Source organism: Cryptomeria japonica, chromosome 4 (assembly GCF_030272615.1).
Source record: "Cryptomeria japonica chromosome 4, Sugi_1.0, whole genome shotgun sequence".
Classification (NCBI taxonomy): domain Eukaryota; kingdom Viridiplantae; phylum Streptophyta; class Pinopsida; order Cupressales; family Cupressaceae; genus Cryptomeria; species Cryptomeria japonica.
Genome location: NC_081408.1, coordinates 267,200,618 through 267,272,706, shown reverse-complemented (window position 1 = coordinate 267,272,706; position 72,089 = coordinate 267,200,618). Strand labels below are relative to the sequence as shown.

The window sequence follows — 72,089 nt, the reverse complement described above, 5'->3', positions numbered from 1 at the left end:
GAGCAGTGAGGATAGAGCATTCAAGGAGAGCAGTATGAGAACAATGAATAAGGAGGCAGGGATAGCACAAAATATATATCATAGAGATATCATAGTTAGCATAGTCAATACAATGAATGAGAAGACTTCATGCATCTTCTTAAATTAATAGTGCAGCTAATACAAAAGGACAGAGAAAGCATATTAAAGATATAGCAAAGATTTATTAAAGAAAGGTTTTCTTTATTGTCACAAAAGCCCCATCAAAGGATCATAGATTAAAAAAACCCTACAAGAATAGTATGGGTAGTCCTTCAATCACCAAAATGAACAGAGCTTATAAAAGATCAAGGGGACAATGCCAATACAATAGAAAGAACAACCAGTTCATGACAAATCTTGGGACAAGGGCAAGGTTATAGACCTATACCATCAAGCATAAACAAGCGCAATTAGTGACAAAGTTTTTCCATTCATCTTAAGAGCAGTCCTAATACATAATGTAACCCTTTTAGCAGGTAAGATAGTGAATAAAAGTCATTTCTCCTTATTTATTCACTAATATATTTCAAGCTTCATAGAGAGAAGGCCATTATAGTTTAAGGTCAGTAAATAGAGATTGAAGAATGCATTTTAAGAGAAAAGAAGACAATCTCAAATCCTGAATATGAGGAGCAATAACAAAATTATTTCAGAGGATATCCAAAGGTTTTCATTTGCATGTGAAAGTCACTATCACAGTGGCAACTCAAGGGCAGCTATGATAGTAACCAAAAAATAGAGATAAAGAATCAACAAAGTCATAGTTTACACCATAGTAAGTAGTCTCATCCAAAAAGCCATGACAGTCTAATATAAGTCTTCATATCATGGGCAATGTAGAGTCAATGAAGATCATTGCTAAATACACAGTCATCTACTGTATTCAGTAGACAGATTGCAGCATCCCTAGAAATACTGAGATTATAGACAACAATGGTAATTTTCAACAAAGGTTAAGACTGTCAAACAACCAAGGAATAACTTTCAAGCTCAAAAAATTCAATCTCTTCTTGAGCAGTCCATTAAAAAGATGCAGTCTTCAAAAAGTACAATGAAGAAAAGAGATAGCAACATCTTTGAAGGAAAAAAGAGAGGCTACAATCATATAACTCAAAGAATATAGCTTAAAGGGCAGTCATCAAAAAGACAAAGGATTAGTGCTAATAGAAGTTGACCTAAATACAAGAATCTTTGCAAATAAAGAGTGAATGGCCAGACAAAGCACACTTGACACAGTGATTTTCACTAAGAAAATCAAAGGGCATAATGAATGATCAGAGGTCTTATAAGACCAGTAGGATGACATAAGGCAACTGGTAGTCCTATGAACAGTTTGACATTGCAAAGGCACAATGATCTAAGATAGTCAGCATATTGCTATCCAAGCATTGAAAGATTATAGAAGCAACATTTAAGGCTTATGACAGTTATTATAGTGCTAAGAAATAAGTCTTAGTCATAATACATTTTAGTCTACAAAAAGAAGTCAAGACATTAATAGCAGGCCAAAACACAATCATAAGTATAAAGAGAAGATCAATGGTAGATATCCCTGTCAAATAATAGAGGGAATGAAGACACAATCAAGATAACAATGGAAAGGCTCTTGTCAAAATAGAGGGATGATGAAATTCTAAGGCAGATATGGTCCTATATTAGGACAGTTAAGTGGAAGAAAGTAGATGAGTCTATCAAAAATAGTAAATGCAGTCATAGAAAATATTAACATCATCTGCAGAGATCAGTTAAATATCAGAATGACAGAAATACAAGCTTTAATGACAATGAGCTTATCATTTAAAACAATACATTTGACTGTCAAGTAATGTACCTACAACTTACTCAAGTAATCTTTGATTAGTTCAAGGGATTAGGAGGAGTTTGAAAAGAAAAACCACCAGTTCTCAATCAGTTGAGAGGAAGAAGGGTGGAGTTCTAAATGAAACAATCAATTTAACAGCCTGAAAAGAAGGAAATGTGAAAGAGTTTAGAGTAGTTTACGATCGGTTTGGGACCTCACATGGGTCATATATGAGTAGAGTTGGATTTTTAAGCAGTCAGCCTTCAGCTTCAATTAGTTATGAGTCCCTCCTTGCATCCTTTTTCTTTCCAATTTGACCCCAAGCAAACAGATCATGCAAGTCCGGTGCTATTTCCAACTTGAAGACAATTAGTTGGAGTTGAGTTTGAGGAGTCTGACATCAGTTGGTTTTCAATTCATTTCAAGGCTTCTTCTTCTATAAGTCTTCTTCCTTTTCTATCTTTTTTTCCAGTTCCTTTCTCTCTTCCTTTTCTTTCAGCTGGGGCATGAGCAGCATTTGTATCTCAATAGAAGCATTTTTAGTTGTATGAAACTCCTTTATTTTTCAATAAAAGTAGTAGTTTTCCTTCCTTATACTTTGTGTGTTGTGTTGTGCAATCGATTTGATGATGTCTCTATGATTCTTTCTTAGAATCCTCTTATGTTGCCTCTTTTTAATCAGTTTAATGCAAAAAGATGCACAGTTAATATGGGTTATAGATTGTGTTCAGCTAATTTTATTAGCTTAAAGTTTAGAAGAGAGCTTTTTTGCTTCATGTAAGCTATGAAATTAGCCCCTTTCTATAAAATATCGATGTATTGCATGCTCAGTTGGGGATGTGATGAACAAGATTTATTTTATTGGAAGATATTGTGAAGCAATATAGTTTATTAGGCTTCTCAAATATTTGGTTGCATCACCTCTTAGGATAGGTTTATTTTCAAGAATACTCTTCCTATCCCTTTTCCCATCAAGTCAAGTTTGCAGGAGGTTTCATCAAAGGGAACCAGCTCACTTTCAAGGTTGATTCCACCATAGGCAACCCACAGGCCTGTAAATTATCCCCATTTTCACAAGATTGTTGAGCTTTCAGCTTGAGCATTCGGGCAATCTTGATGAGAACAGACCCAAGGCATTAGTGTTCTATTATGCTTTAGAAACTCATCTGAACCACATCAAATTTCCTAAAATATTTTGGACCATCGCTAAATTTAAAATCAAGTGACATCCCATTCACTTAACTACCATCAGAAAACATTCTCTACAAAATGTCATAATTATATATAATATAATAGGATTATGAAAAAAATTTAATAAAATTATATTGGGTATGTGTTCACAAATTATATTCTATATATATATATATATATATATATATATATATATATATATTAAATTAGATTATATTATGTATATTGGATGTCACTAGGAGTATCGAGTGACTGGGTCGGGTTCAGCGGTGGGAAGGGTTGTTTTATGCAACATGTGCCAGGGCTTGGCTCTTCATGTGTTTCTCTTTGTTGTTGATCGATGGCATCTGGTGATCGGTGCAAGGAGGGACTTTTTTCTAGCCATTGTGGGGGTCGGTTTCTCTATTGGCTACGGGTGTGGTTTTTTGTACTTCAGACAGGGGCTCGGTGTTTGGGGTTTGGTGCTTGGGGTTCTTTGCTAGGGTTTTCTACCTCTTTTTTGTTTCTATCTTCTATGGATGGGAGGTTGGTGTCTTCCATGTTATTAATTTTTTAGGCTGGGAAGCATAATGGCTCTCCTTGGGGTGTGCATGTGAGTCCCCAAGACTTAGTTTTTGGTGGAGAGGGGCATGTTGATGTGTTTTTTATGACACGTCAAACACAGAATAAAGTTGCCTAACGGTCACTTCACTCTCTCTTGATCGAAGTGAGATTGCATGTTAAGATTGCAAGAAGTTCAAACAATCGACTCCAAGGTTCCTTTATGCTACGGACGTGACTTAGTTGGCTGATGTGATTGTTGGTAATCCAAGGGGCCTTACGTTTGCATCATTCTATCACTTCTTTGTTGTGGCTAGAACTCCATCATCGTATATAGTGAATCTATGATGCTTCTTCTTCGAACGAACTAAAATGAACTGAAAATAAAGGGGAAAAGGGTTTAGAAGGATCTAAATCTACTCCTAAGGGAAGTAATATCAATAGATAGTGTTCTAGTGGATGAACTCTAAATAAACCAAGCTCTGCTTCGCCAAGATCAACTACAACTCCGCAAGAACCGGTGCAATCTTTTGGGGATGCTAGAGGATTTTCAATCGAGAAAGTACATTTTAATACCCAAAAATGACGCAATCCAAATGACCATCCACAATCGAACTTAGCACAAATTTAGGGGGTTCAGGATAAATTTACTTATAATCAACAAGATGCAAAAAGTATGAACCATGGAAATTCATCAAACACCATTACATTTTCCATTGAAATCAAAGCACTATACTACTTCTACTCTAAGTGAGGAAGGTGAAACCATGCAAGCTTTGAAAAAATAAGTTAAGTGGACACCATCAGAGAACAATGTTTCACTGTTATTATCTCAAAACTTATTGCAAACAATTTCACACAAAGCTCCCTCCTTACAAATGAGGGAGTCACCCCTTTATATAGGCCTCAGGCCATGATTACATGCAAACCTAATTAGGATTTTCCCTAAAAGATTCTCCACTCAAGATGCAACAAGGTGGGAATCTCCAATTAATAACCCATCATGCCCATATACAATTAATTCAAAAGTACCCAAAATAGCATCCATTGTGCATTGAATGCACCACCTCTTTCAAATTCGTCCAACATGCGTTGAATATTCATCCATGCAAAAATCACCCCATTATGTCATAAATGCTCCATCATTTCCACATGCGGCGACTGCATGCAAAAAGAATCTGTCATAAATTCAACATGCAATGATCGGGTTGCCATTTGGCCAAATATTCTGGCAATGAATGCGCCACCATATTGTCATGCATTCAATAGATCCTCGCCATGAAAGTGGACCCCGTCGTCGTATATCCGCTCCTGCACATCTGGAATTGTTCGAGAGGGAAAATTTGATTTAAGAAGAATTTTCCTGAAGTCTCTTCAACTTTCCTTGCTCAGAGAAGGTTTTCCATCACTTTTCACCATCTCCTATTTTTTAGGAATTTTCCGCAAATTAGGGTTTGAAGTCCAGGAGGGAGATAATTCTCCTATGAATCCAAATCTATGAAAATTTTGAAATTTGGATGTGATTTGATGCCCGAGAATGGATTTTTCAAAAAAATTCTTGAGGGGGAAATTTCTTATTCAGTTCAACCTTGATTCCTTCCTTGCCTTAGAAATTATTTTTTACCTTCAATTCATCCCGACGTGGAATTCATGTTGTGAAGGAATTCTCCTTTGGAAATAAATTTGTTCCTTACCCTAAGGAAGGAAATTATTCATGCCTTAGCCAATTTTCATGATTTCCAAGAATTGTGTCCTGAAGGAAGAAATTTCAAACACAGTCAATTTTTCACCTTTCTTGGAATTTTGTCTTAAAGGAACGAATTTCTGACACAATGCCAAATTTTAACCTTTCTTGGAATTTCTTCTTCTTGGGTGCAATTCTTCCCTGAGGAAGGAAATTTTGTGCTCTTTGAATTCATCATGTTTGCAGGGAGCGTTTTGACCAATTTTCACATCTCCTATTTTTTAAGAAATTTCCTAAAATTTAGGACCCAAGTCCATGAGAGAGAGAATTCTCCCACAAGTCCAAATCTGTAAAAAAAATTGGATTCTGATAAGATTTGGTGTCTAAAATGGAAATTTCAAAAAAAAAACGGACTCTGATAAGATTTGGTGTCTAAAATGGAAATTTCAAAAAAAATCTTGAGGGAATTTCTGCTTTTCATTCTTCCTTGACCCTTGGATTTTCATGCCTTAGAAAATTTCTCTTCATTCTTTGACTTAAAACTGGAATCCAGCTTGGTGAAGGAATTTCATTATTTCCATGCCTCAAAAAATTTCTCTTCATTCTTTGACTTGAACGTGGAATCCAACTTGTGAAGGAATTTCATTATTTCCATGCCTCAAAAAAATTCTCTTCAACTTCCTGACTGGGCATGGAATTTTGACCTTGATGGAGGAAATCTCATCTTGAAGCATTCATCCTTGATCCCTGGACTTAGCCACCTGCCTTTGGACTTGGGCAATGATTTCACACTTGTAAGGAATTTTGTGATTTTAAAGTATTCCATGACCATCAAGTTTTGGCGCCTTGGTACCTTCCTTAGGCATAGTTCTTCCTAAGGCAAGGAATTCTTAACTTCAACATTTTTCCATTCATCATCCATTTTGGTGCCCTTCCATGTCTTAGGGCATAATTTTGCTAGGAAGAAGGAATTGCATCACATTGAAGGTTTTCCAGGATAACACCTCTTTTGCACCCTCGTCATGGCTTGGGCGCTAATCTCCTTTAGGCGTGGAATTCTAAACTTTCTCCATTCTCCTTGAGCACTCCACTTTGGCACCCTCCCTTGGAGTAGGGCGAAATTTTCACTAAGTGGTGGAATTCACAATTTTCCATGCTTTCCATGTCAACTTCACTTTGGCGCCCTTGGTGAAGTATGGGCGCTAAAACCACCTAGGCAAGGATTTTCACATTCTCCATGTTCTCCATGGACTCCTTTGTTTGGTGCCCTTTGCCAAACTTGGGCACAGAATTGAGTTGGGGAAGGATTTTCATGATTTTTCCTCATTCTCTTCATCAGGATATATATGAAATATATCATTTAAGTATAAGTGGCATCTTCAATATGTCTTTTTCCTATCTTATACTTTAAGTTATATTTCATATATATTGTTAGGATTTTTGAGAGTGTTTTCAAGTCCCTAGGAATCATAATGCAAATTCTGGATTTTGGAAGATCCTTCAAATTTTCAGACTTAGTTAAATTTTAGGATCAGGATGACATTGGTGGATTGATGTGAATTTCCAGACTTATATGATTTTGCATGCTTTCTTCTTCTAGATTAGTAGTTCCATACTTAACCATTTTTTTGATCCAACTTGTCTGCCTTCTGAATCTTCCAGATTTAGAAATGGTCTTCAGGAACGTTCAGTCTTCAATGTCTTCAGAGATATTCAGCTTTCAGTGTTTTCCTGTGAAGATCCTACCAAAAATAGATTTTCCCAAATAATAAGTGTTTCAAAATGTTAGGGTTTGGACAAAATAGGTCAAGAAATCACTTACTAAAAATAGAAACTTACTAAAAATAGAAATTACTAAAAATAGTAAGTTTGATTTTTGGCAAAATTAGACCAATTCAGGAGGTAGTGAAACTTACTAAAAATAGTAAGTGCTCAGAATTCGCTCAAATTTTACTGGGAGGTTCCTTGAAGGGTCTTGATTCCAATTCTAAGTTTAGTTTTTCCAAAACCCTAAAAGAAACCCCCTAAAGTCTAGGACTGAAGGCAGAAACCCTAAAATTGACAAAACGAGTCCTAGACTTAACCAAATTTGCTCAAACAAAAAGCAAACTTAATCAATATGACCCCCAAACACTTGCAAAGTAGAGAGACTAACGAGACTATTGTGAAAAGACCCCAAAAATGCAATCCAAAAGAATGAGAGGACCTAGAAAGTAGGGGGTCCTTATTTGCAATGGGGCGATGTGTGAAAACGTCACAACAGGGCCCAAGCTTAAGAAATTTAATGGATGTCTGCCAAGGAAACAAGATCGCCCTGTGTTGGTTATTCCTCCTGAATATGTTGCGGAGGATGTGGCTTATTGGGGTGATCATTCTTTGATATGTAAATTCCTTGGGATCCACATTTCTCTGTTTAATTTGGAATCTTGGATTAGACGTTCATGGCAAGTTAAAGGTGATATGGAGATTATGTTGGCAACCAATAGCTATTTCATGGTTGTTTTCTCTAGCATGGCTGATAAGAATTGGGTTTTTGAAGGAGAACCCTATTTCTACAATCAAGTTGGCTTATTTATTAAACCATGGCATATGGGTTTTAATTCAGCTAAAGATTTGCCCTCCCATGTTCCAGTTTGGGTTCGTCTTCCGAGGTTGCCTTTGGAGTTTTGGAGAGAGGATATTTTACACCGGATTGTTGAGTTACTTGGGAAGTCAGCTATCATTTCTCAACAAACTTTGGAGAAAAGGTAATCTCATTTTGCTCGTATTTGTGGTGATGTTCCTGAATCTCAGTGCCCTCAGGCTCCTCGGGCTATTTCTTCTAGTCAAATTGAGAAGTCTCCAGTTGCTTCTAATATGTTATAAGATGATGTTGTTTTGGCAAATTTGGTGAGATAGGTTGCTAAATCTGCTCAGAGTAGGGGTCCCTCTCTAACTTTGGGTTTGTTTCAATAGTCTCATAAGAGAAGTTCATCCGACATTTCTAAGGGAGGTCGTTAAAACGATCAAGACAAGATCCTTATAGTGAGGGATTTGTTGGTGGAGTTAGGGTCATTGAAACCTATTGACTCACACTTCTCACAACCCCTTGAATGATCATTCTTTCATGGAATGTGCGAAGGTTGAATAGCCCCTCTCGGCAAAAAGCTATTCGGGATTTGGTGGGTTTCATTCTCCAGATATTTTTTGTATTCAAGAGACCAAGCTTTCAGTTGATCTCATGTTTTAGCGAGCTCAGGTTGTGTGGCCCAATGGCCAATGTCAATGTATTGGTTCCCTAGGGTTCTCAAGTGGATTGGCTCTTCTTTGGGACTCGAGAAATATTGCTTCTCTTTGGTGGATCTCCAATCATTCTTTTATTGCATTGGCTACCTCTAGTTTGGAATCAAGGGAATTTTTTCTAGCTACTAATGTTTATGCTCCTATTGATATCTGGGGTAAAGCTCAGCTCTAGTCTCATCTTAGGTATGTTCAATCTTTTGCTCCTTATCTTTCTTGGATCCTTGTTGGAGACTTTAATTTTGTTCTTAGTTTGGCTAAAAAGTGGGGGGGCTTGCTAGATTGGGACCTTCTTCTATTATCTTTCAGGAGAAAGTTGATTTTCTTGGCTTAGTTGATATCAAGCCTTCTAATGGGGTTTTTACTTGGACTAATCGGAGATATGGGGAGGAGGCTATTTCAGAGAGATTGGATAGATTTTTTATCTCTTGATTTTAGGTTGGTGATAGGGTGCTTTCCTCTTCAAAAATTTTGGACTGGTGGGGTTTTGATCATTGGCCTATCAATTTTTCCATTGGTTTTTTTAGTGGCCCTAAGAATCCTCCTTTTAGGTTCATCTCATGTGGCTCGGGGATGAGTCTCTCCATGACCTCATGGTTCAGTGGTGGTGAGATGGGGGACCAACCTATGGTACAACTATGTATTCTTTTCTTAAGAAGTTACAATTTTTAAAATACCATCTTAAAATATGGAACAAGAGGTGTTTTGGCAATCTTTCTCATAGGAAAAGGGAAGCTCAAGAGTGCCTTGATGTTATTACTCGATAAATCCGAGACCTTGGTTTCACTATTGAGTTGGGTAATGTGAAGTCTCGGGATTTTAAGGACTTGGAGGAGTGGGAGCTTCAGGAGGAGATCTTCTGGAAACAGAACGCTAGGGTTGACTGGCTTCAAGAAGGTGATCGTAATACTACCTTTTTTCACAAGTTTTCTCAGGCTTGTCGACAAAGGAGTGTTACTTCTTCCTTGATTAATTCTGAGGGAATTCAACTTACCTCTCTTCAGGCAATGTCTCATGAAGCCTCTCAGTATTATTCTGCCCTTTTCACTGATGATGTGTCCCATGCTCCTATGAAGAAAAATCATATTCTTTCTTGTATTCCTTTTGTGGTTACTGATGTGATGAATGAGTCTCTCACCCGCTAGGTGTCTTTATCAGAATTAGAGGAAGTTGTTTTTGGGATGGCTAAAAGCAAAGCTCCTAGATCTAATGGATTTCCTATTGAATTATTTCAGGAATTTTGGGATATCATCAAGTTGGATCTGTTGGCAGTTGTCCAAGAGTCTAATGGTAGTAAACAGATGCTTTAGGCTATGAATTCTACTTTCCTGGTTCTTATCCCCAAAAAGGATAGTGCTACTCAGCTTGATTTTATTTGTCATATTGCTTTATGTAATATTTTTTATAAGATCGTCACCAAATTGATTGTGGAAAGGCTTAAAATCTAGCTTCCATCTTTATTTTTTGATGAACAAGGAGGTTTTGTGGTTGGGAGACAAATTTTGGATGGGGTTCTTATTGCCTTTGAAGTCCTTCATTCCATGTCTATATCTAAGGAGAGAGCTATGTTTATCAAACTTGATATTACTAAAGCTTATGATAGGGTGAAATGGAGTTTCTTGTGTAGGGTTCTTCTCACCTTTAGTTTCAACTTAGAGTGGGTTAGTTGGGTTATGAGCTATGTGACCTTTGCGTATTTTTCAAGTCTTATCAATGGTGAACCATCACAGTTATTTGGAGCTTCTAGAGGTTTGCGACAAGGTGACCCTCTTTCACCATACCTGTTTATCATCATGGTTGAGGGCCTTGGCCATTTCATAAAGGCTCGGGTTTCCCAAGGTTTAATTCGGGGGTGGGATTGGGGTGCTAGTCTTCCCAAGCTTTCACAACTGCAGATTATGGATGACACTGCCCTTATTGGAGTGGCTCATATTCAAGAGGCTGAGTCTATTAGGAATTCGTTGGATGTTTATTTAGCTACATTGGAGAAGCGGGTGAATGACCATAAGTCTTCTATCTTCTTTTTCAATACCCTAGTTCCTATTCAGAGAAGAATAGCTATTATCCCGAGGTTTCAGATTGGGTCTCTCCCTTTCATCTATTTGGAGGTTCCTATGGTATTTGGTTGTCAGCCTAGACCCTTTTGGCAGGATCTTTTGGATAAGTTGCATCGGAAGGTCAATCATTGGACTCATCATTGGCTTTCTATTGCAACTCATGTTACTCTTCTTCAATATGTGATTCAGGCTCTTCATGTTTATCGGGGTTTTGTGCTAGCTTCTCTAATGTATTTCCTCAAGTAATTTGATGCTTTATCTTGTCAATTCCTATGGGGAGGTAATTTACAATCTTCAAAGTGGATTTTGGTGAAGTGGGATTCTATTTATCGACCCAAGAATGAAGGTGGCCTAGGCCTTCACTCGGCAGTTTTGCATAGACAGGTTTTGGCTGCTAAGTTATACTGGTGGTGGTGTACCAATCAACATCAGGTGTGGGCTCATATCCTTACCTGTAATTATTTGGGAGCCATTCATAGCTGGGATGTTCCTTGTTGCCAAATGGAGGGTAGGAGTTCTATGATCTAGCATACTCTGAAAACTGGGGCTCAGCTTATTAAGAATAGGATCTTTTGAATTTGTAATAAAGGCTCTGAGGCTCTTTTTTGGTTGGACTCTTGGGATGGAAATCTCCCCATTATTTATATGTATCCTCATCTACAACCTCTTTATGATATCTTTGTGGCTTTTGGTTGGACTACGGTTGGGAATTACAAGACTATTCAGCATTTTGGGTCAGCCATTGGTTATAGATGGAAGGGTCATGAAGAGTGGTCGTCTGGCGGTTATGAGGATGCTCGGCAAGAATTGGCTAATATTTTGTCCTCACATGATTGGAATTCCTCATTTAGTCTGGATATTTTAGCTTGGGGAAATGATTCTTCGAGGAAATATTATGTTGTTGCAGGTTATAAGTAGTTGGTTCATCAAATTTATGGTGGGGAGGAGGTTCCTTGGTGGAAGCATGTGTGGAATAATTTTTCCTAGCCCAAATGTAACTTTTTCCTATGGTTGGTGGTCTAGAACAAGTGTCTTAATTGGGACAAGTTGTGCAAGAGAGGTTTTTGTGGGCCTTCTATGTGTGTTATGTGTTGTAATAGTGAGGAGTCAGTCTCTCATCTTTTCTTTCATTGCTTGTTTTCTATGTAGATTTGGCACTCTTGGTGGGACTGTTGGAAGCGCCCTTGTTGGCATGTTTCTTCCCTTTCTGAATTCTAGGAGTGTTGGGGTCAAGATCATGTTCAAACCCCTTTTCTTCAAGTTTTTTGGTCTTTAGGGCCTCCTTTTATTATTTGGCACATTTGGCTAGAGAGGAATCGTCGGATTTTTCAGGATGCTAGGTTAGCTATTCAGCATGTATGGTGGAAAATTATCCATTCTCTTCGATAGATTGTTATGGATAAATGTGATTTGTCTGGAGGCCCTGCTTCTAGAGAGATTAATATTTATAACCATTTTAATCTTACTCTTCAAGGGCATATTCAAGATTATGGTGTGCAGAAGACTAGACAACTCTTCAAAAATAGATGTCGTCACTCTCTGCAGAAGATCTCTAGAGTTGGTAATTGGAGCCCTCCTCCTCCTGTTATCCTCAAGGGCACTACGGATGGGTTTTCAAGAGGCAAACCTAGACATGTGGGTATTGGTGGTGTGGCACGAGACAGTTTGAGGCAAGTTCAATTTCTTTTTTCTATCTATAAGGGTTTTCATACAAACAATTACATGGAGGCTCTGGCCATTTTGGTTTCTTTATAGCGTTGTTGTTCTATTTGTTGGCAACACATTATGTTTGAGTTTTATTCCACGGTTGTGGTGACTTTATTGAGCCAGTAGAGTTGGGATGGTGTTGGTGTGTGAGTTTTGTGTGTCAGTCACTTTCACACATATTCCCAGAGAATGGAATGGGGTGGTTGACTGTTTGGCCAAGTGGGTTGTTGATTTTAGGGAGGTTTGGTCCTTGATCAGCTTGTTAGTCATGATAAGTCTATGATGTAGTTATTCTTTGTTGGGTTGTTTGCCCTCTTTGTTTTTTCTCGTTATATGTTTTCAATAAATTTTTACCCCTCTTTTATTGTTAGATTATATTATGTATATTGATACTAGATTATTATAATTAATATGCGTAATAATAAAATATAATAAATTATAGTATGAATATGTTAATCTAAGATAATTATTATAAAAACATATTATATAAAATAAATGTATAATTGAATATATAAATAAATATATAACTTTATGCCATTTTGTTATATGAACAATATATTCTATATTTTATATTATATAAAAATATAATATATAATAATAGATACTCATATATTTATTACTTCTCTTATCATGTAATTAAACATGTATATCATTTTAACAAACAATGTATCTCATGTTGTGGATAGACTACAACTAACCCAATATTCTTTGGACTGGCACGATCTTAATGTGTCGGAGGACCCTAATTATTGTCCTTCTGAGGAAGAGGGCACCCCACAGAAAGTTACTCATGGTACCAGTAGTAGTAGAAGAAACAAACATCCTAGACTTGCAGCCAGTAAGTTTAAAACCCCTGCTTTTGAGCCTCAAGAGTTGGGCCCATCGAGCATGAAAAAGATAAAAGTGGGGAAAACATGGGATTCAAATGATAAAGGAGAAGAAGAAATCAAACTGGACATCCTTCTCAATGTGGGCCAAGTGGACCTAGGAGAAAACAAAAAAGACATGGACTTTGAGGTGCTCCTGGCAAACTCCACTAACAGCTAGGAAAAATGCTTTCACTGGATTGCCAATGAAATTATTTTCTTAAAACAAGGCATTAATGGCATAATCAACACTTTCAATAAGAATCTTATGCCAGAAAAGATTGATAAGCTCCTCATAATGACTCAAAAACTCATAGAGGATGTCAAAGTTATGAAAACTGAACATGAGTCAAGGATTGCTCACCTAGAGAAAAGTATAGAGGAACTTAAGGGCAACCTAAGGAACCTGGTGGAAATAAGAAAAGAAGTCATGAGCAGTAGTGCAAAAGGTCTGAAAAAGGTTAACGAGATGATTGCCATCCAAAAAGCCCATCCAATTAACAAGGTTCCACCTTTGATTGACAAGTCAGAAAAGAAGAATCTGGATCCAAGTTTTCAAGGATTGGATATCCAAGTTACAACTGGATCCTCTACCAAAATGAGAAGCAAAAACCAAGAGATGAGCACCATGGTATTCATAATGGAAGAGCTCGAGGAAATCAATAAGAATATTATACAGAAGAACTCTGAATTCATACATTCTCTTGGTTAGTTTTTTGTTGTTTATGTTGCTAGTGTCCCTGTTAGGTTTGGTGTTGTGGGGTAATTCCCCTATTTTTGTGGTCATTTGGTTGTTGGTTTAGGACTGGTACACTACTTTTTTAATCTTTTTTTGTATGGACTTGGGTTTCGGGTCCCTCTAAAACCTGCTTATCTTAATAAAAAACTAACCCAATATTCTTAATATTTTTGAACATGGATTATAGATAAATCTAATAAATAGTTAATAACCTAAAATTTACGTCACGTTCTTTGAATTTGTAAACATGGATCGCAATCAAATGTAACCCATAACTAGCACATGACAATTCACTTTGTGTAGTTATAATTATGAATCACAGTCAAATGTAATGCTTAATAGACATATTGCAACTCAACATATTAAAGATTTGTTAACATGAAACATGGTCAAACATAACCCACAATCAATAGTGAATAACTTTCATCATGTTCAAAAGTTTTATTTAAATTGGTACCACGCACTATGCTCCATTATCTTAAAAAATTTAAGTGTGGTTCATATGATAAAATGTATTCTATAGTTGATACACTATAACTTTTCATACACTCCTAAGATTTGTAAGCATGGCTCACAATCAATTGTAACCCATAATTGGTATAAAACCTAGATCGCATGTAAATTAGTACTATACAATATAAGCCTATATTCTTCAAACTTAATAGCATGGTTTATAGTCGAATCTCACTACATAATGGGTTCAATATTGTATTACAAAACTTAAGAAAGAAATTATCACTAAAGTGGATCCAAATTATTCTTTTGAAGAGGTGTCATGTGCCATTCATTTATTATGGGAGAAAAAATCATCAATATTTAAATTATATATTCAGTCTACAAATAAGATATTTTCACATCTACGGCCTGCTAATGGGATTTTGAGGGCTAATCTTCCTAGGAAGGGCGACAAAAGTCAGGAGTGGGTTCCACCAGATAAGGGTTGGACCAAGATCAACTTTGACGGGGCTTCAAGGGGGAATCTCGAGATCTCTGGGGCAGGGGTCATAGCCCATGATGAGAGTGGAAGTATTCTTTCTCTTGGAGCAAAAAGACTGATGGATGGTATGAACAATGAAGCCGAGTGTCAGGCAGCAATTGAAGCCATTCTTTTGGCTAAGAAATTGGAGGTGAAAAACTCCATCTTGAGGGGGATTCCCAGATAGTGTTGAATTGTATTGCTAGGGGACGGATGGAGGCCTAGCACCTGGACAAACATATCAGAAGGATGAATTACCTTCTGAGTGGGTTTAATGATTTTAAGGTATCACATGTTCTCAGGGAAGCGAACGTTGAGGCTGATAATCTTTTGAATGTTGGTGCAAATGGTTCTTTGGCTTACCATTTTAATTTATTTGAGGAATTAAGGAATGTTTGTCCTCTAGAGCTTGGTTGTTAGTGCTTAGGAAGCAAAAGGAGAATCTGAGATGTGGTGATGAGTTTTGTGTGTTTTGTTTTTGATACACATGATGGAGGGGAAGGGATGAATCACATGGTTAGTGATCTTTGATCTGGTTGCAAGTTGTAATGGCGGCATAGGTGTGATGATGTCAGCAATTGGCAATCTATTTAGCTGATGATGCTTGGTTTGAAGTGATGCATGTGAAGTAATTATTTCTTGGAATGGTTTTGGTTATTTTAGGGCCTTCTCTCTTTGTGTTTTGGCATTTCGCAGCGGACGGTTTAGGCTTTCGTGAGTGCAAGTTTCGGATGCGAGTGTGAGGAAGGATGGAAGCCAACTTCTCATTGTCTACAGATGGCCAAATGCCTGCATTTCGTGGTTCAATTTCAAGCAATCGATTGTTGAACGTTTTCAGGGTAGATGAGGAAGTTTTTTGGAGGGTTGTGCGCCTGATGTTTGGGGAAGAATTTCTAGACTCTGACAGTCGCCCACGAACAAACCTAGATATCTCGTCCTTGTTTGTGGCGTTGGCCCTAATGGTGGGAGGTTCAACAGATGAGGTGTTGCGGGTGACGTCCCTTGTGTTGAGACCTAAATGGTCGGGTGGTCTAGCGGAGGTGGTAGCTCGTGTGGAGATTGGCAAGGGTCTGAGAGTGGTGCAAGGGTCATTGTGGTGTCTTGGTGAGGAAATGGGAGTTGTGAAGTCGTTGGTGGTGTGGTCGGCTTCTCGTTCTGTGGATGCTCACATGGAGGATGCAAGAAAAGGGTGGAGGGATGTCGTAAAGTTTGTGCGGGAACTAGGACCGGCGGAAAGAGTGAATATGTGTGGCAAGCAAACCCCGGTGAAGTCGCAGGCTCCAATAGATGAAGATGGGCGGCCACTGGTGCGTCACCAAATCTCGTGGAAGAGTGCGAAGGTGGTGGATCACAGTTTGCTTCGAGGTGGCAGGCTAGGAACCTTGACAGGTGGTGGGATGGAGATACCTGAGGCAGGTCCTAGTTAGGGCATTCTTAATTTCTCTAGAGAGGAGGCCCTTGGTTGGTTTTGGTAGGATGGTGCCATGGGGGTTGTTTGTTTTTGGGTGGGGAGGCTTTGTTGTAAGGATTGCATATGGAATGGTAGGCTATGTAGGTGTGGTGTCAGTCTCGGGTTCTTTTGGTTTTGTAGGGGCTAGACCCCATTTTGTGGATTGTTGTTGAATAGCTTTAAGCATGTATACTTTCCTTTTTAAGCAATATAAATCTAACCTGGTTATCGATAAAAAAAAAGATATTTTCACATCTACATTTAATGATTTTACCCTAACATTAAAATTATACAAGATTTTTTTTACTCGTGTTATTTATCCCTAGTGTGACTACATCTCTCTCTCTCTCTCTCTCTCTCTCTCTCTCTCTCTCTCTCTCTCTCTCTCTCTCTCTCTCTCTCACTCTCTCACACACACACACACATGCACCCTATTTTCCCCTTTGTGTGTGTGTGTATATATATATATATATATATATATATATATATATATATATATATATATATATATATATATATATATATATATATATATCACACTCCTTATTTCTCCCCCTCTATCTCTATGCACCCTATTTCCCCCTCTATATGGACCTATATATATCTCTCTCTCACACAAACACTCCTTTCTTGTCCCCCTTTATCTCTCAATATATGTCACACACACACACACGCACACACACACACACACACACACACTTGTCTTGTTCTCTCTCCTTAACTCTATCTCTATCTCTATCTCTATCTATCTCTTTGTCACTCATATACATAGACAATCCTTGTTTCTTTGTCCTATCTCTTTTTCTTACCCCTCTCTATCTCTCTCCATCTATCATCCATATCACCTTTTTTCTTTGACTCTTTCCCCCTCTATTTCTATCTCCCTATCTTTCCCTCCCCCTCTATACATGTATCTCTTTATCTCTACCTCTCATGCTCTATATATTTGTCTCTCTATATCTCTATTTATATTTGTCTCCCTTTCACTCCTCTCTATCTTTTTTGTTTTCTCCTTCTTTATCCACCTATTTATCTCTATTTCTATCTCTCCCTTTCTCTCCTATATATCTCTATATCTTTCTCTTCCTCTTGCCATGTATCTCTTTCTCTCCCTCTTTCTTTCTCTCTCTATCTATATTTATTTATCTCTCTCTCTCTCTCTCTCTCTCTCTCTCTCTCTCTCTCTCTCTCTCTCTCTCTCTCTCTCTCTCTCTCTCTCTCTCTCTCTCTCACACACACACACACACACAAAACATGTCTCCCTCTTTTTGTATCAATCTCACCTCTTTATCTCTATCCCTCCATATTTCTTCTTCCATCTCTCCCTCTATCTCTATCTTGTTATCTCTTAATATCTCTCTACCCCGATATTTCCCCCTCTTTATATAACATGTGGACTACCTCTATATATTTATCTTTCTATCTCCACCTATCTCATTTTATCCATCCCTCTCCTTTATATATTATATTTTGCATCTCTATCTATCCCTCTTCCATATACTTCTTCATCTCTAGCTTCCTTTTTCTCGATATCTCCTTCCCTATCTTCCTCTCTATAATCATCCCTTATCTCTATCTCCTTACCCACCCTCTCCCTCTCGTCCCCCCTATATCTCTCCCTTTCTCTCCCTCTCTCCCTATTGCAAACATAACACAACCCTGTTGGTAATGAAGTCTAATTATCTTCGTAACTCAAAAAAATTGTTTCAATTGTATTTGGATCCCTATAAGTGGATGCATTTTTCATTTGAAGATATCACTTCTCCATTGGTATATGTTTTGCACAAACAACATCACTTGTTAAATGGCCTACTAGTTGACCTTGGTGTACTACATAGATGTATCCAAAACATAGACCAATTTTTTTCCTAATAGACCTTCCAGACCTCTTCCGCGTACCCATTGCACACCAATATGTGATTGCTAGTATTTAATGATATAAAACTAAAATCTTAATTATTAAAAAAAAACACGTATCAGCCGAAAAAAATATATATATATTTGAAATTGCAACATAAAATTTAAGAAAATGTGACATTAAGATGCAGAAATTTCCTCTAAACGTTAACTTGTTGTCAATTCGTGGTTGCGGATTGTATTCGTTTACGCGCTGACGTTGGCAGCTATTGAGCAGCGTGGATAATGACGAAGAAATCAATTTATGCGTGTCTTTGCATTGCTTTCATTTACGTCACTGCCAAACTTACTCTCTTCTACATTCTCACAAGTTGGAGTTGCCTTTTAAGAATTTCTATTAAGGGAAAGCGAGAAAAAAAAATTGTGTTTCTCTAATCATTAAAGAAAGAATAAAGTGGTGAAATTTTGCACTGGTCAAGTGTTACAGGTGGCGCAAACTCCAGCAAAGATTGTATAAATTATAGTTTGCTTTCCAATGAAGAAAACTTTCATAACTATTTTCATTTTATATTATTTGGCAGCAATAAATCGGACTCAACAAAGTGTTAATTAATTCTATTTTCTGTAGTTGTTTTCTTTGATGTTAATCTTTATTTCTTGCCAACTGAAGATTCGTTGAAATCTTCAAACTTGGTTTAGCCTTTTGACTCTTTTGAATGAAAAGAAGTACTAAGTAAAAAGTATTTGGAAGATAATAAGTAATTAAATAATAAATTTAAAATAAAATAAATTGAAGGAGAAATATTTTTTATTATTGATTTATAAAAAATATGGATTACTAAATTTTTAATTATTTGTATAATTAAGTTGATTGGTGGTCTAGTTTGATTGGCGTAAATTTATTTAAAACTGATATGACCTCCTATGATGATGTAGGAGCATTCTAAGTCTATAAGCAATCTAATAAATGATGTCACTTGTTGGTGAGTTAGGAGGGGATTAGAATCTTAGGAAAAATACCAAGGATTGGGAGTTAGCCATAACATAAGACACAAATACAAAGTGGGGCATCAAGGGTTGATAAATGGGTATGATACGATGGAGAAGTATAACAAATATAATGGTGAGGTAGGTAATATGTTAAAAAGCATGACATGTTGGAGAAGATTGAGACTTTGATAGGTAGAAGCAAAGAGCAAAGTTGAAAGAGAAATTTAATCGGGAACAGAAAGAACATATAAAATGAAAAAAGAGAAAACATAAGTACAAACCTAATATGAATAGAGTTAGAATAACTAGAAATGAGATGTGACAAGTCTATCCTACTCAAAATTGCTTATCCTCAAGCAATTGCAGGTTTGGATGCTCCAATATCTATTGGCCTCCCCACATTGCATCATCTACTTGGAGATATTTCTACTGAATTAGAAACTCCTTGGTGTTTTTATGTATAAGCTTTCTCTCCCTTTCATCCATGACTTCTTTGGGAACAAAAACTAGTTTTTCATCTCCATCACTCAACACTGACATTTCTAATGGTAAAATATGTTTTCCAAGTGCCTTTTTCAAATAAGATACATGGAACACATTATGACTCTTATTTTCCTATGGCAACTCTAGTTCATAGGGAAAAATCACCAATCCTTCTCCTATATGAATGAAGCTTAATTTTCTTAGATCCAATTGCCTTTAAAGAAGATTGTTTGTATGGTTGTAATATTTCAAACTTCATGTCTCCAATCTCAAATTCTCTCTCAATCCTATGACAAGTAGGAATACATCTTCTAATGGTTTTGATCCCACTAGAGATTATTCTTGAGTGACCTCAAAATGTCTTTTTTTGTTTGATCACATCACTTACTATTAGTACCTTACTATCTACCAAAATGGCATCAATGAAACATTAAGAATGATACCATGGGGGCTTCACTTGGTGAACCTAGGTTATAGCATGTGCATTCATGGCATACTAAAGAATCCCCCTATTTTCAAAAAATATTGCCCTAAACTCCTTTTTTATCACCCCCTCCCAATACATAGCCCAAACTAAAACCTCCCTATTTTCACCAAATATTGTATTTTTTCATAGCTCGAATTAAAAAACCCCCTATTTTCACTAGATAAGCAACATATTATTCTCAATTTTTCAGGATATTAAACCCCCCAATATGAATGGGTGTGATATAATATTTCCTATCCAGTGAAGCCCCCATGATTGACACCCATACAACGCCATGAACATTTTGATTAACTTGTGCTAGGTGGTGGTGTAACACTACTCCCCCAAGGAGATCCACTTTGTCCAAGTCTTTTGTTATTCAAAAACTTTATTTCTCAAGTAACCTTCTGCCCATTTGTTCACAATCTTGGCTTGGTCATTTGTTTGTGGGTTATAATTGGAGTTGGGAGTGAGCTTAATTCCTTTCAAAAGTAAGAGCTACTGCCAAAATATTCTTATTAATTGATTTTCTCTATCATTCACAACTCTCTTAGGTAGCCCATAGAGTTTCATCCATGTTTCATCACTTCCTTAAAGAGAGAATCAACCACTTGTAACACTTTAAATCTAGATAGAGATAGAAAATAAATATGCATACTTCATTATTCTATCCACAAAAAAATTGCATAGTTCTTACCTTGGACTTTAGGAAGTCCTATGATGAAATCAATCAATAAAATTTCTCATTTATTATCTAAGATGGGAAATGGTTACAAAAGAACTAGAAATATTTTTTCCATCATTTTCTTCTAATTAATGGTGTATTCTTTAATGTGGTTGAGAACATCATCCTTGAGTGCCTTTCATGTGAAATTTTCTCTAATATATTTGTACATTTTGAATTACCCAAGGTGACACACCAAGGAAGTGTCATGAACTTCCAAAAAAATATTTCCCTTTATCCTTGATTCTAGCACCAAGTAGATTGTTCCTTTGTAGAGAATGAATTCAGTGCAGATTGTGTGCCTATCACCTAACAATTTCCCTTCCAATACATTAACTATGAACATGTTCTTGGCATACTCTGTTTTGATTTCATTCTTCCAATTTGAAGAGATCTAAGACATGAAACATAGATTCAACCTTCTAGAGAGCATGTTAGTAAGGAAAAGAGAAAATTATAGACATATGGAAAGAAATCTACCACAAACTACTACAAGAGGGTTGAGGAGCTCCTGACTAGTAAGCTAACCCTAGGAAAAGATACATTTTTTAAGGGACGCATCCTATTATAGAAAAATATATGTATAGAATAGAATACAATGTAACGTAAAGGAATGGATAAGGATTTAAGTAATTGAGAAGAGAAAGATAGAATAAGAAAAGTAATGCATAAATACTACATTCAGATAGACTTAGAATGATAGTAGAGATGTATAATGGAATAATATAAATTTAGTAAATGTTATATTAGTATATGAAGATTTATCAATGAGTGTGTTATATGGCTTTCATTTAATTTTAATTACCTTGATACGTTGTTTGATTTTACATTATAGATTAATTGCTTATCCCTCTCCTACTACTATTTATGGGGTATAAATATAGCACAGAGAGAATAACTGGGGTATATAACTTTGGTTTGTGATCCTATATTGGTTCCATTGTCAACATCCTGGGTAGGTAGTATAGAGGAGGTAAGAAAGAAAAAGAAAATTTTGATTCAAACAAGGATACTAGAAGAAAATATGAAAATTTTCTCATAACTTCATACAAGTTATCTCCTTGGTGTTAGCCTCATGAGAGGAGATTAGGAAATAAGGAGATCAAGAACGAAAAGGGGGTTCTCCAAAAGGAATCCCTAAAAAGATGTGCCCTATCAAGATACGTACAAAATAACTACCATGGTATGAAATGAAGGAGTTATGTAATGTTATCAAGATGTCTAGAGAAATTAGAGAATAAATTAAGTTGACTAGGAGAATTAACATGGCAATACAAAATATAGAAGAAAGGAAACAAAGATAGAATGTTTAAAGAAATCAAAGAAACTATAATAAATGAAGAATGCAAAGAAGAGAGAGTGAGCATGTTGATGTGGGTGTTGCCAAAAAGAAAAGAAAAATGAAGAAGAAGAAAAATGGAAGACTCTAGAACAAATGACCTCTCATACAAGGAGAGCAAAGAGAGAACTTGACAGCCTTGAAAAAAGTAGAGAGGATTATGGGGTATCAAAGAAGTCATTGGTAGAGGGCTATGGACACATTGATGCTCCAACACTACCACATTCAACCAAAACTATACTAATGAAATTGGGTTTATCAAACATCACAATCAAATTGGATGAAAGATTTCTAGAATTCCTAAAAACCTTAGAGAAAATATTATTTATCAAAGAGAAGTACTGGGAACAATTGGTTAATTAGATTGTGAGGAAGTTAAGAAAAGAGGAAATAGAGAAATAAAGTCAAGTCATGGTTAATTTTGGAAAGGACTTGAAATCAATAAATAATCACATGTCATTCACAAATAAAAAGGCATCGCCAAATATTAAATATTATTATGAAGAAGCACGACCCTTGGACTAGCTTTTATGTCTTATGTCATAAAACTAGGAGAATTTCAATCCAAGAAAATGTTGCAAGAAGGAACGTATCTATAAGAGCAATTTTTATTAAAAAAAAAAATGAATAGGTTTTAGGAAAAGAATAGTTTGAGACAAGGTTAGCAAGAAAGAAAAACAAAGAAAATAAGCTTGCAATAGTAAGAAGCCCTAAGATGGAGAAGAAAGTGGATAACCCTACTGCAAAGTAAATAAAAAGTTAAATACACTATGGAAACTTAAATAAAACGCCTAGTATTTAGCAAAGACACTACCAAAGTTGTGGACCACATCTTTATGTTATAATCCCCATGGAAAAGAAAGGGAATTGATGATGATAAAAACAAGTTTTTTGAATTTGTTGGATCACTAAGAAAGGGTGTACTGGATTGGTATACAAAGGCATATCCAAAGCACAACAAAGATTGTGAAGATGTTAAGAAGGATTTTTTAGTGAACATTGATACTCCAAAAGTACTATCTAAGAGTGTAAGCAAAATGTAGGACTTGGTACAAAATAAGGTACATATAGTCAAGAAATGTGACAAAATATTCAAAGAAGTATCTTGCAAGCTAGAGGAACCCTTGACCAAAAACAAAAAAGTTGAATGGTTTTATCTATGGACTTGAGAAAGAACTTATGGTAGCATTAGACAAAAAAATCCTTGACACTCAGATATGGAAACCTTGGCTTGTTGCATTGAGAAATAATCTTGGAGGAGAGTAAACAAAGAAAAATATAATGATTCTATAGAGAAAATACAATTGGCAATTGAATAGTTGCGCTGAAGGCATATTACACTCACATAATGGATGCACAAATATGTGTTCATAAAAACTAGAAGCATTAAATTTGACGTGTTTGTGACACTTAAATGCATGAAAAACAAAAAAATATTTAATTTATTTTCTCCCCTCAACTACCACTCACTTTGAGTTTAACTATTAATCAATTTTGTCTATCTCCATCATATTAAAGACAAAATTGATTAATCATACAACAAAGAAACATGTTAAAGGAACTAGAACAATTCTCTAAGTATTAGAATAAACAAGTGCCACATAGTGGCGAGTACTCGCCTCTTGATTTGTAGTTGAAATAGTAATTTTTGTTATAGTTATTGAATTTTTTTATTAATTATATAACTAATATAGTGTTGGAGTATGATAAATTACATTTTTTTGGTAGATAACCTTCTTGCTATGCGAGGATCAAATATTTGGTTGTTCAATGTCATTTTGTTAGGGAGTAGGTATATATTAGTGATTATTTTACAAATCGTAGAAGTCCTATAGCATTTATATGGTGCAAGCATCCAATAGTTTTACTATTAGATGAATGAGTTGTATTTTTTATGTCTATCATAAACTCTATCATAGTACATGCAAAGTTTGGGCCACTTTAGATCATTGTTGTGTGACATGAGGGCTTCTCTTAGTGCAACATTAATGTGGCTATAATTATAAAATATTTGGTGAATAGCACATTAACAACTATATTTGAATTGTGATATGTGGAGGTTGTACACTATAGTGTATAGATGAAGACTTTATGATCTTTGGTGTCCAAATACCTATACTAATTAACATTTCAGTAAATGCAACAACAAAATGACTTATATTTGTTTATATATATATATATATAATATTTGACTATTAATAATTTAATTCCTAGAGGAATCTAACTGAAACCAATTCCTCATAAGTCTTCTCCAGAGATATGATACCAAGTAATGGTAGGAGGGACAATCAAACTAAAGCATTTGATCCTCATCCTCTTAGATAAATTGTGAAGTAAGGGAACCTTGATTATAGGATCATTGGTTCAATGGGTGAAAAGCCTTGAACAGGAGCACAAAATACCATATTTCATTTGTTGTTTAGGTCTACAGTAAAAATACTCTTACTAGCTTGGTCAAGAGAAAAGAGGAATTTAAAGATTATGTTACATCTAACCCTTGGTTTCTACAGTGTGCAGGTTAATCCTTAGAAAATTGAAAGTTAGATATAATGAAAAGATTGAGAACATTCATGTGATCAATATAACATGGGTATGAAAAATAACTACTTACTTATCATTGAAAAAATAAGACAAGCTAATTATAATGTAAATGGAAAGTGGACGAGAAAAGGATAAACAAGATATGAATAGGGAAGGAAGTTAGACATTAGGACAAGATAATTGAGGGAGTTTTAAAAATGTATATTGCTACTAATCTATTTTGGATTTTATTATCATAGATAGTAGACATATAAATATAAGAGGTTATAATAGTTATAACACTTGAGATATTTGAAGGGAAAAGTGTTTACAAAGATAATACTAGTATGAAGATACTAATCAAAAGGAAGTATAGATAGGTTGGGATGAAGGAGAAATTAAATGTTTTAATGAGGCAATGTTGTAGGTTGTTTAGAAAGATTGTTTAATATCATATTAAATTAGATAAATTATTATGTTTAAATTAAATAAGAAATACAAATTAAAAATAATTATTTATTTTTATGTAATTAAATAATGAAAAGCTATAGATAAAAAAATATTAATACTATTAAATTTGTTTTAAAATATTAATTTATTTTAAAATAAATTGTTAGAAAAGTCCATAATATCTATCCTTCTTCTATTTGTTTACTTTCATATTAAATTTAATAAATTATTATGTTTAAATTAAATAAAAGATTAAATTAATATGAATATTTATCTTTTTTGCCAAAAAAATATTATTGAAATTTAGTTTATTTTGATTATAAATTAAAGAACATTTTAAATATAAAACATATATATTTTTTAATCTTGTTCATAGGTTAACTTAAAAGAACTACCTATTACAACAAATAATGAAGTTAAAATTTAAGCACTTATTTTAGATTCAGCCGTGTATAATCGTTTGCAACAAAAATATTTTTTGTAAATTATAATGTTAACAAATGTGCATCTATACTATAAAATAAATTAAAAAAATTTAAAGAAAAATAATTGCTTTTCATTGGTCTAAATAATTTTTTTTAATAACCATATAAGCATAACAAATGAATTTTCATTACAATAGTATTGCCTAACCACAAGTACCAATAAGAAAATACCTAATCACAAGCTCAATGAAAGCTAACAAACTAAAATTGAAAAAATAAGCCACTATTGATAACAACACACATCAATCACCAAAAAGTTAAACAAATCATGATAGACTTCGGTGAAAACATTAATACGAGAACCTAGAAGACTTGGGAAAAATTACTGAGGCCCAAGTCACCATTTATCAGCAATTTATCAGCATGGCTAGTGGTTCATCCATGCAAACCATGAGTACTTGGAAAAACATAGAAGTAAATGTTCAAGGCATCAAATTAATATTTTACTTTTTTAGTAGTAGCAATGAAATAAGCCTTTAAAATGTTCATGACCAAAAGGAAATAATCCTGGTAGGGTTATTTCATTGCTACTATTAACGAGTTCATTGTTTAGGGCTGGATCCTAATCTTTAACTATGAGTTTGGGAGAAATCTTAATTTTTTTGACTAAACAATTAAAAATTTATACTTTCTTATTGATCATTTTTATAATTGTTTCTTATTTTTTACAGAGGTGAGGCCTCTTATAAATAGTCTATTGATTAATTTTTAAAAACATATAAAATGATCAAAAAAATATATAAATTTTCAAAATTTATAAATTAAGATATTTTATTTTATTTTATCTTATACTAATAAATTAAATAAAAATATAAAATAATGTATAATTTTGAATTCATTTAAATGAAGAGTACATCTTTATTAAAATAATACAATTTTAATTCAGCATACATTTTTTCACTTCAAAAATAAATCTCCATTTTCTTCTTCACAATTTTTATTAAAAAATATAATTATTTTAATTTAATTTAACACTAACATTTACAATACATTGAATAAGAAAATTACTTTAAATAGATAAAAATGCATATTACCCCTTAGAAAACCGGGCATTAAAATTTTAATTTCTTGATTTTCGATGCACTCAATATATTTAATCTGGCAAAACAAATAGCCTGGCACATTGAAACAAAATTTATAATAGAAAGGCAGGCTCTTAAATATAACTTATGTCTTAAAATATATGTTGGAAATATACTCCATTAGGTACATAATTATAGTCCAACAATCCCATGAGGGAATAAGGTTACAATATAAGGCTGAAGCAAAGCAGTTCAAAGCGTCAATTCTGAGCCATCCAAAGCTACACCCTCATATTCAATTATTTAATCTTAGCAAACCCAAGAGCCTTCCAAACTACTGTCCCAACTTAAATACAGCATTCTTCCAACACGCAGCAGCAGCACAGAGCAGCACAGCTGTGCATAAAACAACAGAATATAATTACTTCCACAGTAAATATAGTACAACAAGATATTTCTGAATCCAATCATTCCTTTAATAATCTATTTCTCACAAGCATTGAATTAGATACTGACAGAGGAATGGATTGAAACTACCATGTCAAGACTGAGATTCAATTCATTTAGATTTAGAATTGAAATTAGTACCAAGGCTGGGCCATGTTTATATGTTCCAACGGCTTTGGCAATAGGAAGAGAAGTTAGAAGATGGAAATTTTAAAATAGGGAGTTATATTCTTTATCTCTGTTTTGATAGTAATTAGGAATAGGATTTAAAGGTGCTGTTATTTCTGTCTTGTACTTTTTTTAAGTTATTTTGAAGATGGGATGATCTGAATCAAGCAGTCTTTGAAATTTTGTATTCTGAAGTGCCCAAGACTGAATCGGTATTCATGTTCCAAAGTGCATCTGGAGGTAATGTGAGCTGTTGTTGAAAGAAACCCTTCGCTTTAAATATTTGTGTGGATTCCAATTTGTTTTCTTTTTTGGATTCAATTATTTTTCTCCCTCATGGAGCGTAAGATGGAGTGTTCTGCCTTGGCTCACAACAGGGGAGTAATAACACAGCTAATTAATAATTAGGATTAATCTTTTTCTTCTCACTTAGAGGGTTAGATAGTTTGCAATGAATTCTGCGTATTATTTTCAGAGCCATTCGCAATATTAAGCTCGCGGGGTCAAGGCCTACTATGGAAGAGAATTGAAATGGAAGAGCAAAAGTTGCACGCTTATTCTAGTCTGTATGACGGATCATTATCAGACAAGAGAGAGTCCATTTGGCTTTGAGGAATACGATATAGAGAAGCCAATACATTGTTTCGAGTCTTAAAAATGTAAGCACCATTATCGAATTGTTTTGGATGAATTAGATTTCCTTTGTTGAGTAAAATGGCAAGCATTTGGCATACATTGTATTTAAGTTTAACAGATGGAAAAGGAAATATATACTTTTATAGTTCATGATATCGGGTGGTCTGTTTTGGGGTTGAAGATGACTTACTATATATGAGATTACATCGTACTTCATGTAGAAAGCACTTGAGTTTGCTATAAACAAGGTGTACATACCTTACCCCTGCAGAATTTGTAAACTTTGATTCCAAGAGTACAAATTCTGCAGGATTGAAATGCCAAAGTTCTATACACCTCTTGGTTAAGAAATACCATAGTTCTATACACCTCTTGGCTAAGAAGCCATGTTATGTGCTAGTTTCGCCCAAGTTTATCCATACCCGCCTATATTACTACAGCTGCATTAACCTGATGACAATGCCTAGCAGGGTTTGAACTTATATCATCATCATGGCAAATGCTCTGCATACTCCAACATGAGATTATTTTATTCGCAATATATGATCTTTTATTGGGCATTGCATGAGACAATGCATCCCTCATCCCCAAACTTTAGTCCAATGGCTGTTGGATGGATCATTAATTCTGATGCTTTTTGGAATTTGGCAAATGCAGAATAAGAGCAAGGCTTCTCCTTTTATCTTGCCAGCATAAACATTCTTTGTAGGTATCTGATTTGACTACGCCTTTCTAATTTTTAAGGTATTAATTTCTCATTTTCTGAAGTTCGCTTGAAATTCAGATTTTTTTTCATTGTATATTAGGTAATAAGGTGATGCTAACTGTTATTCTTCTGGCTTTCTTTGTTTAACTGGGAAATTCACTTTCTGAGCCTAGGAAAAATATTGAGTTTATTAAACAATCAGACCTCGACACTAGCAGAGCTCAAAACTTCGACACTAGTGCGCCAAGAGGGTCACAGGGTCATAAGGAATCAAGCAAGTCAAATCAAGAAACCTTAGGAGAGAAGCACGAAGGGGAGGAAAGTAGATCTTATTTTTGACTAAATTTGTCCAGGTGAAGGCACTAGAGAAGCAATTCCAAATCAAGAAATTCGGAAAATCTTATTTTGGAATCTAAGGGTTCTTGGCATTGAAAGACTAAATGCTCTCAAGAGGTGCATTTCAAATGGGATCAAATTTTTTTAGGTGAAAATTAGATTGGACGGAGTGTAAAGATGGGAGGCTCTGGCAGATGGACATCATTCATTTGAAAGACTAGATGTTCTTAAGAGGTGCATTTCAAATGTAAACAAATTTTCTTTGGAGAGAATTAAATTGGACAGAGTGTAAAATGGGAAGTTCTGACAGATGGACGTCATTGTAGAATCTAAGGGCTCTTGGCATTGAAAGACTAAACGTTCTTAAGAGACGCATTTCAAATCGGATCAAATCTCTGTTTTTTCTGAGAAAATTAAATTGGAGAGTATAAACATGGGAAGTTCTGGCAGATGGACATCATTGTAAAATCTAAGGGTTCTTGGCATTGAAAGAATCAATGTTCTTAAAGGGTGCATTTCAAATGGGATCATTTCTTTTTGAGAAAATTAAATTGGACAGTGTAAAGATGGAAGTTCTGGCAGATGGTGCTTTGAAGAACTTTTACTTGTTCAGTCAACAGTTGAGTCAGAAAATCTGGGGAATTACTCTCCTTTCGAGATCCAAGAAGATTTAGAATTAAAAATATATAGGGGTAAAGGACTAGAATTCACCTCCCTAGTTAGTTGCTAAAGGCTTGAATTTGATAGGTTACTGGTAAATAATATCAAAATTAGTATGTAGGAAGATGCAAGGATTATACTGAGCATTTGTAATATAGCTGGTTCGGGACATTCTAATACAGTTTTAGTGGGCAAACCTTGAGGTAAAATGTGAGGGATCCAAAAGCTTGGGTAAGTTTAGTTTTCATGGCAAAATCATACAAGGGCATTTTGAGCCTTGTGGGCATTTTTCTAACAGAAGGCAGGTTCACTTGGATCTGTAGTAATTGTAGAAATGCTAAGTCTAAATGAGTTTTCGATAAGTAACTTGTGATGTGGCAACGATTGGATGATTGATTTGAATATCCACCGGTTGTTGATTCTTCTTGAATTGTCTTACTTTGATATCCCTAAAAATGCGTTTGCTGGCTTCAGCTTATGTGGCTTTGGTCAGAAAATTTGTGATCTTGAGACTGTAGTCGAAAAATAGATATCATATTTTTTAAGCAAGCATGCCAGAGTTGAAAAAATGGAAGAGGTATTTAAATTTTGAGAAAGTTTCCAGGAAGGAAATAGTGGTCACAAAGAAATCATGCGAGAAGGTTTCTCTCCTCTAACATTAAAGAAATTTTTTTCTTAAGTAGAGCAGATTAAAATGAAAGGGCCTCTCTCTTTTTAGTTTTTATTTAAAGGGAGCGCAGTTTTCTGAAAAAGATAAAGGAGATCAAAATGGGAGCAAATTATTTGGACAAAAGCAGCATATCCTTCTTCCATAAACCTGCCATAGAGGGGCAAAGCATGAGCAGCTCTTTTATGATGTGCTACCTTATCTATGTTGATAGTTCTAGGAATTGAGAACAGCTAAGATTGATTAATTTTGATCTTCAAAGATCCATGGATGAACACGTTTGCATTGGTGTACAATTAGAGGCAGGGACTGATTGATAGGGAATTATCATGGCCATTTTCCTTGTCTGCTTCAGTTTCCCTCAAATATTCTTATTCCATTATAATGGAGTTTTCCTCTAATTACTTTTATCTGATTTCCTCCTACAATATCCTGCTTATTTTTCCAATAAAAAATTTTGGCTTAAGAATGTTAATTTCCTTTATGATTCTTACATGCTGCAAGAGAACCTGAAAATTACATAATTTTCTACCTTTACAAAATTCCATTTCTGAATTTGTAAAATTGAAATTCACTAATTAGTGTACACCTTAAAATATAAGCAATCTTTCACAATAAGCATGATACTACTGCTCAACGATGATGTCTAAGACCAACCTACGTCCTGAACATCTTTATCTAACTGTACGGCACATTTTTTAACATTTTATGAGTTTGAAAGATTAGTCAGCTATCAACATGTTTTTTTTCAGTGCAGTGTATAAGTGAAATGTACTGGACAAATGTGTGCATGTACATGATTGATTCTTAAAAACCTAACAATACAATTTATAATGCACATATAGAGAGAGAATAAAATGCTTCAGCAGCCATTTGTGGTGTCTCATTACATGCCTAGCACCAATGGAACGCAGTGGCATTGATGATATAAGGCATATCGCCTTATCTTAACATGATGGTATTGCCTGTGGAAGGACAGCAGGCAGATTTCAGGAGTTTGATGGAGGTGGAAAGTGGTAAATGTGACAGTTGATTCTGGTTTTTGTTGGTGCTGTGTGTATATCTTGTGGCGGCGGTATAGGATCATGGTGAGCCCTTTCAGTGGCAGAGACTAAAAGTGATAGGGAAGCATCTTGGACTACAAGGTAAAGAAAGGATTCAATTGCAGATCGAAGGTAATGCTCAAAGTTGTAAAATCTGTACTTAGAGTTAGGGTTCATGGACTGCACAATACAGGAGCAGTAAGAACAAGAGAATCCATAAAGGATGATTTTCTCTTGTTAGTGATGATATGGAAGAGTTTATCGAAGATATTGTACCTGAATCACTGGAAATGGTGTGCGGCAAGAAATTTTTTGTTGGGGCTGATAACATCAACTTAAGTTTGATGAACTCAAGGGTTTTGGCTCTCATGGTGCATGTCCGGGAGATGGATGCATATCGCAAAGAGGTTCTGAGGCATTTGGTAGTGTCCCATCGCAAGGGGAGTCTGGAAGTGGTGAGTGGCTATACTCTGTCACTGTTAGAGGATGGAAAGTCTATGAGAGCCCTGAGGCGAGCTGAGATTCTCAAAGACGTCAAGATTTTGGAGTTAGACGATGCAGTTGGCCCTTGGTTTTGCCGGTAGTTCTAATTAACATATCATGCACGGGAGTTTTTTCAAAGGTATTTGAGCGCTGAAAGACTTTGCCGAGGGCTGAAGGAATGGCTCGTTAGAGTTTAGTAGAATCATAAGTCTGAGCAATCTAGTGTAGTCAGTTGGTTTTTATATAATGCAGATAGATGTAGCTTCTCTTCTGTTTTGGGTTCGGTTTCTGCCTGTCAGATGTAAGGTTCATATTGGTATAGTCCCATGGCTCTGTATGTAGGATTAGTAAAGGTAGTATCAGTTACATACATTTTAATGATGCAGGCAGTTGTATACTTTCATAGGACTGGGGCCCTATAGAACCCATGTAATCTTCAAACTGAAATCGCATTCATAATTAATTGAAATCATTTTAAGATAATTAAAAAAATATTACTAAATATAACAGTAGAGTATAATGACTAAAAACAAAGCCTAGTTACCAGAAACGCTACGGGAGAGCACCGTTTCGCGTTTCGACGGCCGAAACGGGTTTCCCGTTGCGGACGACCGTTTCTGTGGTAATTTCCGTTTCAAATCATTACACAAGAAACTTGGATTTTTTAATATTTTTCGAAATTCAGGTGTTCATGGCAATAAGCCCAGTTAACTATCACATAACTATCACAGAAACTTAAATTTTTTTCTAGTGGATTTATTGCACTTCTTCTCATGTATGTGATTTTCAATTTTTTTTGTTTTATTATATAATATAATGAAAGTTTAAATAAAAATATAAATTTTATAATTTTTATTTTTAATTATATTTATATTTGCATATCGGTGTGTATATATAGGTATATATAATATATATACAAATGCATATATGTAAAAGCCGTTTCTTATAGGCAACCTTTTGATATCCCATTTCTCGTCACGTTGCCGTTGCTGTTTCTTTTCTCGTTTCTCGTTTCTGGTAACATAGGTCTTAAATCTCCCAGAAAAGTCCAAATAGTAATTGTTTTATTTAAAGTATTAATAAATTAAAATCAACTAATTAATTACTATTTCCAATTGACCAAATTCATTTCCCTCCACTCCAACACTCTTTTACACCCATGTAAGTATCCCTCAGAATATAGAAGCCACAAAACTCATCCACACCTCAAACAGATCTCTTATAGAAGATAAGAAACTGAAAACAAACGGGTAATTGCAGCAATGGTTGACAGTTAACACTGGACAAATACTGAAAATAATTGTTCCCACAACCACATTTTTCAAAAGAATACGCCAAGCCCCAGCTAACAAAGGGTAAATCACCCCAGAATCCCAACCATAAACATGGGAAGAAATCAGAGTCCTAACTATCTGGTTAATTAAATATACAAAATAAAATTATTAATGATAAAAGTTTTCTACAGTCTATAATATAGAAAATGTTGTTTCTGAATTCAAATTGTGTTTAAGATTTTTATATCAATGTTGCAGATCACATTCTATTTTGGCTCTCTTCATCTTGATAATCTATCATAGAGTGTGATCTCAAACGTTGATGCAAAATCTTTGAACACAATTGAATTCGAAAACAACATTCTCTATAAAATTGTTAATTAATTACTCCATAGATATAGAACTCACCATCCCTTCCAAAAGCCATCTCCTCTAGATTGTGTCTCAGGTGCAGGTCCTCCTTGAACAGGGTAGCCCTGTTGTGGATACCCAGCTGGAGGATAGCCCTCCTGTGGATACCCAGCTGGAGGGTAACCCTGCGGTGGTGGAGGATAAGCCTGTGGATACCCAGCTGGAGGATACCCTGTTCACATTTTGTTTTATAAAAACCATAAAACTACTAAGACTGGAACCAAATGACCGTAAAACAAAGCAAAATTGGACAGATCTTATCAATAGAACATTACAAAAATACACAATCCAAATCATCAGAAATATAGACACTACCAAATCATTAAAAAACAGGCATTCAGTCACTGAATGCTCTATGAAAAACGAAACAAAAAAATACAAAGAGAACGAGTAACACCTTGTGTAGGAGGAGCTCCAACCGGAGTTTGCTGCTGATTGTAGTAACTCATTTGCTGTAAACTAAAGAAACAGGAAAATGCAAGAAACAGAGACTGCAAATAATACGCGTCTTCCCACAACGAAATTAGAGAAAATTATTCCAAACCGCGTTATTTTTTTGGTAAAGGATGTTTTTGTATGAAAGCGAAGTTTCCCACGAAACAACCGCGTTGTCTGTTCCTCATGTGGCCCACTGTTGAGTTAGGAGTTTTCTTTTTATGAATGTTTGTTAAACTAGGAAATTGTGCGCAACTCTTAAATAATTTGCTTCAGGAATTTTGTTAGGTTTTGGTTTAGGTTTTACAGGAATTTTGTTAGGTTTTGGTAAAGTATGGTGGGAATTTTGTTAGGTTTTGGTTTAGTTTGGAAGGAATTTTGTTAGGTTTTGGTTGAGTTTGGTGGGAATTTTGTTAAGGTTTGGTTTGGTATAGTATAGTTTGAATGTTTTTGTTTGTTAATATTTTGATTATTTTAATATTTAATATAGGTTTTTTAAAGTTTTTTTTTTATAAGGTTGTTTGTATTTTAATAAATAGTCTTTTTCGATTTTAATGATCATGTATCTTTAAAGAGATCTTAAAAAATCATCGCAAAGATGGTCAGTGAGATATATTATAGGTTTTAGATGTTATCTTGTCACTTCTTGATTTTGATAATCTCTTACAAATAGTTTGAAAGTTTCAAATTAGCAAGATCTTATTGGTAGAATCTTTTTTGAAAATATACTCAAAAGTTGGGCTAATTCTATAGAGTGCCCTTGTGGAGTTCACCTAAAAATTATATGAAGACCTTGTTGATGTATTTAGTCCTTCTTTTTTAGAGGTGAAATTTACGAAGGTTATATTTAACATGGTCTTTAGTATATTTGTAGTTCATTGCTAGTCTTTTTCGTGTGGACGTGAGATTTTGTTGCCTTTAAGAAGCATGCCCTTTTATTTCCAATTTGGGTTGAGTTTCCCAATCTCCTCTTATCTCTATTATCTTTTCTTAGTTATATTGCAACCATGTTGTTTATGTTGAGCCAAATAATTTTTTTCCAAATTTTTCTAAAAATATTTGTGTCAAGATCAACATGTTTATAGAGCTCAAAGACTATTAACATTTGGACTAGTGAGAAGTGTCTCACTTAAAGAGTTATGTATCTCAACTTTCCCAGCACATGCTACGAGTGTTAATCCTTTGAACACAAAATAAGGAGTGTCACCTTATCATTCAACAATCTAAGCCAACTCCCAAGACTTTTGGGGATGCTCCTCCTTGCAAGAATTGGAAGGACTAGACCACATTAGATAGCAAGAAAATTAATGTCAATAATGGAATAAATAGTCTTATGATGATTATAATCATTTCAAGCACCACGTAAATGAGTTGGAATCTAAACAATACATGTTGGATCCTTGGCAGAAGGTTCTTATCAAGTTACTCTACTCATATGTCAATATTTAGTCAAGTGGGAGTTGGGCTAAGGGGTTGTTCACTTCACGAAGAAGTAAAGCATCATAGATGGCAATGGGGTGGTTGTGTTCTATCATTTTTTCTTGATGGTAATGAACAAGATGATAGTTGATGGTTTATTTATTATTTTTATTATTTATTTGTCACAATTGGGTGGTCAACTCTTGTATTGTAACAAGTTAATATTGACATTTTTCAATTTCTTGCATGGTGCTAATCTCATGTCTAGATTCTAAATGAAAATGATTTATTTATTGCCCTTAATTTTGTAAGATTTTGTTTATGTGTTCCTATATCATGTTGTGCTCATTTTCTTGTTAAATTAGTCTCAAAACCTTTAGTTTGTTCTTGGGCTTGCTCTTTCTAGCAGTTTGCATGTCATTCCATGAAACACCCTCCCATCTATGCTTTCATCCATTGCCCCATTCTTGAAAAATGTTGCACAAGCCACCGTTGTGTCTTGCCAAGCTGTGATTTCTCTTCTTCAAACCCACACAACTCTGTGTCCTTTCTTTTTTTGTTTAGGGCTAATGAATAGAGCTTATAGTTGTGTATGAAGCTCTTTCTAGAGTTTTCATTTTCCCCACATCAAAGCATATAAATATATATCTATATTGACTTTAATGATCATATTATATTTTGTGAAATCCTTGGGGCACAAGGGAAAGTAGGTTGTGTTAGGAATGTAGCATTTTTTTCTTGAGGACATTAGTGTATTATAATTTTACCCTTAAAATAAAAACACTAAAATATTTTTTTTTTCCTAATTCTAAGATTTAGACTTGGAAAATCTTGTACAAAGATTTAAATATGGAGCACATAGAGCACTTTGATTCTTTAATGGTACATATTGGCTATAAGGCTTGTTCCTTTGATATTTGACTTTACTCTTTATCTCTAGTGCAATGTATACAACAAGTGGAAGAATGTTAAGAAAATGTGTGTTGTACACCTTGCATAAAGTTACAATGTAATTTAATATTATTTATGGTGCAAATAGGGGATATAGGGATGTGTGCATCACATGGGTTTGACATTCTTGAAGTCATTGTATGTGTTGTATGTAAAATTTCGATGAATATTTAATGGAGTTTTACACTTTAAGAAAAAATTTAATGTTGGAAAAATTTAGTACCATTTAAAGTAAATGAGGGGGAAAAGAATTATGTAAGCTCATGGTACCTATCTAGTCGCATGGTTTATGTAGTATCACTTGGTGGTTTTGTGCAAGCTTACATATATACAAATAAGCACACGAGTAGTTGTTTAAGGTTGACTAGTTTCAGGTTAAGCATTTCATGTAGGTTGCACATGTGAAGGTTTTAAGCATGGATTGGGATTTGTGGTTACATTATTTTCATTTGCTTGGGATGTGTGGAGTGCATGTAGAGAGCTTGATGTTTCAAAGACATTCATGGAGACTTTGCAGATGTATTGTAATCTTTCTTCATGAGATAGTACATTGAGGATTGATGCTTTTGGAAGTTGGGTTTACCCTCTTGAAGGTTTTGCTATGTTATATCTTGTATCAAAGTTTTGAATACCCTTTTTGGTGAATTTAACTTTATGTTATGAGAAAATCGTCATATATAGCTACCAAATTCCTTTTGTTGAATTCCACTTTTCATTGATCTAATTGGATGACTGGTTTTTGCTCAAAGTCTTCTAAGCAAGTTAGTCATCGAAGATGAGGCCTTCCCTATCAAAAGCAATAAGGGACAACTATCAAAAAATTGGCATCAATTTTTCCATGACAAGATATAGGATATGGTTTCTTCATTTGCCTAAATGCCCTCTTAGTTTCAAGGAATAATTATTATTTTTGTTGTAGAGTAGGGTGTACGTTTAGAATGAAACATTGAAGTTACTTGCTCTTTGGGGGATGTAAGCATGGTCTAGAAGGAAGTTTCATTAATGTACATGGGACATAGACTTCTAAAACATCTTTTTTCAATGGTTGATAATATGATGATAACCCACATTGGTAGGTTTTCAAAATTTTCAATTATGTTAACTACACCTTCCATTGATGAAAGCAATTTGGTGCAGATGAAGAAAAAGGACAAAGTTTTCCAAAATATATTTTCTTGCTTTGGCCTTTCTTATGTGCAACCTTAGCAATGAGTGGCATTTCTTGTGTGCATGATGATAAACATGATTGGTTGGAGGTTAGAGCATGGTTGTTGAATGGGTGGTTGAAGTGCTTGTGTTAATCTATGAAGAAATATTATATTTTTTAAGAAGACAAGATGGGTTTTTTAGGCTAGAGTAAGATGTTAGTATTACATGATAATTTTTTATTTTCTATTTTAATTAGTGTATATTTTTTAGGTAGTTGCTTCTTAATATTATGAATGGTTCTCCTTATAAATAGCTACTCGAGAGCAAAATTATTAAAAGAATACAATTGATGTCAAGATGAAATATTTCTATTCAATATTTTTTCTTCAATATTATATAGATAAAATATAATTTAATTTTAATTTAACATTAATATTCACCAAAATATATATATACCAAAAAATGTGTTGTGCAAATCATATGTAATAGGATGACATCTATATCAAAATTTATAATAAAAAGACAATCTCTTCAATTTAATTTTTATTTCTTAAAATATGTATTACAAATATACTCCACTAATAGTGGAAACCCAACAATCCTACAAAAATTCAATACAATAAAATGAATGTGGCTACAAATATGCCCAAAGGAAAGCTCTACAAATACTGAATTTTGAGCCAGGTAATTCTACATCCTAATTCAATCATCCCCTTTTGGCAAATTCATGCTCCAACTCAAAAGCAACATTCTTCCAACACACAACAGCAGCAGAGGGCGGCACAACTGGCATAAAAACAACACAGAAAATAATTAGTTACATCTGCAGGAAATATGGAACAATTAGGTATTTCCCAATCCAATCAATCCTTCAATGATCTATTTCTAACAAGTAGTAAATTATGGATTTTCATATGAAGGATGTACGGAAACTACCCATGTAACAATGAGATTCAATTCATTCTTATTTAGAAGTGAAATTAGTTATAAAGATTACCATTAAACACAACAAAAGAAACCAGAAACCTCACCATCCCTTCCAAAAGCCATCGCCTCTGGATTGTGTTTGAGGTGGAGGTGGGGGTCCTCCTTGGGGAGGGTAACCTTCCTGAGGATACCCAGCTGGAGGATAACCCTGTGGTGGTGGAGGATAAGCCTGTGCATACCCAGCTGGAGGATACCCTGTTTGCATTTAAAAAAAAAAAAGAATCATAAAATTATTAAGATTGGAACAAAATTACTGCATCGATTCATATTTTTTCTATATTGATTACGGATGATATTAGATATTCCGTAAAGTTGGATATATTTTATCAAGGAATTTTTGGCAAATGCATATGGATTAGATAAGATTGCGATCAAAACAAAAACGATCTTATCTAATAAATCAAATGTTTCATAAAGAACCCAAATGACAATGGAAAAGATTGAACATTATTAAAAAAAACCCTAAAAAATGAGAATGATGAATACCTTGTGAAGGAGGAGCTCCAGCAGGGGCCTGTTGCTGATTGTAATAACTCATTCTCTGTAGACTGAAGAAACAAGGAACAGGAAACAAACCCTGCAAATAATAATAAACAAGGAACAGGAAACAAACCCTGCAAATAATAATAAGCGGCTTTTGTGATGAAATGAAATGAATTATTGCCCTGGATATGCTATCTAGGGTTCCTGATTAAATAAGGATGTTTTTGGAGCAGCGGAAGTTTCTATGTAAAATGTAGCCGGTTGTGTTTGGATTTATAGGAAATTCTGATTCCACGGTTGCTACAGGTCGGCAACGGGGTCTGACGGAGAAATCTAAAAATATCAACCGATATACCCGTTTAGCTCATTCCGTCCTCTGTTCTCCATTCTCGGATGTTGCCTTTAAACTTTTTAATTATTAAAGGTCGGCGACGCGGCGCCTTTTAATTTGTTTCTTTTATTTAGAAGATGTGACATTGCGCACGGATTTTAGATGATAATTTGTTAAGTTTCATGGATGAATCTTCACGCGACAAGTGGTCAAATCTTACAGCCCGGGTGCCTTAAAAGGATATCATATAAATTGTACTTTTTCTTAGCAAGCAAGAAAATTTTAGGGTACCGAGTACTTTAAATGGTATTTCAGATTTTGACCTTTTTTATTGTCTTTATATTATTTTGGCTTTTGGATAATTACGATGAACACTGAGATTCATTAATGCATGCAAGGGTCAAAAAATGGTCATTAGTGGACGTCTCCTACATATTTCTTATTGCTATGTGAACAATTTGCTTAGACTTTGGTACAAATGAAGTTGCACAATTGATCTAATTACTAGATGATTTTGTAGTGGACTTTTAATTAGTGAAATCCAATTAATGATAATTTGAACACGGGTGGTAATTGGGCACCTTCACCTATAGATAATGTCAAACATATTTTTAAAAAAGTTGGGTAGATAAAGTCACATAAAAAAAGTTCAATTTGATTTGTGAAATAAAACAAAACAACCATAAAAGGTCATTAAATGAAGAATAGAAGTAGAGGGAGAAAGTGGCAAATGACGTACTTTTAATATAAATTTCAATTTACTTATTTGACAATGGGCGACATGCTTTTATAAATCAACTTTTGTTATTGTTTACAAGTATGTGAGAAAAATATTTTTTAGTTAAAAATTTGTAAAAAGGCAAAAGATAAATTTTAATTTACAATGAGTTTTTATTTTTTGCATTTTTTAAATTAAGGTTGAAGAAAGAAACTTAACCATAAATATTGAGATAAATAATTGAGTTGATGATTCTTACAAACATGGTTTCCATGTTAGGTTCCCTTTTAATGATAGAGCTTCACATATTTGATCCTTGCAATGAATAAGGTCTCTTAAAAAGTCATGATTTTCTCTAAAGAGAGACTAAAAACTATCAAGAATCTCATTATGCATTGCAAACCTAAATACATCTCTCAAAATATAGCACTCTAACTCTATTGAAAGCTCACTAAAAAGTCCCTACAAGTATACAAATATTGTATTTTTTAAAAATGGGATAAAAATATGTAGGCTCTATGGACTTATTTAAAACTGCCCCTGGCGAATGAAACTAAACAATCAAATAAGAGGAAGGATGCCCACTAGACATGGCCTTTAGCAGATTGGGTAAAGCTTAATTTTGATGGGGCTGCTAGAGGCAACCCAAGACAGGCTAGAGTTGGATGCATTATTTGAGATAGTGAAGGTATGCCTTTGGGCTTTACACAACTATATTGGGGAGGCTACGAACAATGAGGTAGAGATGGAAGCAATGACAAGGGGTTTAAGATTATGCGTAGATAAAGGCTATATGAAATTTAATATTGAAGGGGACTCTCAAATGTGTATTAACATTGTAGACGAGGAAAACAAGAATCAATTCGAAAAATGAAACAATGCATGCAATCTATCTAAGCTAATCATAGAAACTCAAATTGCATGCTAATCTTCCTAATCCTACCAACAAAGTAACTGAAATGAAATACAAAACAAATGCAAACCATCCATTATTCCTTTCGTTAGACCTCATTGCTCTTCCTTTTGGTTCTAATGTAGATATGTCCCTCTTAAGACGCCAGGTTTATGAAACAACAAAGCAAATGGGGCTTGATATGCAAACCTTACTCAGAATGTGTGATTAAACATGATGATCTGGACAGAGTAACAATGCGAAAAAAATGAAATTGAAAGTGGATTCTATAAACTGACAGAGTAACAATGTTAAAGTTAGATGCTAAGGCTGACAGAATAAGATTACTTAGAAATTAGATGTCCTACATAAACCGACATAATGAAATTTATATGAAAGTTAGATGATTTGATTGAAGGGGAGTCCTCAATTTATAGAAAACCAAAGACTCGATGGACAAGCAGGATCGAAAGGATTTTTTATCAGGTGGACGGACGAGATCAAATGCACAAAAAAGATGACATTCGGGGAAAGATGAAGGAGAAGAAAGAAAAAGTGACGACACTACAAAAAACTGATCTTTTTGGGGATGCATACCTCATTTTTTACTTGAAATGAGAGATTAAGATTTTCAAAAATCAAAGATAAATCTTAAGAAAGTTGCCATTTTTAAAATTGGGAGGATAATTTCAATTAAAAATTTGAAAAAGCGGATATTATTCTCATATGAGAAGATAATTAGGAAAATTAAATAAATAAAGATATTTATTTAATTTGGATGACATAATTAGATAATTGAATAATTAAAATGAATTATTCAACTATAGGTTAAAATGAATGAACCTTTAATTAAATCAATTAAGATTGTTTAATTAAAGGGGATAAATCAAAATTAATTAAATAATGCAATATTATTTAATTAATTTTAAAAGGGGAAGGGGTTTGAGGACAGATTAGTGCAGAATAATTAATAAAAAGGGGCTTAATTAATTAAACCTAAGAGGGCATGTTAGTCAAACTGACATCCAAAGACCTAAAGGGGGTCAAATTAAGCCAATTTGGGTTGAAACAAATGAAATTGGAAAGAATGGGAAAGGTTTGGATTGGAAATAGGAAAATTGGGAAAATTAGGTTAGGTTAAGGACAAATTGACATGTTAAAAATGGAAGACATGTGTGATGCAGATTTTAAGTGTTTACATTTTGCCCCTTTTTGAGACAATGAAATTTTGAGAGTTGTTTCAAAGGAAAATGAAACAAAAACAAAAAATCATGCCCCAGCAAACCAAGGGATGCAGATCGAGGGATGGGGGTAAGATGCCCCCTAGAGAGATTGTTGATGTATGAAATAAATGAGCAATCTCTCGAAAAAAAGAAGAAATGTTAGATGAAAGAGGAAAAATAATGAAAGACCAAAAGGCTAGTAAGGAACAAAAAGACGAGATAAGGACCAACTACTAATGATGAAATCCTTGCTTTCATTCGTGCACCTTTGGCGATAGAGAGTTTTATTTTAATATGTCAAAAATGGATACGTCACATCACGACATACATATATGGTCAAAGAAATAATGCGATCCTTTTGCAAAAGAGACATATACATTGCAGACAAGAAATGTGTCCATGATATGTTCTGAAAAATTGGGTTGTAAATCAAGGGTCGAGGTATGTGCAATAGTGATAGAGTGATTGAACCAGCACAGACACCCAAGATGTACAAATGTTAGAACATCATGAATAACATCCCACAAACAAAAGATAATAACAAAAGAGGTCGTGAACCATCCTAGCCACTCTCATCACTCGGTGATATCCTTGAAGTAGCGTAGGAACATGACAAAAGATAAATCAATAAAAGATAAGACTCACTAGACCAAGCGAGCCAACAACCATTCTGATCTTGTTGTCAAAGTTAATAGTTTGATTGATAGGACGATCACGATGTCTGGTTTCAGGAATGTAGTACCTCATTTAAGACGAACATTGTTTGGTTTTGAGTATACTGCAGCCTGTATAAGACAAATGAAAGTTGAACAAAAGACAAGTTTATAGGTTGATTGATGTGACACGTTGATTTGATTGATTGCTAATAGGATTGATAGGTTGTTTGTTAATGTGTGATGTGATAAGCGTAGTGTTATGAGTTTTCCATTTGTGTCTGCTAAAGTATCTATCTGTTGCAAAGGAAAACTTTATTGATGAAAGAAAATTATGGACAAATGATGATGATGATTTTTTTTTTTGACATTTTTAGGATTTTTGTGGTTATTTAATGTTTTTGGAGATTTTTTTAGGACATTTTCTAGATGTTTTTGAGTTGAGTTTTTCAGGACATTATGTGAATGTTTTTGGATTGAATTTTTTAGGACATTTTCTAAATGTTTTTGGATTTTTTTCAAGACATTTTGTGATTTTTAGGATTTTTTTTCAGGACATTTTTCAATTTTTAGGATTTTTTCAAGGCATTTTTCAATTTTTAAGGATTTTTTCAAGACATTTTTCAGTTTTTTAGGATTTTTTCAAGATATTTTAAGCTATGTACATGTTTCAACCTTTGATCTTTTGTAGTGAGAAGGACTCCATCGATAGATCATGATAAGAAAATTGCCCCTGGTGTCTAGCAAGGCAGGGTCATCATTGATGGATGAATGAACTAACAGAATGGAAGTAGATAGAGGAAAGATAATGGGAGCTTATGCTAGAATTGAAGCTACTTTGATTGTCAAGGACTTTTTTCTAGGATCATTTTCATTTTTTTTCTTGTTTTTGCTTTTCATGAAAGACAATGGATGCATGATAGGACATGGAGGAAGGACTCAAGTGTCTCGTTGTTTGGGTATATAGTACTCTTGAAGAATGCATTGCAATAGACCATGGCTATGAAGGTATGCTCAAAGGCATTGATAGGATAATGAAATGGATAATTGGATGAAATGGGTTAGGGATTTATGCAAAGGATTGGATAAGAGGGATAGAAGGATGAAAAAGAGGTGTTGGATAATGGATGTGATGTTGGAAAACTTGTCCACGAGTAGAGGAAAATATTTGCAAGATCAACATTAGCACACACCTTGAGGGGTGGTGGAGTAATGGAGGAAAAGTGAATTTTGAATTTGGAGATTTGAATGGAGGAATAGCTATGGATTTTGGGACATACTTGGACCCAAAATGGATTTAAAATATGGAAGGCATTTTGAAGAAGGGATAGCAATTTTGGATGCCAAAACAAATTTTTCTTTGGAATGTGCTTTGAGAATCTGCTTGGGAATCCACATAATTTTTAAATTTTCTTTATTTTGTAGTTCCTTGGAACACATTGCTTGTACAATGGACTTAGGAATCCATACAACTTTTTTCTTTGCTTTCTTTTTTGCAATGGGCCTTTGTGGCCTTTTGAATGTTTATTTTTCTTTCTTTTTGGATATTTTTTGCTTTGTTTTTACATGTTGATTAGATGAAACATGCTAATCCTTAAATACATGTGGATTGTTGGACTTGTGGATTTTATCCTTGGCATCCAAATTTCTTCCAACGGGGATGTAATTTATGGATAGATAGGGATTATATGAAGGTATTTTGGATGGGTTGATGTAAGTAGATGGTGGGAAGGTTCTCAGAGATGTGTGCCTTTGTTGATCTTGATCTATGATAGGATATGTGTATTGTGAGCTAGTGGATGGATGAATTCATGGACCTAAGATGGATGGAAGGGATGAAGACTTTGATTTTGAGATATAAGGACTCAAAATGTATTTGGAGGATGAGGAATATGCATGTTTGGGCTTAGATGGATGGATGTGGGATTTAGCAAGGGTATCAACGTCTTGAGAGTGAGCTATGTAGCCAAGGCCATGACCATCAAGATTTTCTTTGATATAGAGGTGTTCTAAATACCTTGTTCATGTAGGCCTAACCCTTTACCTTGATAATGCATGCTTTGACAAATCTTTTTAAACCAATGTCAGGGTACTTTTTGTTTTTGAAACAAGACGTGAGTCCAATTTGAAGGGGATATGGTATGGAAGAGATGATAGGCTCATGGAGTAAATCAGATCAAATAAAGGTGGAGGAACCTATTTGATATTTAAGGGGTTAATGAACAACTTTCATAAAGGCATTGGGATCATCAGGGGGACTAGGAGAAATGGTATGTTCATATGGTGAGATGGAATCTTGTGAGGGACATGGAGGATTAAACGACATGGAGATGAAGGGATGGAGGGATCTTGATAAGGATCTGGAAGAATGATGGGATCTTTTTTAGGGCATGAAGGTGAAGGGATACTTTGATCTTGACTTGGAAAGGGATAATTGGACTCCATTGTAAGGTTATTTTTCTCTTGATTTTGAATGGAATCATTAGGAAGGATGGAAGGGACGACATGATCTTGCTTAGGAAGAAGAGTGTCAAGAAGACTTGGAAGGATAATGAGTTCTTGAGATGAAAAAGGATCACCTTGGATAGGATGGGAAGGGACAATAGGATCATCAAAGGAAATGAGATCTTGGTCAAAATGTTGGATGCAATGGGAAAGTTGTAAGATCTTGATCTTGGTTTATTTCAGAACTTATTTATTTATTCTCTAGATCATTCTCTTGACATGGGGTTGGACTTTGCAAATGTCTAAGAGATTCTGGGAAGGAATCAATGTTTTGACACGACAGTGCAAAACTTGCAGGGGAATCTCTCGAATAGGAGCATACGGTGTGATTGGGTCTTGAATTTTGAATCATGGAAGGGACTAACATCATGAATTGGATTGGCTTGTAAACCTACTATGGATAACCCTTGGGAGGTTGCATAATTGGATAGAGATGGTGTGGACAATTCTTGTGAAACTTCAGGGCATGAGGAAATTGTGGGAGATATGTTGACTACTTGAGGGTCAAATTATTGATGGGAAGAGCCATTGCTAGACATGGGCAGATGATCATATTCAGAAATAGTCTCCTATGCATGGATGAGTATTTGGAGAAAATCATCAAAAATTTTGGGTTGGCGTTTTCACTATATGGGTGATCATGTTTGTGATATATCACTCTGACGTTTGTGTGTTGCAAGGTTTTTGTAGATTGACCTGTTGCGTGATAGGTGACACATTGACCATGTTTGATTGATGTCCAAAGGGTGACATGCTTGTAATTACACTTGCGTTTGTTTGAGAAACCCTTGGTGGCATATTTGAAGATATAGGAGGATACTCACTAACATGTGGTGTGATTGAAGGAAAAATTGATTATGTAATTATATGTGACATTGGTAGGATTTGTCTTGTTTGCACAATTACTTGTCATACTTGGGTTTGTGTGATTTGTCGAATCAGGTTTTAGACTTGGATTTTTGGTAAAGGATGAGGTTGTTGTTGCCCATGTTGTTGCAATGACACTATCAGTATTTGTTGTTGTGCCATGTAGACATGTGGTCTTTAGATGGTTATTATTGGGAAATAAGTGGAGGAAAGGTGAGTATCAGAATGAATTTCCAGAGATCCTATGAATATTGTGCTATCCTTTTTGGTAGGATGGAAATTGGACAGGATTCGAGACCATGTCTTTCCATATTGAAAAGCCCATCTCCTACCCTCCCCACCTACTATCCTGCACTAATTCATATTATATTGAATTAAAAGAGTATTTTATATTGTTCTAAAGACTACAATATATTGATCTCTCAAAATATAACACTATAACTCTATGAAAAGTTCACTCAAAAATCCCCACAACTATTAAAAATATTGCAATTTTAATTTTTTTTCTAAATACTTTGATTTTTTAGTTATGTTGATGTTAGTGATTTGTTCAATAATTTTTACTCTCTACTTATTAGTGTATTTGATTTAGGTAGTTGTTTCTTATTTTTATGAACAATTTTTCTTATAAATACCTATTAATTGATTTTAAAAATAAAAATTAATATAATTTACATGATAAGTTTGATTCATTTAAGTCTAGAGAGAAGTTTTATTAAAAATAATTTGATTGATCTCTGGATGAAATTTTGCTATTTTAAAATCTAAAGACAATTTAGAATTTTTTTCACTTTCCTAACTAAAATATTTAATTTTTATGTGACTATTCATCTATAAAGTGATTTTGACAATCAACCCTATCTACTAAGCAACTTTTTTTGGGTAGTCATCTATTTGAAATTCTCTTATAAGTATAAACACTACCTTATTTTAGTGAAAACATATGTAAACTAAAAATATATAACTAATTGCATTAAAAATTAAAAATTAACCTAAATTCTTTACTTTCAAATGATATAACTTTTCTAAAAATTTAATTATATTTTATGACTTCAATTATTAAATATGGTCGTGCAATTATCAAATTTAGATTTTGAGAGTGCATGTACATTAAAGCTTTGCTTTTTAAGTTCACATGTACAATTTTCAAAGCGAATTTTATTTAGCTAAGGGTAAGGTCTCATGGAGGGGGGCTTCCTTGAATGAGATTTTTAGGAGTATTTTAAAATTAGTGATTCTATGATTTAATAGTGCACATTAGCTTAAAAAATTAAACTCCAAAATTTGATGGTTTGGTGATTTAGTAGTCAAAGCCCAACAATTTAAACAGACAGGCAATGTCTTCAATTTAATATTTTTATTTATTAAAATATACATTACATATATACTCAGCTAGATAGTGAAAGGCCAACAATCCTCCAACCGAAGCAAATTCAATAGAATAAAATGAATATGGCTACAAATGGGGTGGTTGTTGTTGGATTTATAGGTAATTCTGATTTCAGAGTTGTTACAGGCCGACGTCGGTATGACGGAGAAATCTTAAAATATCAACCAATTTACGCCTTTTTTTCAATGTTGTTTTCTTCCAGATTGCCGTCCCACCACGCGCTGTGAAGAAAGCAACAACCTCAAGTTAGACACTGATGTTTGTGTGCTCACGTTTTTTTGTAGTATTGCTAATGTTTGTGCAGCCCACATCAAAATATTGTGTGAGAGGAGTCTTTGGTAGTCAAACTTGAACAGAATAAAGGTAAACTAAAAGCTACGATATTGCTAAGACTAGCACTTGCACCTTGGTGTGCAATGGGTACGTCGAATAGGTATGGGATGTCAAATAGAATTTTTTTGGGTCTATTATTTGCATGCATTTTTGTAATACATGAGGTCAATTATTTGCATACTTTTATGTAGTACATGAGGTCAATTGAGGAAATTTAGAATATAATGTTGTTTGTACAACAAAAGTATCAATGGGGAAGTGATAATCAAATCAAGAAGATAATCATGTTCCATTACAAATCTGGAGTCATGTTATGTTTGCAATAGGTAGAGAGGGAGAGAGAAATAGAGAGAGAGAGAGAGAGAGAGAGAGAGAGAGAGAGAGAGAGAGAGAGAGAGAGAGAGAGAGAGAGAGAGAGAGAGAGAGAGCAGGGGATATAGATAGGAGAAGATGGACCTTTTAAGATGGAGAAGGATATGTAGAGCAAGAGAGGGACAAGAGAGAGAGATAGATAGAGATAGAAGAGATAAACATATAGAGAGGGAGAGATATAGTAATAGAGAGATAGGTAATGAGATAGAGATAGAGATAGAGGGTGAGATGGAAGAGGAAATAGTGAGAGATAGAGCTAGAAAGGTTTTTAAAGATATGTCAATATAGAGGTCTAGGGTGAGGGAGAGGGAGAAAGGGAGACATGTCTAGAGATACAAGGGGAGATACATTTAGAAAGAGGGAGAGGGAGAGAGGGAAACATGTCTAGAGATCAAGGGGAGATACCTCTAGGGAGAGTGAGAGGGAGAGAGGGAGACATATTTAGAGATACGGGGGGAGATAGAAGAATAAACATTGAGATAAAGAGCTAGAGAGGTAAAGAGATGATGTGTGTGTGTGTGTGTGTGTGTGTGTGTGTGTGTGTGTGTGTGTGTGTGTGAGAGAGAGAGAGAGAGAGAGAGAGAGAGAGAGAGAGAGTTCCGTTTGAGTGTCTTGTGTTGTGTTTTATGAATCTATTGTCATATTCACCGTATTAGAGAAAATTCAATTAGCAAAAAGTTTATAAATTTTGGTGTTCCTTTCAAAATTATTAAGATAAAATATTGTTGACTAAATCAAGCTTTGCACCTATTAAGATTAATTAGACAAACTATAGTAGCTTATACCATAGAGATTAATTAGATAGACTATATTAGCTTATATTGTTGAGTATATTAGATGAATCACATTACTATTAATGAGATCTAAGATTTCATGCTCAAGACACCATACATATACCATCAACTTAATATAAATTGTAGAAAAAATATTCATTAGAACTCTTAGGTCTTTGGAGGAATCAAATAGATTGACAGAATTAAGGTTGACAAAATTATTAAGATGGTTTGAAGAACATTATTCAATGGTTTTCTAAGCTTTGTAATTTCCTAGGCCCTTAATGTTTGAACGATACAAAATTATATGTGATAGAAATTTTATTGGAACTAGATTTATATTTTTTTTCTTTTCATTCCCTTTTTTGAAAATGCATTATTATTTTGACATTTTGAAGTATGGGAGGCTACATAATTCCAACCATTAGATTCAAATAGTTGAAGTTTAAGCTTTTTTAAATGGAAGCACAAATTCTACAATATAAATATTGGAAGCTAATTCCATAGTCATTAGTAGACTCATTATGCCTTTGAGAATGTTTAGTTAAATTAGTTAGTTGTTTCTTAGCCCATATTGACACATAAGTGTTGTAAGTGGCGGTTAGATTGTCAAAATAATGGATAGAAATAGGAGCTAGGGATTAGAAGTATTCAATGACATGGTCCTTAGGGTTCATATAAATATTTTAGGTAAGACTTTATCTTCATATGTAACATCTAGACATGCATTATTAAAAGATTATAGGTGAATATTTTGACAAACTTTTCCATAATATAGCTCAAATATAGCTACAATAAAGTCAACGGGCAAGGGTTGTGTAACAACCTCAAATGTAAAAGATGTGCAAAGTGAAGGATTAAACACACCATCTAGTTAGAGTTACAATTTTCTTCTTAAGTTGATCAAACTATTTGACTAGCGTATTGAGGGTTTAGAAGTGTGGGTAGTAGTCGTATAAGAAGCTTGGATAGAATGAATGGTGTATAAAAAGAGTGAGAGGTAAGAGGGAACGCAATGGTAGTAGAAGAGAAAATCATTCTATAAATGTAGAGTTGTCATAGAATGACAAGGAGGAATGGTAGTGTTTATATGAGTATGAATAAACACTATCCAAGTTTAAACTAAGAACTTTAACTTATAGATATGTCATCAAAATTTAATATTGTACACACCCATAAAATGATTATTTCACTAATTTTGTATGCTACACTGCAACTACAATTATTTATGATATCAGCACTACTAAGAAATATGTAGCTACATTGTGCATAAATGTATAGTAGAGTAGTTGCAAACACCTCTGAGGAAATTCCCCATCCTTTTGGGATAGAGTGGGAAGGTTGTAAAGTATAGCTTTACACCTGCCAATTGCCAATTGCAAAGTCTCTAAAGCTTTTTCAATAAATCTATTTTGTTAATATCTTGTACTCAGGACGTTCCACGAGACAATATTTCTTTGAGGCATTCTGCCAAACAGTTCACCTGCCTTGTCGATGATTCCACATCTTGCATATCCTACAATCCTGGCATTCGGTCAAACAATTTTTGGAGGCATTTTGTCAAGCAGTTCGCGTGCCTTGTCTATGCGTACACTTTCTGCATACACATCTAGCAGATCAATTGCAGCTACATCTGACTAAATCCCTCTATCATTTAACCTTGGATGTCCATGCCCTGTTCCAAACCTCTCATTTCCGCACAGGCTGGGAGGATGCTGGAAAAGTTTGCAGAGTTTAGATTTATTCCTTCCAATCGCATTTGGTTGAATGTTTCTATATCATTTTGGACAAACTCATTTTCTGCATCAAAGCATTCCACGAAACAACATTTCCTTGAGGCATCGCTCAAACAGTTCACATGCCTTGTCTATGCTTCCACATTTTGCACAGATTTCTACCTGAGCATTTCCAATTATAATATCTGATGATAATCCCCACTCTTCCAGAGTTCGATGGATTACCCATAACCGGTTTTGAAGCTCTCATTGTCGCTTCTTACAAAACAGTTTTAGGTTCAAAATGTGAAGCAACAGTATTATTTTAAGCCATCACAGGCATCCACTTGACGGCGTGCGGGAATAGACTAAATTCAAACTTAACGGCGACTACTGTTCGAACGGGAACAAACGTTGGCGCTAGCAATAGGAACGAATGCTGACGACAGGAATGGGGCCCACAGCTGCCACTTAAGCGGTCAAACCAGCTTCGAGTGTCTTCGTTTCAACCAATGAAAAATAGTGAAAATCCACGGTTCGGATGGGTTTCATGGTCTTGCATCCTGTTTAGACACTTTTGAGCCGTTGATGGTAGAAGTAAGCTGATCTACTTCAGATAGGGAACGCCTTCGGCGTAAATATATCTTTTCCACGTGGGAATAATATCAAACAAGAATAGGTAATGGGAGTTTGAAAGAAGGCCGACTCAGCGTGTATAATCTTTGAAGACTTTAGAACAAGGGCAGTCTTAAATCTCACACGGTAAGTAATATATTAAGTCTAGAGAATGTTAGTCAATTTTCAGTGTTTAACACTTTTAAGTTTAGAAGTGTATTCTTAGTGTGATCACACATCTTAAACAACATATTAAACTTAGAAAATGTTAGTTAACTTTGAATGTTTAACACTTTTAAGCCTAAAAGCGTAAGCTTAGTGTGTGTGATTTAAGTCTTTCCCACTTGTATCGTCATCTACTCAGCTGTGTTGTTGTTTGTATTTGGTGCAATCTACGACCTTGCCAAACTAAAATTTATCCTTCATTTCATTCCTATTTTCATATGTTTTCTAAATGCATTTGAGTCAATTACTTTTTGATCTTGTGCAAAAGGAGAGCAAAAGACAAGAATTATGATTTGCAATATAAAGAATATTAGTTGTGTTTTAAAAGTTTTTATAGTTTTTGAAAAGTATGACAATGTAATGTAAGCATCGGGTGATGAGGATTGATAGTTTTATTATTTTATCACTATCATTTATCCTTTTAGTAAAGTTAGATTCTTCTTTCTCCTTTTAGTAAGGTTAGATTTGCTTACTCCTAATTGCTAGGTTGGTGGGATAAGTTGTTTATTTGTTATTTTATTTTTGTGCTCACATTCAACAACATTTAGATATAATAATTCCTCTCAATGTCCCAAAATCAATTTTGGTTTCTTTTGGGATGCTAGGTATAGATTTGGCTCTCCTTTTTCCAATCCATTCAAATTATTTTCTTATTATGCTTCCTCAAGATATACCTTAAGGACTTGTAGTTGTGTATTTTTCTAGCTTGTTGCCATTCACTCTACCACTTTGGGAAAAAGAAGAAGATTTTACTTTTGAAAACTTTTACAATCCCAGTAACAATTCAGTTGCTTGACTTTTAATTTGTTGTTGGAAGAGTCTTCATCATATTGTTGGGAGGCAACGTGTAGACCATCTCTGCACAAAGTACAACATTTGCATTTCTCCTTGTTTAATTTTTCTAAGTACTAATGATCACATGCTTCATAACTTACTCTTCATGAGTAGATAAAATTATTGTCTTACTACACCAATCATCTTTGTCTACAGTTGAGGAATCTCGTTTGTAGTATTGCTAATGAGTAACATCAAAATGTGTACTTAATGAGTAACTTTCTCTTATTCAATAATTCCAATAGCTCTCATTCCAATTGTGTTGCTTCATCCTATATAATACTGGAGTAGTTAATAGATATTGATCTCCAAGCTTTACCAGTCAAATACATTTTATTTGGGACTCATAGGTTATCATATCTACATGTACTCAAATAATGCTTGAAGAGAGGTAATGAGAAAAATAATTATTTATTGCATGTAGCCTTGATTGTTTTGTTGATTTGTTTTCTAGAGTAACTTCATAATTCATTATTTGGTTGCTTGCATTGGCATTGTTGGTTTTGAAGGAGAGAGGATTTGTCACGAATCGTTTTATTTAATATTGTGCAATTTAAAGATGTAATGTGATTTTGAAATTTAAAATAGATTAGATCATTCATAATCTAGTATGAGGAAATATAGTATGCTTTTTACTCCTGCAAATGATATGAAATTCAATATTCTTTTGGGTTTGTCAATACTGATAAATTTTTTAGTGCAAGTAATGTATGATGAGGTGAAGGAGGTCGAAGGCGAGAACATTAATCAGGTAGAATTGCTTTTAACTAAATGACTTCAATGGAAAAGGGAATCTTTCACACACCACATTAGGATTTATATTTGCATCTTGAAAGATGGATGATTTAAATGATCTTATTGAGTGTTTGTTCAAATTGAAATGATGAATTTGGAATGAGTAGTAGATTGATTTAAATAATTATACATGTGCATTGATTGCATGATGTGAGTGGCGATTGAATTGAATTTAAGTTGCATGAGTAATGGTGAAATATTAAGCTTTATGGTTAAAAGAGATAAAATGTGTAGATGATTCAAAAACGAATATCGACCCTAGGTTTTTATGTCCTTCTTGTTCAGATATGTATAATGTATGGAAAAGCGTACTAATAAGTACTTTTGTAAATTGGTCAATAGTATAAAATGTATATGTATATAAGAATTCAATCATATACATATATCAATATCCAATTATAGTGAATTTGACTTCGTCAAGAATTTTGTCTATTCATACGTAATCATTTGAGATTAAAAATATATATACACATTATATGTGTGTGTGTGTGTGTGTGTGTGTGTGTGTGTGTGTGTGTGTGTGTGTGTGTGTGTGTGTGTGTGTGTGTGTGTGTGTGTGAATTCTAATAATAATTTGATCATTTGTAAACATGGTATATGTATTTATGAAATTAAATTAGGTAATGAAAATCATATATATATATATATATATAATCAAAGAAAGGGTTTATTAAAAACAAAGTTTAATGTTTAATATTAAAGAATCTGAGTCATTTAATATATAAATATAATATTAAACATATTAATATAAGGTGGTGGTTTGAAAAAGGTGGTCGACCGTTTGAAGCCAAAGGAAGACTCGCTTTGGTCGGTGTGTTAACAGACTTCTTCCACCCACGGTAGCCGCTTTGGTCGGTTTGTTAGCAAAACTCCCTCCATCCACGGTGGTTGCTGTCAAAGCAATTACGCAGACCAAAGAAGGATGGAAACTTTAACACTCCCACGACCCCTTGGGGTGACTTGGCATGCAACGTGTCTCTTCGGTGGATAAGCTGAAGTCGACAGATTCCATGCAGCAATCAAGCTCCAACTGAAACAGTTGGAAGTTTTAACAATAAGACTCGAACTTGCCACAAAACAAGGATGGTATTTAATTCATAGAACTGCGTGGAAATTATAGTTAGAACCACATGACAATAGAAATAGTGGAACAGTAAATAAGATCTAGAGGATAGCAGCAAACATAGCCAAAGATTAGAATAAATAGACGTATACACACACACATTCTTTCATCCTTTCTCACACGAGATTAGAAGAGTGATAATTTCTTGAAGGGAGGGTTAGAATAGTTTGATAGAGAGGAAGAATAGTTTGATAATATCGTGGAGATTGAGCGATAGAGAGATAGTTGGATAGAGATAAGAATAGTTGGAGAGAAAGAGAGACTTGCGACCAAGGTGTGGAATCATTTGACGAAGAACGACAAAGTCAAAAGCTTACAATCCACTCTAAGTTTCCAAGATGTTAGAATCCTTTGTTTATGTTTTATTTTATTTGTTAAATTTGGTATAAAATGTGTAGAAATGGAAGTTTAGATAATAGATAGGTACGTCCAAATGGGTATCAATTATTAATATCGTATTTGAAATGCTTTATAAACCATTGTGGAATAAAAGAAAGGAATTTAGAGAAAAGATGTTGTTAATATCGTATTTTGCACAAAAATAAATAGTTTTAATTTTATTTTTAGAATGTGTTTGCGTACTTTTGGTTACATATGAGATTAATTTCATACATGTTTAACACCTCCTTTTGTATGTACTTTATTTTAGATGAAAGATTGATTTTAAGATTATTGCTTATAAAAGTTTATCGTTTTTCAAAATATGAAAGATTGTCTTCAATAGATATATTAGACAAGTAATGATTAGTAAGCAACAAAAATGATATCTCTATTTTTGTTTTAAAAGAAAGATTGTATTCTCAATAGAATTTGTGTTTGAGGGAATCAAGATAGGGTTAAGTTTGAGTTGGAAAAATTTACCTTTCGGGACGGGTGCTGAATGTGGATGTTTTAGGGAGAATAGTTGCTTTTTCCAACTATTATTTTGTTGTGCATGGCATATACTTGGTCGAGTTATTGTTTGAATTATCCGTAGAAAAAGATGGAAGTTCCTTATTTATACTCTCTATCACATCCTAGTATGATAGTGAATGCTTGTTTCTTAGAATGAAGTAGGAAAAATGAAAATGCATATATTATCTAGGCATGCACCAGATTCCCTCTTGCTTTCGAATTCTTTGGTTAAACCAATTCGTGCAGGGTCGGGTATTCTTGATTGACCAAGAATTCTGGGGAAGCGTAAGCTTCAAGGTTGGGCGAAAAAAGCGCCTGATTCTTGTTCTCATCTGCGTTCAAAAGACAGAAGGAAGCGACTCAGACTAAAGATCGACGGATGCATCTTCTTGTATATTGATTGGCAATTTGGAAGCCTAAGTAGGAATAAAGAACTTCTTGGTATTGGATATTGTATTATTCATGTGCATTATTATGATATATTCGATGTTTGCTTATATCTTGTATAAAATATGCTTAGAGATTGAAATTATAAGTTTATTTATGAATAAAGAGTAGTTTAGGGTTAGATCCTAGATTGACGTCTTTACAGGATTGGTAATAGAAACTAATTCTAATTATTAGAAATTATAGATTATTTGCAACAATACATTATTATTTGTTGATAAAAGTTAAAAACTCCTATAGAAAATATTGGTTCAAAATATCTAAATTTCAAAATATTGAACAACTACAATTGAGTTTATACTTGATAAAGTAAAATTGTTCTCCTTCAAACTAGCGCATTTGATATTACAAGCTTTTAAATCAAATAATCAATCTCCAAATAAATAATAGATCAAACTTGACTTTTTTTTTTTGATCGGTAATATATATTTATTTTTATTAAGAAGTAAACTGAAGTACATACTAAATCATCATTCATCCAAACCACCATCTGAAAACTAAACCACCCTACTAGAACAATATTGTTCATCTAACAGAGACATCAAAAAACCCTACCCCATCCCACTGTGAAAAAAAGTTTCAATACACCATGCCTCATTGGCATATACAGTTTAACAGAGAAAAACACTAAACAACAACTAAGTCAAAGGGGTACTATTGATCATCAAATTCTTCAACCATCTGCAGCATCTCGAGAGCTTGAAGTATCCGCCGACCCAAAAGAGCCACCAACTGCACCGCCCTGCTCAACTTGTCTTGCTAGCTCCACAGAGAGCCATCTGGTGATCAACCTCCTTCTTCGCGCCTTGTCCACCATCCTAGCCTCCACTCCCGCCTGTCAAATAATTGCTTCGAGCTCCATTATCTGAACATAAACCACCAGGCCTTCCCATCCTCTCCTAGCATCATCTCTGAACTAAGCTTTGACCTCCTCTCGACGTCGAAGAAACAAAATTTGAGAGTGCCTAGCCCACAACTCAACATTGTTCTCTGGAATGCCTTTAGATAGATTAAATCGCCAACCTTATATGGCCCACTCCAACAAAGACTCCAAATTTAGCAAGTAAGCTTGTGGAACGATCATCCTCATCACCTTCCTAACTTCCTTGCACGCATGTCCTAAGTCCAGTCCCCAAGCCATGATTAGAGAATAAATATCAGCTCTCGACCGATATCTATGGCTGATTACCGCCACCTCTTCACCTAAAACCAACTGAACCACTTTCACGAGCAGAGGGTCATTTGCTAGAAACATTTTCTCAAGCTTCTTCATCAGGACAGGACCCCAAAAAGCCGACATCAGCTTTGAAGACTTCAGGGTAAAGTTTGCTTCCATTCTGGACGTCCTCAAAAAATGAACTCTGCAAAAAATCGTCGAGCTCTGCCAAAACCTGTAGCCTTCACCACTAAACTCATAGAAAAAACACATTGAATACATGAAAATACCAATATTAGAAATTAAGGAGGCACGCTCTACAACCGCCGCCATTTCAAAGAGTTATCCGCATTAAATGCCCATCAACTCAAACCAGACTTACAACTTTGGATAAAAAGTCGGTCCCAAGTTGCACATATCGAATTTGTAGGAGTACATACTTGGCAGGGTGTCTTAACTCCATCATACGATACAATCATGACTATCTCACCACCTCACCTCCCCTTTGAAAAACTCATACACCACATTTGAAAGACCATCAACAATGACATTCCCACCTCTTTTCACATGGGAAATACAAAAATCTTGGAAGGATTTTAACTTTTCACAAATAATATGTGTGAACTTATTTAGCTTCCAACACGGGGTATCACCTTTGATCAAGGCATTGATCACTACCTAGGAATCCCTTTCCAAGTGGACTTTCGATGCCTTCATGTTCACTGCCAAGTCAGTCACTAACAAGGCCGCTTGAGCCTCTACCTCATTATTGGTTCCATCATGTAATCTTCTAGCTCCTGTGAAAAGGATCTTCCCCTCATCATCACAGGCCACACACCCTGAACCTAAAGTGCCCAGATTCCCTTTTGAGACCCCATCAAAGTTAATCTTCACCCAACCCCTCTTTGGCTTTGACCACGTCACTACATCAGCTACAAAAGCACATCTCACATGATTAACCTTGGGAAACCCATGAACAGGTTCAAACTTGATATTATTGTAGTTATAATTATATATTATTTAATTTCAAAGTTAGAAGATATAAAATATAACTGTAACTTATTAATTGCTATTTTAATATTCTAAATTCTTAAAAAATATCATAAATGTTGAGTATATTATAATTCTTATCTTAATTAAAAATTCTTTTAAATATTTTAATTAAATAATTATTATTTAGAATTGTTGTAGCTAAAATAAGTAATTTATTCTTAATATTATAATTATTAATTGAATCATAATTATAAAACCATTATGATTATGGTTCGAGTTAGAATAATTATTTTAGAGTTAGAATATATAAAAAATATAATTCTAACTTGTTAATTAATATTTTAATTTTAAAATATCTATAAAATAATTAGAAATGTTTTAGGTATATTATAATTATAATCTTAGTTAATAATTATTTTAATTAAATAATTAATATTTAGGTTGTTATAGCTATAATAATTAATTGTAGTTTAAATATTATAATTATTAATTAAATCACAATTCTAAAATCATTTTGATTATGGTTAGTGTATATGGTGAAAATGGATAGCAATAAACAACAATATTGAAAGACTAAAATGGATTCAACCACCAAACCCTAGCCTAACAATGAACAAAGATCCACCATAACATATGAAGATAACCTAAGACAATGCAAAATAACTCAAAAATCACAAAGATTATACCATCACATGTCCACTAGGGTTTTGATCTCCATTCTTCCTATCTCCATTGATCTTGTTTGATATGCTTGCTCTCAGATTTTTATGTGCACAAGAGCTCAATAAAGAACGGAATGTGGTTGCAAGTAGAATTGTAGTGTAGCTAAGTCCTCCAAAATTAGTCATTAGGGTTTGGTAATGAAGAAAGCATCTCCTTAAATAGAAGACACAATAGAAAATGGAGGGTTAAGATTGAGAGGTGTAAAAAGAGAGGTCGGCTAGGATTAGAGGGTAGGTATAAGAAATACCAAAATAATGAAAGAGGTAGGTAGTGTAGGAAATAAGAGATGAATGACATGTGTCATGTGTAGAAAAGGTTAATGAATTAATTAAATAAATAAAGATTTATTTAATTAATAGAAGAAGTAGGGCCATTAAATAAATAAAATATTTATTTAATTTAGGAAAGGGATAATTTAAATAAATAAATGTATTTATTTAAATGAGAAATAAGGCTAGAAGAGGATAAATGAATTAATTAAATAAATAAAGATTTATTTAATTAATAGAAGAATTAGGCTTCGATAATTAAATAAATAAAATATTTATTTAATTAGACATGACAATTTTGAGTGTCTACATTTTGCCCCTCTTTGAGACAGTGCGGCTTGTCGCGTTGTTTCAAAGAAAATAAGATGAACTGATACAGAGTTGCCCCAGGATGGGAATAATATGCCCCCTCGAGAGATTGGATGAAAAATGTCTGAAAAGATTGCAGACAATCTCTCGATAAGAAAGATGGAATAGAATGGACTGATTGGATAAAGTGACAAAGTCACGGGATGAGGAAGACTGACTCGGGAAATGAGGGCGAGGGCTAGGGTAGGCTATAAGATAGACCACGGGCAAAAGACATCCTCATTGTCATCCACACCCTTAGAAGATCACAGTGCAGAGCGAGAAAAGAGCAGCAGCAGTCAGCAGCGATGGCATTCGTTCATAGATTCGACCGTGTCCGCCGATTCCAGCGACCAGCCGATGCAGGAGAGCCGGTAAGTACCCGAAAACCTCCTCGTACTTTCACGCATTTCGAGTTTTGTCATAAATGCATGTTTTAGGAGCAATAAATGCGCTAGGAATAGGATAGTGTAAAAGTGCAAAAACGCGCAACCGCGTCTGTGTCAGCGCCAGGCGCGTCTGTGTCCAACAGGCGCGTCTGTGTCGGGTCCAGGCGCGTCTGTGCCTGGAACCGCGTTTGTGTTGATTGCGGACGCGTTTGTGAAATTCAGCAGCGTCTGTGATTTTTAGTAGCGTTTATGTCATGAAGGGACGTCTGTGTTCCCTGGTCGCGTTTGTGTCTGGCATAGGCACGTTTGTGTTCAGAAAGCGCGTCTGTGTCGCAGAGGCGCGTTTATGCAGTCTATAAGCGCGTTTATGAGTTAAAAGCGCGTGTGTGTTGAAACAGTGCGTTTGTGTGTTTAAATGCATGGTTTTAGTCCTTTAGGTCAAATCGGCAGTTCTGTGATGAACATACGCTGTCGATTGGATAAGCTGCTGAGAGGATACACTCAAGCAGGTCCTCTAGGAAGATTAGGATAGATCAAGGCACTTTGTGATGAACAGGGAGCACCAGGATAGACAACACTTTGTGATGAACAGGGAGTGCGAATGTGAGTGACACTTTGTGATGAACAGGGAATGTCACACACGTAGTACTTTGTGATGAACAGTGAGCACTACTAGGATAAATAGCAACACTTTGTGATGAACAGTGAGTGTCACTAGGGTAGATAGCCATATGCATTTAGGTAGCGAGTAGCATTTTGTGATAAACAGTGAATGCCACGATAACTGACAAGATTGATTTGCTTGACTGCAGGAGTATTTGCCGATGTTGGAGTCACGGGAGAGATTCCCGTCGACTCAGAGACTGCGACCAGAGTTGTCTATCCAGGACATGATTTCCGTTGAGGAGATGGGCCTCACACATATGCTCTATGTGCCCGAGTTTCGGGCAAACATGGGGTTGCTGACTGCACTGGCCGAGAGATGGCACTCAGAGACATGCACGTTTCACCTGCCGATGGGTGAGATGACAGTGACACTGGAGGATGTATACAGGATATTACATGTTCCCATTGATGGAGAGTTGATCCCCTACGACCGTGACGGTGACAGGGAGGCCTTGAGACGGGTCTTTCAGGATCTTGAGTTGGAGATGCGAGCAGGCCATGTAGCCTGGGAAACCATGACTGCCACAGGATTAGCATTGCCGGCAGTTGTTGGGGGAGTTATCAGTGGATACTTGTGTCCAGACAGGGCCACACGAGGATTGGCAGTGGGCTGGGGAGGGGCCTTGGAGACGCTGATGGCAGAGCACACTAGGTATGCATGGGGGCCATGTGTCCTAGCACATTTGTATTATGAGCTGCATCAGTTTGTATACCATGGATCAGTGGGTTTGGGCTGCGGTGTGACTCTCTTGCAGGTGTGGGCCTATGAGCACCTTCCCATCACACGGCCTATTCATTTTAGAGGCAGAGGACAGGGACAGAGTTTTGTGCACCTATATGCGATGATTACATCCCAGCCTCGGATTGGGAGATTGGAGCACTGGAGGAGAGTCATTGATGACATTGACATGGTGATCTGGAGGCCGTACCTGGGGTGCGAGGAGTGGGGGGACGATGCACTGGAGCTGCCCTACACCTTCCGGAGCAGGTACCTGATTGGGCGGACGCCCTATATATTAGAGAGATAGCTGGTGGACAGGGTATGCAGGCAGTATGGCAGGATTCAGAGGATGCCGCGAGGCTCGGGCATGTATGCCCGTACGGTCAGAGATCAGGTGCAGTTTGGCCCACTGTTATCCTATGATCAGGCAGTGATGCAGCTAGCGGAGATGATGCCGATGCCATGGGACATGTGGCCAGAGGTAGATGATGCAGGGATGGACGCAGAGTACTCTGCGTACTGGGCAGAGCATCCATTTCCTAGGTTGACAGATCCGGCAGAGCCAGTGGATGGAGAGGGTGGAGGAGATGATGATGATGGAGGAGGGGATGCAGGTAGGGGCCGGCGGAGGCGGAGGGGAGTAGTGGGAGAGAGACGGGTAGCACCTCGGAGGGAGGGAGGTCAGGAGAGAGCAGCTCCAGTGGTGAGAGGACGGGGTGGACTGCCCCTACAGGTGCCAGCAGCACAGGGTCCCAGAGAGGGACAGAGACAGGTGCAGCCAGAGGGACAGAGACAGGTACAGCCACAGGTACCTATACAGGCACAGGGACAGGTGCAGGCAGAGGCACAGGGACAGGCACCTGTAGAGGAGGAGCCACAGGCAGGGACGGAGAGCGGAGACTCCGAGGAGGATGAGGTGCTTAGGCTGCGGGAGATCTGCCAGGGCCAGGCAGATGAGATTGAGGATTTGGTTCGAGAGAGGAACCACCTCAGGATCAGGGTCCGAGATACAGAGCGGGAGAGGGATCAGGCCATCCAGAGATATACCGAGGCCGAGACAGCTCTGAGGGCAGGTAGGCGGGCAGCAGAGGATGCAGGGGCAGGCTACGCATATGTTTTGCGAGCCGGAGAGGAGATCGCCTACTGGAGGGATCTATATTATGCAGCTGTGCCAGCAGAGCAGCGGGCTAGGAGCTTCCAGAGGTCGTCGCGCACAGCGACGGCTACGGGAGGGAGCCGCAGGAGACAGGCATCCAGCGGTGGGGTTATGGGGCCTCCACCACCACCAGAGGGACAGGGGGATCCTGGGGCGGGTCCATCTATAGCTCAGACTCCGTCGAGGCGCGGCGGCTCCGAGGGAGGGAGTTCCTCATAGCTATAGTGGGCTCCCATTGTATCAGTAGATGTATCATTGTTGTATTGTAGACACCTGCGGGTGATTCTTTTGTAGCCATATGATTCTTTTGACATCATTGTATTATGACACATTTGATTATATATATGAGATGATTCATCTTTTGCGGCAGCTATATGCATGTGTACTTTATGTGATGAAATGTTCTTATGTGATGTATGTTTTATGATATGGGTGCTTATATGATGCAATGTCATATATTTTTGTTCTTTTATGTTGTATATGTGATGCATGATGCAAATGAAAATGTATGTGATGCAAATGAATATGATAATGCAAATGTAAATTGTTGTGATGCAATTGTAATATCTATATGTATGTATGAAATGCTTATATGTGGTGATGCAGGTGCAACTATATGAAATGCAAATGTTTTTGGTGTGTCATTATACTCAGTCATGTGATAGCGGGCTACGCGGACTCGAGAAGGACAATGGAAGTCAATCAAGAAAGGGGGGATGGAAGACAGAAGATATGAACGTGAAAGAGCTTCTTGTGCGTTATCATCATTGAGCTTTATTATGGCAGAATAGGTTATGACAATCGAGGCATATGTTCGGCCCAGAAAGTCATTGTACCTGTTTGCATGGAGATAAGACAGTCACAAACAAGGAATGCCCCAGTTCATACTAGACTCACAGTGTCCTCATATCCTTGGACAAGTCATAGCATTACTAAAAGACAATCCACAGACAGCAAATGCAAATAGGTGACGATACCCCATCCTCGCCTTTCTAGTCAAAGACATCCTGGAGATAGAATCTCTAGTCAAAGACATCCTGGAAAAGCTAAAAGACATGTCACCAAAAAGATAAAACCAAAAGAAAACCAAGACTCGACACCAACATCCACTGTAGTCCTCAAGTTTGTGTCTCTTGTCACTTGTTTAAGTCAAATTTTGATTGTGGTCACAATGTTCACTTTCACAAAAAGGATAGATAGCACTGAACCATATGTTGTCTGAGTCTGTTGAAAGATTTGATTTTGTTGAAGCCCATTGTTGCTGCTGTGTCTCATCTGAAACTGACTGATTCCATGAAACTGATACTTTATTGTGGAGAAGACGAAACCCTATTGCGGATTTGCGATGCAAATGTTGCTTTATTGCGGATTGCGCGCGGATAGACTGAAGAGAGCTGAAAGAAACTGTACTCCTCGAAACATGTGATGTTCTCAGTTCCACACCCATTACTAGACGTAGGAATTGGCCGTAGTCACAGATAGGATCTGATTTATTATGGATGGAAAATGGAGTGAAAAGGGAGGGTTTATTATGAATGGCTAACCAACCTTGGGTAGATCAATAACAAGCCATGATGGGAATGGGTAAGTTTATTGTGAGTGAATTGGTCGTGAGTGTGTGCGAAGTGAAAGAATGAAAGGGAATCCTGAAGGAGGGAGGAGCAAAGTCCCTACGCATGGCGCTGGTGACCCAGTTTTCACCATGGTACTTGCCCAGGGCGCCACCGAAGTGGTTTTTACCGTTGGACGAAATTATTTCTCTTTACTTTTTTGGATTTTGCAATTTTTTTGTTGTCACAAGGCGCCTGTTTGCCAGGTTTTCACCAAGTAACAATTTTTTTGTTTTTATAATTTTTTTGTATTTTTGAAAAAAAATTTTGATTTTTTTTTTGTGTTTTTGCATTAGGATACTCAAAAAGAGCTTATGTGTAGAACCTGCGAAGGTGCATGCTATTGATAGGATCCTCCAAAGATTCCCCTTCTGTAGTTGAGAGTTGATATGCCCTAGATCCATATGCTGCTGTGATGATGTAAGGACCAAGCCAGTTGGGTTCAAATTTGCCCTTCTTTTCTCTATCTTGCTGATTCTTGGGGTTCTCTCTGAGGACTAAGTCACCTACCTCAAATGTGCGAGGCTTGACCTTGTGATTGTAACTGCGACTCATTCGTTGTTGGTAAGCCTTGAGATGATTAAAAGCAGTGTGTCGTCGTTCCTCTAACAGTTCTAGTTCTTGTAAGCGAGAGACCCTGTAGTCTTCATCGTTGATTATGTTTCTCAAGGAGACCCGTAAAGAAGGTAACTCGACCTCAATAGGCAAGATGGCTTCAGCACCATAGACAAGTGAGTAAGGTGTAGCCCCTGTAGGTGTGCGGACACTGGTACGATAGGCCCAAAGTGCGGGATTGAGTTGGACATGCCAGTTACGGCCAGCGTCGTCGACTGTCTTTTTAAGTATTTTGAGAATTGTTTTGTTAGACGCCTTAGCTTGGCCATTACCTTGGGGGTAATATGGTGTGGAGAAACGATGAGAGATATGGAAGCGCTCACAGAGTTCACGAACATCCTGGTTCTTGAAAGGACGCCCGTTGTCAGTGATAATGGAAGTAGGAATCCCGTATCGGCAAATGATGTAGTTCAGGATGAAAGTAGCGATTTGTTTCCCAGTAATTTGCGTGAGAGGCACGGCTTCAATCCACTTTTTGAAATACTCTGTGGCTGTGATAATGAATTTATGTCCGCTGGAAGAAGGAGGGTGAATCTTGCCTATGAGATCGAGTCCCCACTGACAAAAGGGCCAAGGAGATGCAAGTGGCTGTAGTTCTTGTGCTGGTGCGTGTATGAGATCTCCATGAATTTGACACTGCTTACACTTCTTGACAAACTGATATGCATCTTTTTCCATAGTAGGCCAGTAGTATCCAGTCCTGATGAGTTTCTTGGCCAAGGTAGGACCACTAGTATGCGGACCACATATCCCTTCGTGCACTTCTCGTAACGCAATCTGAGCTTCGTCACTCTCTAAACATCTAAGGAGGGTGCCATCTAGACCTCGTTGGTATAGGATATCAGCTAGGATAACGTATCGGGAGGATTGGCAGATGAAAGTGCGGCGTTGGTTGTTCGATAAATCGGGAGGTAAGATGTTGTCGCGAAGGTATGTGAATATGGAACCATATAACTGGGATTCAGGACCGACAACACATATCATTTCCGTAAGAGTGATCTCATATGACGAAATCAGCAGATTGTCAACCAGGAACTCATAACAGGTCTCATTTTGCGGTAAGTCAATGAGTGAAGCAATTGTAGCCATGGCATCAGCAGCACGATTCTGTTCTCTTGGTATTTGCTCAAACTCTATCTTTGCAAAGTGCAGTTTCAGATTATCTACCAGTTGTTTGTAAGGCATTAGCTTTTCATCTTTTGTTTGATAATCATCAGTTGCTTGACGGATGACAAGTTGAGAATCGCCAAAAACACGAAGTTCCTGGATCTTCCACTGAACTGCAATTCTTAACCCCGTTGTTAATGCCTCGTATTCCGCTATATTGTTGGTACAAGGAAATGATAAGCGGTATGACTTTGGTATAGAATCGCCTTGGGGAGTTATAAAGAGTATACCCGCTCCTGCCCCATGCTGTGTGTATGAGCCATCAAAGTATAGTTGCCATGGCTTTGCAGGTGATATTGTTAGAATGGACTCATCTGGAAATTCTGACTGTAGAGGAACATCATCTATCATGGGAGCATCTGCCAGTTGATCTGCAATGGCTTGTCCTTTTATGGCTTTTCTGTCCACGTATTCAATGTCGAATTCACTCAAAATCATTACCCACTTGGCCAGTCGCCCAGTAAGTGTAGCTTTGTTGAGCAGATATTTTAGTGGATCAATTCTGGCAATCAACTTGGTTTTGTGAGTAAGCATATAATGTCGTAATTTTTGTGAAGCAAAGACCACAGCGAGACATGCACGCTCAATTGGTGTGTAGTTCAGCTCATATCCCACCAATGTGCGACTGATATAGTAGACTGCTTTTTCCTTGCCGTCAAGTATTTGCTGTGCTAGTAGTGCCCCCAGTGCTGTTGGAGTAGCTGATATGTAAAGTAGCAATGGTTGATTCGGAATTGGTGGCATCAAAACTGGCGGGTTCAAAAGATAGTCTTTAAGTGCCTGAAAAGCCTGTTGACAGTTCTCGTCCCATTTGAACTTAATGTTTTTGTGTAGCAGGTGCTGGAAAGGATTACACTTATCTGCAAGTTGTGCTATGAATCTTCGTATGGACTGGAGTCTCCCTTGTAAAGACCGAAGTTGACTGATATTCTTGGGTGGCGGCATGTCCAAGATAGCCTTGACTTTTGCTGGATCCGCTTCTATTCCTCTTTTAGACACAATGAATCCTAGGAGCTTCCCGAAGGTTACTCCAAAGACACATTTCTTTGGGTTTAATCTTACCTTGTATTTTTCCAGCCTATCAAAAGCAACTGAAAGTATGTCCAAGTGTGTATTTCTGTCTATTGATTTAACCAAAAGGTCGTCGACATAATCTTCCACCTTTACATGCATGAGATCATGGAAGATAGTAGTCATGGCTCGTTGATACGTGGCACCTGCATTTTTCAGCCCAAAGGGCATGACATTCCAGCAGAAGGTTCCCCATGGACAAGTGAATGATGTTTTATGTTGATCTTCAGGTGCAATCCTGATCTGATTATATCCAGAGAATCCGTCCATTAAAGATAACATCTCATGGCCTGCTGTGAGATCAACAATTAAATCAATGTTTGGTAATGGGAAATCGTCCTTCGGGCAAGCCTTGTTGATATCCCTGAAGTCTGTACATATTCGGATGCTGCGATCTGGTTTGCTAACAGGTACTAAGTTGGAAATCCATTCAGGATAATCAATTGGGCGTATGAATCCGACATCTAGTAATTTCTCCAGCTCTGCCTTGACTAGCAATGCCACCTGTGGATGCATTTTCCTCAATTTCTGTTTTACTGGTTTTGCCCCCGGTTTGACTGTTAAATGATGCATTACTAAGTCGGGGTCTAGTCCAGGCATATCAGCATAAGACCATGCGAAGTTGACTTGTTGTTCCTTAAAGAAGCTTATGAATTTTTCTCTCTCGGTCTCTGTCAATGATTGAGCCAAAAATATGTTGTGTGGAACCTCTGCTGTACCAATGTTTGTCTTTATAGTCTCTTCTACCAACATGGATGATTTTTCTTCGTATGATGCTGGGAGAATGTCAAGCCTTCCATCTTCGGGCGCCTCAGAGAGGTTTTCACCCTCAGATACGTCCTTTCTTTTTACTTTTTTAGAGTCAGAGAGCGCCACAGTGTGGTTTTCGCCATAAGACCCTTGTTTTGTCTTTATTTTCACATTTTTGCGACTAGAAGGCCCGACACCCTCACCAAAGTATGCCATGTTATTTAGCTCTATGGCGTATCCTGCTTTATGGTCTCCAAGAGGAAGATCATCGCGAATGCCAAGATAATCAACAATAGCTTCGTCATTTTGAAATGTATCAATCTGTGGTGGTCCATCCTGATCCTAGTCAATGAGTTGGGGGTGAACGAGGGGAAGATCTTTAGTGTTTTTAGAGTCCGCAAGGCTAATAGTGAAGATGTGGTTATATTCAGGTATGTCTAGGTAGTCATCGAGGTCGTCAATGGCACTCTCCTCATCAGTGTCGATCGTGAGTGAGTCCAAATTATCATCACTAGTAGCACCCTCAGGGACAGGTGTCCTCATCCTATGTGATCCTGACCTAGGGCCCTGAAACGAAGCTTGTGCGGGATCCTTATGGGTCGGTTCTTGACCAACTCTGAATTTCTTGTAGAACTCCTCCTCCTCTGTAGGTTCATCTGGCTCTCTAAATGTCTCATTGAGTTCATAGTCGCTGGAGGATTTGTCTGAACCCCATTCCCACTCATTGGAGTCTGTGGAATAATTATCCTCTTGTTGAACTTCAGCCACTTTGACTCGCCATATCTGTTTTGTTCTCTTGTTTTGAATCTTGGGATTTAGAAAACCAAGCCCCTTAGAGCGTTCCCTTCTTGTAGTTAGCTCAGGTTGTAGAGGCTCCATGACACCTTCTTTGCGTAGTCCGAGAGGACTTTTTCCATCATACCCGAATCTCTGCAGAATTTTGAAACCTTTACCATAGTTTTCACAGGGTATTATAATTTGATCATGTGTATCATCTTCAGCGTCCTTATATAGCATTTTATATAAACTTTCTTCCTCTAGTTCGCCCCATTTTTGAAAGACGGTAGGATCCCATTTGAGGAGCATGATGGAGATTTGCTTATTAGGATGTGGTCTCCCATATTCCTTGGGGGAGTTCATGACTTGTCGTAAGAACATTGTTTGATTCAGAGTGTATTCTCCCATGCCTTTGTCTTGAAACTTGGCTCTAAATTCACCTTGTTTGGATGTCGAGGGCTTTAATGACTCAGGATCAATATATGCTGAAGAAGGAGTAGCCTCACGATTGCTGGGAATGATAATCTCAGTATGTGATCTCAAGTTATTGCAATATATGAATGGATTTGGATCACCATTGACCGTTACCTCGACTCCATTATGAGGAAATTTTATGCACTGATGGTATGTTGATGGGACCGCTCTCATTTCATGAATCCACGGACGTCCTAGCAATATGTTATACGTGAGGTCTAGATCCAGGACTTGACAAATCACGTCCTTTGTGACTGGCCCTATTCTTAGTGGTAAGATGACTGTTCCCTTGGACGAACGCTCTTCATCATCATAAGCCTTAATAGTGATTTGGTTTGTAGCATTCACAGCTTTGTCAGAATATCCCAATTGTCTGATGGTGCTTAATGTACAAATATTAAGACCTGCTCCTCCATCTATCAGGACTCGTTTTATTCGGTGTTTATGTATGAAGGCTTCAATATGTAGAGGTGCATTGTGAGGCTGACTTATGGAGGCGTCATCGGCTTCTGTGAATGTGAGGGAGTGTGGAACGGATAGGTATCCCACCATGGCTTGAAACTGGTCCACGTTTAGATCAGTAGGGACAGCAGTATCTCTCAAGGTTTTGTCAAGGACAGCTTTATGTGCAGGAGATATACGTAAGAGCTCAAGAATAGAGATGAGTGCGGGTGTTTTCCCTAATTGCTCTACAAGATCGTACTCAGGCTTAGTTGACGGAAGATTGGTATTCTTAGAAGAGGTACCTGGCAATGTGATCTTACCTCGACGGGTTGTAACATGACATTCAGAGGTAGCTTCGGATGAAGATCCCACACCTTTTAGGATAATTTTAGGTCGCTGAGGAGGATTCTCAGGATTTTTATTTTTGATAGTGATGGTAGAAATATGATTGTCCATTGAGATGTGATTAATAGTGGAATCATAATTGTAAGATGTTCTGGTGTAATTGGCTTGATCATCTGTGACTTTGCCTTTTCCCTTGTCATGTTTTGGGAATGGTTCCTTAAACACCTCATGCTCTTGGTTAGATGAATGTCCCTCAATCTCAATATCTCCTCTGTCAATGAGATCTTGTACAATGTTTTTCAATCGATGGCAATTACTTGTCTTGTGACCCTTGCTTTTATGAAATTCACAATATTCATCATCATTCCACCAATTCGGTTTTACCTTTGGTTCATATGGAGGAAAATCTGGGACCGTGATCACTTTGTTTGCTACAAGCTTTTTGAATACTGATTCAAGTGGTTCTCCCAATGGAGTGTACTTCCTTCGTGGTTTAGCAGCCGTTTTATTGTTCACTTGATTGTTGGTAGAATTTGATCCAGAAAAGATGAACTTTGGTCTCACTGTGTTGGCATCAACAACACCATCATTAACTGTGTTCTTGTTCTTATTCCAAAACTTTGGTTTGTCCTTTCCCTTAAAGTCCTCTTTGTTTTCTTTGAATAGTTTGATAACTCCTTGTTCAATCAAGACCTTTTCTGTTGCTAGGCCCTTTTCAATGACATCCTTAAATGTAGACAAACAAGCTTTTCTGAGATCATAACCAATAGCCTTGTTAACATTTTGTGTGAACATTTCCACCATTTGTTTTTGCGGGATTTCACAAGAGCATCTGCTAGCTAAGTTTCTCCATCTTTGTAAAAATGACGCAAAAGATTCTCCTTCTTTTTGTTTCGTATTGCACAAGGTAGTAACTGAGACATCTGTTTCAATGTTGTAAGAGAAATGTTGAATGAATGCCTCTGCTAAGTCACCCCATGACTTAATACCAGGAGGTAATTGAGAAAACCATTCCATCGCTTGATCTCCTAAGCTCTATGGGAACAACCTCATTAAGTATGTTTCTTCTGCTGCTACCTCAATGCAAGCTGTGAAGAATTGTCTTATGTGTGCCTTGGGGTCTCCTCTCCCTCTATATTTGTCAAATTTCGGTGTTGCAAAGTGCGGAGGAAACGGAGGCATTGGAATGCTCTTATCAAAGGGATAAGGGCATATATCTCTCATAGTATATGTGGGTTTTGATGTGCCCATGTCTTCCACTTTCTTTTGTAGATCTCTAATTTGTTGCTCCAAATTATTTTTGGGAGGAGATGGATTTCTTGTAGCATATCCCATGTTTGAAACACCCATTTGAGGAGGAGCTTGTTGCATGTATGGATGATACTGATCGTAGACATGTCCATATGGAGGTCGATATTGCTGCGACATGTATGGAGCACTTGGCATAATTTCTTGTTGAGGGACCCCATATCTGTTTTGTGTATATAAACCATATTCAATAGGTCTTTCATTTTCCATTGTGTTGCCCCCAATTTTGGCATGAGGTCTCCTTGTGTCAAAATTTTGAGGAAGTCCTTGAGTATCCATTTGTCTTGGTTGACCCATATCTTGAGCATGTGTTTGAACATAGGGCCTCCATGATGGTCTTTGAGTGTAAGTATCATGCATTTGAGCTTGTGTATGTGGGATTGCTGGTTTCTGAAGCAAAACTGATGGTGACTCCGGCATCATATTATTTGGTCCTCCACTATTAGGTTGAGTTTGTTGTGAAGGTCTACTTTCCATAAGTTGAGATAAGTCAAAATCATGTGGTATTTTAGCTCCACTTTGTGCCATCATGTTTAGAAAGTATTGACGATCTCTCCTCATTATCTCTTCAACCAATCTATTGAATTGAGGGTCCATTATAGATTCTTGTATGTCTGCTGATAGTATTGAAGAATTGTCCACATTATCATTGTGTGTAGCGTTGTGTATAGCGTTTGCGCTTTCCATATTTGGATTGTGTCTATAAACATTCATGTCTGGTAATGTAGTGTGCTCAGGATTGTAGAAGACATCATTGTCATACTCATAAGAACTCATGTTTACGGGCCCTTGAGCTTCTTTAGCTTTTCTCCTAGATTTTTGAAGACGGGTTTCAACCATGAACTAGGTGTTAGACCAATATGTGAGAGACTTAGACGAAAATGACAAGAGTATGTAAGACCAAGAGTTGTATGGAGTGTAAATGAATCTGAAGTTTACTTGCAATGTCCAAAGTGTAAGACCAAGTATGTACGTAGTAGAGTAGGTGTGACTTCCAAAGAGAGGATAGTTTCTCTTGATGAGGTAAGCTGACCTTGACTCTAAGTAAGACCAAATGAGACCCAAAGGTAAGAAACCTTGATGAGGGACCACTTAGCAAAGTGTTGTAGTATCTAGTGTGTTGACGAAGTATAGTGAGGACAAGCAAGTGACCTTTTGACTCAAGTTTAGACAAGTATGAATGTAAAATGAGGTATGAAGCAATGATGGACTGTGTAAGACCTTAGAACAGGCTGAATGCTAGATGAAATCTGAAGAGACAACCTAGGAAGCTCAAGTGTGCCGAAACTGATTTCTTTGTTTGCTTGACTGTTAAACTTTTTCAAATCCTGACACAGACGCCTCTGTATACTTCACAGACGCGGTTTTAAGACGCAGACGCTATTCTGTTTGACACAAACGTGATTCTGAGATTTCCTGTTGATGTTTGCTAAGACTGTAACAGTTTTTTTTTTGCAATTGTGGACACAGACGCGCCTGTATACTTCACAGACGCGATTT

General features: G+C 36.2%; 2 protein-coding genes across 2 annotated transcripts; both read right to left on the bottom strand.

The window, feature by feature from the left end:
* Positions 1-26,759: 26,759 nt before the first annotated feature.
* Positions 26,760-34,117, bottom strand: LOC131054742 (cysteine-rich and transmembrane domain-containing protein WIH2). The gene is made up of 3 exons (XM_057989329.2): positions 33,876-34,117; positions 33,476-33,650; positions 26,760-27,043 (listed from the first exon to the last, which is right to left on the bottom strand). The coding sequence occupies exons 1-3, from the start codon at positions 33,925-33,927 to the stop codon at positions 26,995-26,997; spliced, it is 276 nt and encodes a 91-aa protein (XP_057845312.1). The 5' UTR covers positions 33,928-34,117; the 3' UTR covers positions 26,760-26,994.
* A 3,843-nt stretch (positions 34,118-37,960) lies between these two features.
* Positions 37,961-39,325, bottom strand: LOC131855752 (cysteine-rich and transmembrane domain-containing protein WIH2-like). The gene is made up of 3 exons (XM_057989331.2): positions 38,906-39,325; positions 38,464-38,614; positions 37,961-38,218 (listed from the first exon to the last, which is right to left on the bottom strand). Exons 1-3 carry the CDS (start codon positions 38,955-38,957, stop codon positions 38,170-38,172), a joined length of 252 nt encoding a protein of 83 aa, XP_057845314.1. The 5' UTR covers positions 38,958-39,325; the 3' UTR covers positions 37,961-38,169.
* Positions 39,326-72,089: the final 32,764 nt, after the last annotated feature.

What these genes read in the sequence shown, in the direction of transcription:
- LOC131054742 (XM_057989329.2), bottom strand. Translation starts at nt 33,927, where the DNA reads ATGAGTTACTACAATCAGCAGCAAACTCCGGTTGGAGCTCCTCCTACA. An exon ending in TGGAGCTCCTCCTACACAAG is followed by an intron (nt 33,651 to 33,875) that starts GTGTTACTCGTT and finishes AAATGTGAACAG; the next exon opens with GGTATCCTCCAGCTGGGTAT. An exon ending in GATGGCTTTTGGAAGGGATG is followed by an intron (nt 27,044 to 33,475) that starts GTGAGTTCTATA and finishes TTTTATGCACAG; the next exon opens with CTGTGCTGCTCTGTGCTGCT.
- LOC131855752 (XM_057989331.2), bottom strand. Translation starts at nt 38,957, where the DNA reads ATGAGTTATTACAATCAGCAACAGGCCCCTGCTGGAGCTCCTCCTTCA. An exon ending in TGGAGCTCCTCCTTCACAAG is followed by an intron (nt 38,615 to 38,905) that starts GTATTCATCATT and finishes AAATGCAAACAG; the next exon opens with GGTATCCTCCAGCTGGGTAT. An exon ending in GATGGCTTTTGGAAGGGATG is followed by an intron (nt 38,219 to 38,463) that starts GTGAGGTTTCTG and finishes TTTTTATGCCAG; the next exon opens with TTGTGCCGCCCTCTGCTGCT.